Here is a 60,948-nt window from a genome sequence, read left to right on the forward strand (position 1 = left end):
GGGACTTGTCAGGCGGGGCTCCTCTGTTCCTCCTCAGTGGGGAGCAGGGAAAGGACAAATACGGGCGGCTGGGGTGTGTGCGTGTCCGTGAGGAGTTCCTTTCAAGGTAAAATACCTTTCCAGTAGAGCAAGTCTCAATTGAATCTGCAAAGTGTCTGACCCCCAACCCAGACCCTCTGCATTCAGCCATCTTGGTCAGCACCACCACAGCCATGGGAGGGGACAGGGGACAGGGGAGGCCTTGAGCAGGGAGGCCAGCTGCCTTGGCTGCAGCCTGGGCAGGATTTTTGCTCTGCAGACGTCTCCCCTTCTCCCAGGGCAGAAACTCTGCAGGCAGTCGGTCCTCTTGGCCAGAATGCTTTCTTTGTCATCCCGCCTGGTATCACAGCCTCCCAAATGACTCCCACAGCTACTCATTTGAGCCCTGAGGAAAACCTATTAGATATGAATTCTTTGTTGGTTTTGTGACAGTGGCCTCTGACCAGACAGGCTCAGCTCCCCGGCCCCCAAGAGCCTTGTTGTCTCTGCTCCCTGCCTTTTGGGGTGATGACCTCACCCTTGCCATCAGTTTCTGGGATCCAGTGACTCACCGCAGATGCCCGGCACCTGAGGTCTCTGGGGATGCTGTCTAAGGACACGGACCGTGACCTTTCGTCCTCCAGTCCAGAGCTTCTCCCTGTTAGCGATTCTTCTCCATCTGGGAGCACTCGCGCCGCCTTCAGATCAGCACTTCTGGTGACTGCCTCCTGCACCCTCCCTCTCTGCCAGAGCTGGGGTCTCTTCAGTGCGGGTTCCTGCCCCCCACCCAGTGCCAGGGCTCTCCTGCCCCCCTCCCCTGCTCCCCCCAGAGCCAGGGCTCTCCTGTCCCCCTCCCCTGCTCCCCCCAGCGCCAGGGCTCTCCTGTCCCCCTCCCCTGCTCCCCCCAGCGCCAGGGTTCTCTTGCCCCCCTACCCGTCCCCCCCCCCCCAGCGCCAGGGCTCTCCTGTCCCCCTCCCCTGCTCCCCCCAGAGCCAGGGCTCTCCTGCCCCCCTCCCCTGCTCCCCCCAGCGCCAGGGTTCTCTTGCCCCCCTACCCGTCCCCCCCCCCAGCGCCAGGGCTCTCCTGTCCCCCTCCCCTGCTCCCCCCAGCGCCAGGGCTCTCCTGCCCCCCTCCCCTGCTCCCCCCAGCGCCAGGGCTCTCCTGCCCCCCTCCCCTGATCCCCCCAGCGCCAGGGCTCTCCTGCCCCCCTCCCCCGATCCCCCCAGAGCCAGGGCTCTCCTGCCCCCCTCCCCCGATCCCCCCAGAGCCAGGGCTCTCCTGCCCCCCTCCCCTGCTCCCCCCAGTGCCAGGGCTCTCCTGTCCCCCTCCCCTGCTCCCCCCAGCGCCAGGGCTCTCCTGCCCCCCTCCCCTGCTCCCCCCAGTGCCAGGGCTCTCCTGCCCCCCTCCCCTGATCCCCCCAGAGCCAGGGCTCTCCTGTCCCCCTCCCCTGCTCCCCCCAGCGCCAGGGTTCTCTTGCCCCCCTCCCCCGATCCCCCCAGAGCCAGGGCTCTCCTGTCCCCCTCCCCTGATCCCCCCAGTGCCAGGGCTCTCCTGCCCCCCTCCCCTGATCCCCCCAGTGCCAGGGCTCTCCTGCCCCCCTCCCCTGATCCCCCCAGAGCCAGGGCTCTCCTGTCCCCCTCCCCTGCTCCCCCCAGCGCCAGGGTTCTCTTGCCCCCCTACCCGTCCCCCCCCCAGCGCCAGGGCTCTCCTGCCCCCCTCCCCTGATCCCCCCAGAGCCAGGGCTCTCCTGCCCCCCTCCCCTGCTCCCCCCAGTGCCAGGGCTCTCCTGCCCCCCTCCCCTGATCCCCCCAGCGCCAGGGCTTTCCTGCCCCCCTCCCCCGATCCCCCCAGAGCCAGGGCTCTCCTGCCCCCCTCCCCCGATCCCCCCAGAGCCAGGGCTCTCCTGCCCCCCTCCCCTGATCCCCCCAGCGCCAGGGCTCTCCTGCCCCCCTCCCCCGATCCCCCCAGCGCCAGGGCTCTCCTGCCCCCCTCCCCCGATCCCCCCAGAGCCAGGGCTCTCCTGCCCCCCTCCCCTGATCCCCCCAGCGCCGGGGCTCTCCTGCCCCCCTCCCCTGCTCCCCCCAGCGCCAGGGTTCTCTTGCCCCCCTACCCGTCCCCCCCCCCCAGTGCCAGGGCTCTCCTGCCCCCCTCCCCTCCCACCCCAGCACTGGGGTTCTCCTGCACTCCCAGCACCAGGGCTCTCCTGCCCCAGACCTTGTTCTCCTCCTCCTCTTCCTGGAGGGTTAGATCTGGGTTCTGCCAGTTGCACTTGCTCTAAGATCTTGAACAAATGACTTAAGTCTCTGGGCTTCTGTTTTTGCATCTGTAAACTGTGGGTAATGATAATTACTTTTTACTATGCTGTATGGATTCTTTTTCTGGTTTTGTTTCTTTACGGAACAAGCAATTAATGTATACATTCATTTATAAAGAATTTACACCAGACATGTACAATGAAAGTCTCTTTCAGCCACTGTCTCCCTGAATCCGCGTTTGATGTGGTCCCTCAGGATATTTGTGCATTTACATAGCTATCTGTGTACATATGGAGATATGATGGAAATATGTGTGAGTTTACATATGTGTATTACTGAAATAGCTATAAAATGAGTATGGTGGAGATGATGAAGAGGTCTGTTTGTGGACCTGAGAGAGGTCCGAGAGAGGTTGGTGGTTAACAATAAAGGCTGTCGTTTTTATTAAAACTAATCAATAGATAATGCTACAATTGCAAGACCATTTACAGCGTTTACAGACACACAGGCAAACCCCACAAAGCAAAATCAACTAAGAGCTACAGTGGTGGAGATGGGGTGGGCTGCTAGTTTTTCTCCCTGGCCCCTCTAGTTAGTGGACTTTCTATGTGCATGTGTAACTTTGATTCACATCCTGAAAAATAACTGGTGTTCTGTGTTCCTGTTTTTCCCGCCAGCCCCATGGAGACCCCTTGCCCACCCCTCCCTCAGAGCGTACCACACCCTCCCTTCCTCCCCTTTCCTCCAGTCCATTCCCACAGCCCAGCGGGTGCAGCCCCCCCACCTCCCTGCCTCTCTCCCCCGTCCCACACTACCCCTGCAGCCAGACCACCTCTGAACCCTACCCAGGAGAGCCGGGCCAACATTAAGTTTAGAAGGACCAGCTCAGCATTCGTCTGAGCTGCAGCCCAGGGCAGAGGGCAGGACCCCCAGCCTCACTACACCCCGGATCTCAGCTTGCTGAGCTGCCCGCGGGCCGCAGACACACCTCCTGGACCTTCCCAACTCCATGCTCCCCGCTCCCTCAACAAAATCCTCCCCGTGTGCATGTGTCTTTAATACGGATCGCAGCTCAGCGCACAAAACAATTCTGCACTTGCTTGTCTTTTAAACATGGGTCTTAGAAATTATCTCGTGTCAAATAGGTCTTCCTTGTGTTTAACTGCTGCACGAATTAGATTTGGTAACGTATGCAAAAGCACTCTGCATGCTTCCCGGCACGTGGGAACACGCAGGGAATGTCTGCTTCCTTCCCTCGAGCTCCTATTCCTCCAGCACAAAGGACAGACACCCAGGACAGACGCTAGTCCTAAGGCCCCCTCCCCCCTCACTAAGTCCATCACAGCTTCACAACCCAGGTCACACACCCAGCTCCCTGGAGCTCTCGCACACACCCTCCTTGCTGGGTCTCACCCTGAAGCCCTCTCACACCCTGTCCTGCCACCCACTGGGAGAATATGTCCCTCCAGGACCAGACTCGTCACTTCCTGCGGGAATGCTGCCCCCACCCTCGCAGCACAGAACCCTGGGCAACCCCCTGGGCCCCCAGTGGCCCGGAGCAGGCGTCCAGGATCCCTGTCTCCACCCCATCCCCCACCGTCCCGGTTCAGGTGGTCGGGGGTCCCTGCCTCCACCCGGTCCAACACGGTCCCCCACCGTCCCCAGTGTAGGTGGTCTAGGGTCCCTGTCTGCACCCCATCCCCCACTGTCCCCCGTGCTGGCGGTCCAGGGTCCCCCACTCTCCCCCACCGTCCCGGTGCAGGCGGTCCGAGGTCCCTGTCTCCACCCCGTCCCCCACCGTCCCTGTACAGGCGGTCCGGGTCTGTCCATCCAGTCTGGTGAGCCCTGCCGCGCCCTGATTCAGGGCCCACTTGTCTGCAGCTCCCGCCCTCTTAGGTGGGGTGAACCTGCGCGCCTGGTTAAAACCCCTCCTGAGTCCCCCCTCCCTCCACCCCCACCCCCCCAGCCGGGCGCGGGACTTGGCGGTGCAGGTGCGTCCTCCTCGCAGCCTGAGTTTGGGCAGCCCGAGTTTGGGTTTCGAGGACGCTCAGCACCGGGAGGGGCTCCGGGAGGGGCTCGGGGAGGGGCCGCAGGACCGGGCCAGCTGCCCCCAGACCCGCGGGCGGGTGGTGCGTGCAGAGCCGGGTGGAGGGCTGCGGGGTGCGTCGAGGCTCCTCAGGAAGTCAGAGGGAGAGGCGCCTGCCCTAATTGGTAGGCCGGGTGCCAGCAGCATGCCAGTGATGTTTTGGTGACAGGTCACCCGGGAAGAGGAGGGACAGCGTGTCACGTGGGGCCCCTCCGGCTCGGTTGGCTTTTCTGGGTCACCCTCTGCGGCTGCCTCCCTCCTGGTTTCCCCTGCCAGTTCCGCCTGGTGTCTCTGACTCATGGCCCCTGCCCCTACTCTCTGTGCCTCCATGTCCCTGGGGGTCAGCTGGGGGCAGAAGCACTGAGGCCCCACCCTCTGGCCCAGTCTCTTCCTTGTGACACTGTCACACACGCTTCGGGAGTGGTTAGTGAGACCCAAGAATGAAGAGGCGGTGAAGACTGGTCTTCCTTGGCTCACGATGGCACGTGTTTACTGGGCGCTGACAGTTCACACTTGACCCCTGACGACCCACCACGCCGCCCCGGCAGTGCCCTCAGTCAAGGGGCCCTTCCCTGCTCCCACATCCCACCTCCTGCCCCTCTGCCTCCACCCACACCAGCAGCCTCTTCCTGCCACCTGCCTCCTGAGCCAGGCTCACCTCCCCTGGAGCCAGAGTCCTTGAGACCCTGCCCGCCCCCGCCCCCGCGCCCCAGGGATCCCTCCTTCCAGCTCCAGCCACCAGGCCTTCAGGCTACATCCCACCCACGTCAGTGTTGCCTCAGGGCCTTTGCAAAGGCCCCACCTCTCCCTCAATCGGCACCACTTTTCTCCTAGTGCCTGGCCAATCCCTTCACCTTCCTCAAATCCTTGCTCAAATACCACCCGCTGAAACTGTAACCCAGACCCACCTACACACTACTCCCTCCCTTCCTTCCCAGCTTCCTGTCAGGCATTTCCCATTTTTATCGACCTGTCTTCCCCATCAGAATGGAATCCCCATGAGGGCACATTCTTGTCTGCCTCATCCTCTCTGAGGCCCCAGCTCCCAACACAGTCTCTGAAACATTGTCGAGGCTTCATAAATATCTGTTGAATAAATGAATACAAATTATTTCCTTTGATCATTAAAACAAGTCTCTGACATCAATATAAATGTCTCCACTCTATAATCACAAAACTGACAAGAAGTGAGTCAAATCTTGGAAATCCCACTGTTTCTGCATAGGGTGTGCATTCCTCCACACTGGGCAGGATCTTACCTAGTTTAGTCACAATGGGCAAAGATCCAAAATGAGGGGTCTGGACTGATGGGTTTCCCATCTGCTAGAGGATGTCTCCAACCTCCCTGGCTGCCTGAGTCCAGCCTTAGTCCTTCCTGGAACCAGGAATGATTTAATGGCTTACCGGTCTGCTGGGAGACTGTGGACCACAGGGCCATGGGAAAGCTTTCCGTTTCTGGCTTCTACACTCCATCCACTGCACTGACTGAGCTTGATTCTGTCCAGGAAATGGGATGAGGACAAGCAGAGGGAGAGCAAGAATAGGAAAGCAGATAAGGTGGAGGCAGACACGTAGGGAGGGAGAGAAGGACCAAGCAGGTAAGTGCAGGGGAGGGGATGCTCTATAGAGAGACCCAGAGGAGGTGCCCTGGTGTCCCTCTGTCCTGGCCTCCCCTTCTGCAGTCCCATGTCAACACCCGAAGCTCACTTTGCATGAACCTAGTCCATTCCCAGAGCCAGGAACTCAACCTTGATTCCCCTGAACCCCAGTGACCAGGATGGTGCTTCCATCAACAAAACACTTGAAGCTGGCCTGCTCCTTTCCGGGGTCACCGCCTGTCACCTAGATCATTGGAGCACGTTCTTTCTTCAGGACCACCAACCCACAAGACTCTGGGGGCCACCACCGGCTTGCAGAGGCCCTGGGTCACTCTTATTCCACACGTGTCTCGTTCAGCTCCTTCTAACTGGAGACCCTGTGTGGTCTGGTCTCTGCCTGAGTCTTCATCTACTGGCACTACCTTCACCTGCAGCTCACCATATACCAGCTCTCCTTAAATCAGCCCCCATTGGCCCTTTCCTCAGAGTCTTTGTAAAGCTGTTCTCTGCCCCTGGAATGCCCTTCCCTCCTCTCTGTGCCTGACGAACTTCTATTCATCTCTCCGGTCTCCTCTTGAACGTTGGCTCCCCAGAGGGGCCTTCCTCAACACCCCCATCTAAACCAGAGCCCTGTGCCAGGTCTTTGTGGGCTCACCAGATTCAGCAAACAGGAACATAAGACATCTACTTAAATCTAAATCCCAGATAAATAATCAATCATTTTTTAGTATAAGTATTCCCCATACAGTATTTGGGAGATATTGATGCTAAGAGAATTCATTGTTTATCTGAAATTCATATTTAACTGGACATCCCATATATATATATATATATATATATATATATATAGTAATGTTTTTATTTATTTTTGAGACAGAGAGAGAGCATGAATGAGCAGGGGAGGGGCAGAGAGAGGAAGACACAGAATCCAAAGCAGGCTCCAGACTCTGAGCTGTCAGCACAAAGCCTGATGCAGGGCTCGAACTCACGGACTGCAAGATCATGACTTGAGCTGAAATTGGACGCTTAACTGAGTCACCCAGGCGCCCTGGACGTCCCATATTTTATCTGGAAACTCTAGATATGTGGAATGATGTCCCTCCCCTTCTATTTGGAGAGGTTGGAAAGTAAAACAAACTCTACTTCTCAGGAACTTTTGCAGCTAGGGTTTCCCCAGTTGGATGTAGTTGTATGACATTCAAGAGGCAAGAGTGAGGGAGGCCCCCCTCCTACAGCAGATGAGGTGGCCGAGCTCCAGCAGACACGTGGGAGTGGGGGCAGTGCTTCTGGGAGTGCTTCTGACTGACTGACCTTGAAACCAAGAGTCCAGCTAGAGCCTTGTGACCTTCCAGGCCTTTCCATGATTCTCTTATCACGTGGTTCCTTGTATTGAATCCCTTGCCGCCGACCAGACCAGACAGAGAGTAGCTTCTGCTCCCTGACCTGGTCCTCAGCACCTGCAGCTCCCTTCACGGCACTGTGTGGACATGCACGTGACTGTCTGGTGTCTCTCTTGCTGTCCACAGGCTGTGGCCGTCATGCTGATTGTCATACATCAGTGTTAGTGTGCCTGGACCTCATCATTCGCTCCTTCTACTCCTGGTCAAGCAGGGCCTCACCCGGAACATACAAGAGTGGTCAGTGAGCACCTCTTTATTTGAAATGAGTGTAGAAGAGACAGGCAGCAACCTTCCTGCACTCTTGAGGGATGGGGACTAGAAGGGCTGGCCTGCTCGCACCCCAGCTACCCTGGATGAGCACAGTCACCCCTGTGGACCCCAGTTTTCTCATCTGCAATGTAAGCGTTAGGCTACGTGGTGATAACGTCCCTGTCAGTTCTAACGCTCTACCCATCTGGGATTCTGTGACCTCAAAGTGTGAGAACAGAAGCCAGTTAGCTGCATCTGGTGCCCAGCACAGCATAGGAAATCGTCTGTTTGGAAGGCTTGTTCTCGCTGCGGGGGGTGGACATGGAAACGGATTCTCATCCCGAATGTGAGGGGGCAGAGGAGGACCAGACTTATAGCAGGAAGGGAGGTGAAGGCTGCTGGGTCTGTGAATGCACAGACCGACCCTGTAATCCTGGCTCTTAGAACACAGCCCAGCGCCTGTCACCTGTCAGGGCCTGTGCACCTCCTACCTCACCACTGGTCACACTCAGAGCATTAAGAACTGCCCCCCTGCCCCCCAGCCTGGGGGCTCCCTCTCACCACCCGGAGCTTGGCTCACACATCACCCCCCAGAGAAGCGTTTTCTAACACCCTGTCAAAGTCGTGCACACCTCCTCCACTTAATTCCTCTTATATTACCCTCTTTATATTCTTCAAAGCACTTATCACATCTATAATTATCTTGTTCATTTATTTGTTTACTTGCTTATGGTTAGTCTTTCCCAACAGAATCTAATTTGCCAGAGGACAAGGGACCATGGCTGGCCTGCTCACCCTGTACCAGAGTTCCCAGCACAGTGATGGACTCAGCAAGTGCTTGCTGGGAGCCCACCTGGATGCAGGAGCAAATGCATGGCCCCTAAGGGGACTCTGCTGGGGGCGGGGTGGGGGGAGGCGGGATGAGGAGGTCTGGGGACACACTGGAGGGAAGAATGAGTATGGAATGTTGTAGGGCAGTTTAAAGGGTGGATAAAGTGACATTGCTGTGTGTGTGTGGGGGGGGGGGTGGTCAGAAGGACACAGAACAAATGAGCATCCAGGATAAGGGTGAGGGAGGAACCCCCCCCACCCCCCCACCCCCCGCCACAGGCACCATTAGCCCTGAGCAGGGGCTTCAAGGAGGGGGACAGGAAAGAGAAAATCAAGTCTCAGAAGACAGGACATAACGCCTCAGGGAAAGAACACAGGGGTGGAGGCAGTGGGTCTGAATTTCAGCAGCTCTACCTGAAAGCAAATCCTTAACCCCAGGAATCTGAGTCATCCTCTCAGCTCAGAGCTGCTACAGAGCACGGGCTGGGAGGGTGCCGGCCTTGCAACCGGGGTCATGTCCATGAGTATCAGGTTGATCTGCTGGAAACTTCATCCTCTGTCTGCCTCGAGCCCCCTTCCCATCAGGGCTGTCTCCCCAGAGTATGTGCAGCAATTCTTGGGACGGCTGCACATTGTAAACAGCAGAGTCTTTAAAAAAAACAAAAAAACAAAAAACACAAGTCCTTACACAAGCAACCGACATTGAAGAAAGTCTTGGGCAACAGGGCACAGTGAGTGAGGCCTGAGAAAGAACTGTGTTTCCTTAATTAGGCTTCTTATCCCCTGAGATCTCTTTCTCTAGTTTTCTCCCCAAAGATGCTTCACGATTTTGGTTCAGGCTTTTCCATTTCTTTCCCACTCAACCCAACCTGCCCTTTGTTTACAAGTCATGGCCTCCAGGAGGCCTTCCTGAAATCATTCCCACTCATCCTACAATCTGTCAACATAATCCTCAGTCCACCTTTACAACTCAGTAATGACAGCTCTGGGTGGATGACGGGAACACCTTTGTGCACCGTCACACTCCCTAACTCGGCAGTGGTGGATTCTGGTGGATGAGGGACAAAGCTTCATCTGCCTTGTCACATTCCCTGAGGGCAAAGACCTGGACTGTCTGGTCCTCAATCTCCCAAACACCTCTCTCCGCCTTAACACCCCCTAAAGACTTGTGAACTCTTTGACCGGATGGGGATGTCATGGAAATGGAGGAGAGCCAGGCTGAAGAATAAACGAAATGAGAAAGAAGCAGAAGAGAAAGAAAGAAAGTGGCAGATGGGCTAAGGCCTGCCCCACCTCCACCACCTCCCAGTGCAGGTTCTCACTTTCCACAGTGAGAGGGGAGACCTCCTGGAAGCAGCTGGAAAGGGGTGGGGACTGGTATGAGGGAGGCGGGATCCAGTCGCGGTCAGTCGGCCCACAAAGCCAACCCAGCACATACCAAGGGTCACCTCCACCCACGTAGCTCTCTGGAGGTAGGATGAGCCCAGAGCAGGGATCAGAGGGTTCAGGCAGAGTTGTTAGGGATTCTGGCAGGGGAGGGAGAAAGCCTTGAGAAGTGAGACATTTCCCGGCAGTGCCCGTCTCCAAATGTCCACCCCTGCACTACGTGTCTGGGAGCCACTAGGTGTGGGCTCATGGGGAGCACCGGGCAGAGGCTGAGCAGAAGCACTGTTAGCAGGAGTCCCTGACGTTTGTTTCTAGAAGGGATGTGATGACTAGACCATGAGCTTCCGGAGCACAGGCTGAATGCCATGCCACATACTATATGGGTGCCCCCCAGCACCATGCCTGGCCTCTGCCAGTGTGCAATGATTGCTGACCGAGGAGAAGAATATTGTGCACATTGAGAAGGTCTAAGCAGAGTCTGCCAGAAGACAGTTCAGTTTGCCCAAGAGGCGGCAGGCAGTTCAATGGCTGGGTGCACAGTGAAACCTTGGTTTGCGAGTATGATTTGTTCACAATTATGCTTGAAATCCAAACACTTGCATATCAAAGTGAATTTCCCCATAAGAAATAATGGAAACTCAGGTGATTCATTCCACAACCCATCATTCATATAAAAATGATTACAATATTGTAATATAATACAAAAAAATCAAGAAAATATAAAGAAAAATAAACAAATTAACCTGCACTTCCCTTTGAAAACTTTCAAGGCTGGTGTGAGGGAGGCCAGAGAGAGGAGGGTTCTTGTGTAGAAAGACTTTCACTATCACTGACAGAATCACTGCCACCTGTTGGCTCAACGGAATCTTTCTCTGCATGGGGGCCATTGTATACGCTCGCAGGGATGCTGACTACAGTGCAGTGTCGATAAACTCTTGTCATATACTGTATTTAATGTAACTGGCGATGAGGCGGCAGAGGAAAGGGTCTATATCTGCAGGCAGCCTGACCTAGAATGAAGCAAAGCATTCCTAAGCTCACTTTTCTGGAAAAGCAAAGGACTGTCCACAGGTGCTTGGAAGTAATAAAAAATACACTAGTGCCAGTTACGGGCACCTTCCAACGTGCTGAAAAATCACTGATTTCTGCCAAACACCTCGGCCTGAGACTGAGCATTGGAGCATGGGAGACGATCACCCACAACCCGGGGGGGGGGGGGGCGGGAAGAGAGGGAGAGACAGAGAGAACCATTGGCTCAGTGTTGATCATATGACATTCCACATCTCGTACTACTTGTATTGCAAGACATCGCTCGTTTATCAAGTTAAAACTTATCAGAAATGTTTGCTTGTCTTGCAGAACAAGATACTCGCAGTCAAGGTTCTACTGTCTATTTATTGAGACCTGCTGAGTGCCAGGCACCGTTCCAGGTTCAGGGAAAGCATGGTGAACATAATAAAGGCTAGGTTCCTGTTCCTATAAAACTACCTTCTATTGGACAGAAACAGCTCGAAACAGATAAGCAGACCATTTCAGATAGTGATAAATACCACAAAGACAGTACATCTGGGTAAAGATGAGGAAAGCAACTTGAGATACAATGGGGAAAGACATCCTCTCTTGAAGTGTTCCATGTGGCTTGAGCCCTGGATGACAAGACGGACACAGCCTCGTCCAGCTCGGGAGGAAGCGGGGCCCGAGCAAGTGCACACACCTGGCGGGGAGATCAGCCCGCGTATGCTCAGGGAGCAAACAATGTGAGCCCTGCGTCTAGCACAGCGAAATGGGGGCTGATTTGGGGAGGGTAGGTCCATCTGCACACTTCACCCTCATCATGTCACACTGTGGGGTCACCACGTGCCTAAACATTGGGATCTCCTGGAAAGCTTTCAAAACTCCTGATGCCTACCTCCTCCCCCCACCCACAGAGATTCTGTACAGTTGACCTGCGGTGTCTCCTGGACATCAGGAACCTAAAAGTGCCCAGATCATTCTCACGTGAACATGAACGGAACTGCAGAGCAGACCTTGCAGGCCGCAGCAGGCACTTGTGCTGTGAACGCCAGCTCTCTGAACACACTCGCGTGCCATTTCCCCACCTCTCGAGGCCCAGATCTGGAAAGGACCCAATGTCTGAAAGGCCCTGAGGAGGGGATGGAACCAAGAAGATGAAGCGATCCGAAGGAAGACAGAAAGAGAATGGGCAAGAACACCAAGAGACACAGGGAACTCCAGAACATGTGACAGATTGAAGGGGCGAAAACAAACAGGTGCAGAGAGTCCCAAAGGGTCAGAGATTTGTGGGACAGGGGAAGTAGAACCTGCCGTAACAAATGATCACAAACGCAAACCGCGCACCCTTAGCTCACAGTCCTGCAGTTCAGAAGTCGAAAGTGGGTCCTACTGGGTGAAAATCAAGCCATCCGCAGGACTGGAGGCCTCCTGGAGTCCACTGCCTTCCTTTTCCGGCTCCGAGGGGCCGTCCGCTTCCTCTGCACGCAGCCCTTTCCTCAGTGTTCAAAGTCAACAGTGTTAGGCTGAGTGCTTCTCACACGTGTCTCGCTGGTTGTTCTCTCCTACTTCTGTCCTCCGCCTTTAAGGATGTTGTGGACCTTGAACCCCTGTGGATAATCTAGAGAAATCTCCCTGTTTCGAACCCAAGTGATCAGCAACCCTAAGTCCATCTGCAAACTTAATTCCCCTTTGCCCTGGAAGGTAACAGATTTACAGGTTCCAGGAATTAAGACGTGGACATCTTGGGGGACTGTGACTCCATCTTCCACAGCACGAAAGCCCGTTTTACAAAACAGGTTTGGGTCGTATCTGTAGCTGTAGGTCTTATGAGCACTGAGCTGAGAGCTTTGTTCCAAGATAAATACACATGTGTTTATTTGTGAGGGTTTATCACGGTGTCCAATTTGAGTGTCTCCCCGGTAAGTGTGGAGCAGAGGTGGGGAGAAGGGTGCCTCAAGGGCTGCCAGATCTTTATTATGTTTGTCTTTGAGCTGCTGCTCCCCAAAGACCTAGGGCTGCCGCATTGTTCTTATTGACAATAAAACTAATGACAGCGTCTCTTTGCGTGTTTTCTTGGAGTACGTCTCTGTGTCCCTGAGAAACCCTCGCTGTCCACCCCAGTGGTATTCAGTGTGTCTGAGACTGGGTACATCTGTGGCCTCTGCATTATGTGAACGCCTCTGTCCGTGGGGAATTTGGACGTGATGGGTGAGCAGACAGGTCTGTACAACAGTGTGTGCGAGCACACTCGTGGACAGATGTTTACTTCCCCACAAACCCTGCAGGGCAGGCAGACAGACAGGCCTCCCGTGAGAGCGGCAGAGGAACTAGCAGGTGGAGGGCGTGGGAAGAGAGGAGAGGAGGGAAGAGCCAGGAGATGGATGAGAGGGGAGGGAGAGGAAAGATCAGAGGGAAGATTTTGGAAAGCAGAGGGGAGGTTTTGGGGATCTCAAATGAAACAGAGGCAGCGGGGCGTCACAGCTAGGGCACAGATCAGGGCTGGCTACGGCCCCGCTTCTGCTTATTCCCGGCCTTTGTGACCTTGGCAAGGCCAGCTCTCTGGGCCACTGTTTACCAAGAGACTTGAAACAGATGAACCCTAGGTTCACCCCAAAGAAGGGTGAAAAGTGGAAATAAAAACCCACACCGGGGAAAACGGAGAGAAAGAACTAGAGGCAGGTGGGGAGAGAGTAGAAGTAGGGGAGGCCCAGCCAGAGGTAGAACTGACTCCCGGAGACCTGAGCGGGGGCGCCTGCTCCCCCCTCCCTTACCCCACAGCGTCAGAGGGTTCTTAAGCCCTTAATAGGGAAGGCGGCAAGCAGGGAGGAAAGACTCACCAGCAGTGACAGCACACACCAGACCGAGGCCTGGATCCTCGCTCCCGCCTCCAACTCCGGGGAAGTGGGTGTGCCGGCCGCCTGGAGTGACTCACACCCCGGCGATGTGGGCGCACACGCCGAAAGCGAGCCCGGGCGCTCTGCCCACCGGCTCAGCACAGGCCCGGGGCGGAGATGAGATTGGGGCGCCAGAGGGGTGACAAGGAGGCGACCCCCGCCCCCACGGTGCGGCCTTGGCCCCAGAGCGCCCCCTCCCGAGCACCTGCTCGCCCCGAAGACCCGGGCGCGCGCGTCCCCCGCCCTCCTCCCCCAGACCCGAGCTGGGAAGCTGGAGAACCAGGTGAGCTGTTGCGCAAGGCCCGGTGTTTACCTGCCGCGGGGGCCTCCTCCTCCCTATAAAGCCTGGCGCGGCGGGGAGGGCGGCGGAGGCCGCCACTGCTCGGAGAGGGGCCACAGCGCGCCCGAAGGTTCATGCGCCGGGCGGGGACAGGGCCCCGCGCTCGGCTCGCAGCAGGCGCGGCCCGCGGGCGGGGGTCGCGTTTCCCATGGAGGCGCCCGAGCTGGGCCCGGGGCTGGTGCAGCGTCTGGAGCAGCTGGCGACGTGCCCGCTGTGCGGGGGCCCCTTCGAGGACCCGGTGCTGCTGGCGTGCGAGCACAGCTTCTGCCGCGCGTGCCTGGCCCGCCGCTGGGGCGCCCCTCCGGCCGCCGGCGACCCGGCGCCCGCCCCCGCCTGCCCCCGCTGCGGCCAGCCGTGCCCCCGCCGCAGCCTGAGGTCTAACGTGCGGCTGGCGGTGGAGGTGCGCATCAGCCGGGGGCTGCGCGACAAGCTGGCCGAGGCGGGCCCCCGCGCGGGGAGGCGCAGGGGGGGCCGCATCCCCACCATGGGCTGCCTGGACCCGCGCGGAGAGGTGAGGCGGGGCCGGGGGCGCGCTGGGGCTGTGGGGGCCGAGGAACCGGGCGGGGTGACAGCAGTACGTGGGGAAGCAAGAGGGGAGCGGGTCTCAGGCACGCAGAGGAAAGGAGACCCGACGCGGAGCGCGGGAAATGCGGAGGGGGCGGGGTCTGAGGGGAGGGTGACTGTGAGGTCTGGGGGGGACCGCGGGGGTGGGAAACAGCCTGGGGGAGGGCGCGAGGGGGACCGCGGGGTCTTGGGAAGGGGACGGCGGGGTCTCAGGGGGAGGAGGACGGTGGGGTCTGGGGGAGGGATGGCGGGGGTGGGAAACAGCCTGGGGGAGGGCGCGAGGGGGACCGCGGGGTCTTGGGAGGGGGTCGGTGGGTGTCGGAACCAACCTGGGGGAGGACGCGGGAGGGGGGGGAAGGCGGGGTCTGCTGGGGGGGGGGGGCGGGGCGCGAGAAGCCGGAGCGGAGAGAAGGGCGGCCAGGGGCCATCAGTGGAGGCAGGGAGCGTTCGCCGTGCTGTTGGTGAGCGTCCTGATCCACTCCTCCCAGGGCCCCTGGCCGGGAGAGGCGACGGCGGAGGCGGGGCCCGTGAGCCTGCAGCCCGGCCTCTGGCCGGGCCCCTCCCCTAACCCTAACCCTAGCCCTAACCCTAACCTTCCCAGCCCCTACTCCCTGCCCGACCCCCAGGCGTCCGGGACTCCTGACTGGCTTCTCCCCAGCAGCCTAGACGGTCTCAGGTCTTGCTTCCACACTTTGAAGTCTACATAGACCTAATTAGTCCAGGTGTAATTGGCGTGATTAGGCAAATTGCCCCTCCCTTCGCCACCACACTGGGCCGCTCCAGTCATCCCCACTGGACAGTGAGGGGGGAGGGGAGTTCCTGGTGTTTGGAGGGCATCCAGCGCGGTGTCCCGAGCTGCTGGGCCTCCTGGGACACACTGGAGTCCAGCTGCCGCCTAGGCCAGGGTAGAGACACAAAGCCAAGGGCCCAATAAACGCCACTGGGCTTTTATGGCAACAGGGGAAGCAGCTTTATTACAAGGCTTTTATTCACCAACTCTTAGCCCCAGGGCTCGGGGGTTTGGTCAGAGTGATGGAGGAGAGGGACACCCTCAGGAAGGTAGATTAGGAGACACAGAATGAGGCCGGGGGACTCTGAAGGGTGAAGGGGGCAAGTCCCAGGTGTGGATGAAGCTGGGGAAGGGGAGGAGGGCGGTGGACGGTGATGGAGGGGAAGGAGGGCCATGAAAGGACAAGGGAAGACTGAGGAAAGGGGGAGCCCAGGGGTGAAGAGGTCACTGTGAGAGGTGCCGGGGCTCACCAACTGAGTCCCAGCTACCTGAGGGAGGGGAGGATAGGGAGGGCTGCCCAAGGACAAAGCCCAGAGCTCACATCCATGTTCTCTTCTGCCCATCCCAGGACACGAGGAAGACATGGAGGAGGTGAGTTCCGCTTTACTGCTCCTTCCTTTCTCCCACCAGCTGCCACATCCGTCACCTTTTCCGTGGGCTCACCTCTCTGTCCTCACTCACACACAGCTTTTCCGGGCCCCAGAGATGTCAGTGAGGTCGGGGTGGGGGCGTCAGAGGGCAGAGGGTGTCTACGGACTTCCTGACCCTTCTCCCTCATCTGTCCAGACTTGACGCCCCAACACCCAAGTCATCTAACTCAGACGACGACGTCCCCGAAGATTATCCAGTGGTCAAAAACATGCTGCACAGACTGACGGGTAAGGGGGGAGGGAGGGATGCACTGAGTGACAGTCTTCCCTCTCAGACAAGATCGAGTCTCTTCTGGGGTCTGTGGGACTTCCCTGAGGCAGCACTAAGCAGCACACGCTGAGGGGCTGGACCACAGAAACCCACCGTGTCAGCTCTGGGAGTCGAGGCTGGTGTTTGGGATGGGCTCCTTCCCCGGCCCTGCCTCTCTCCCAGCCTTCCCCCTCAGATGTCCTCTCTGTTGTCTTTTCATTGTTTTCCTTCTGTGCTCATCCATCTCTGGGTCCAAACTTGCTCTTTTTGTAAAGACACCAGTCACATTGGGCCAGGGCCTGCCCTAATGACCTCGTTTTAACTTAATTACCTCTGTAAAGACTCTGTTTCCAACTAAGTTCACATTCTGAGGTCCTGAGAGTCTACAACATTTCTTTTCGGGAGGAACATAATTCGACCCTCAATGTCAATCCTCAGTTCTTCATATTCCAGCAATTCTCCCCTCTTATCTGTCGCGACCCTGGAAGGTCAGCTGCTTCCACCACTCTTGCTCTGTCTCTCCCCCTGGGGCTCTGGACCTTCTCTGCAGCCCCCCGGGGGGTGGGTGGGGGGGGGCTCCTGGCTTGCTACCAAAGCTGCCAGCCAAAGAGGAACCTGTCTGGCTCAGTCGATAGAGCATGCAACGCTTTTGTTTTGTTTTGTTTTCAGTTTTGGGGGGGGGAGGGGTAGAGGGGAAGAGAGAGAGAATAAATCTCAAGCAGGCTCCACATTCAGTGCAGAGCCTGACGGATTCAGGGCGTGATCCCACGACCCTGGGATCATGACCTAAGCTGAAATCAAGAGTCAGCCACTCAACTGACTGAGCCATCACCCAGGCGCCCCCTCCCCCTCTTTTTTTTGAGCATGCAACTCTTGATCTTCGGGTTGTGAGCTCTAGCCCCACATAGGGTCTAGACATTACCTACAAAAGAACTCTTAAAAAAAAAAAAAAAAAAAGCCTGCCAGGAAAGGTGCCCCACCCTCCTGTTACCTACCATACCCCATAACCCAGGATACTTCTAGCACCCCAATCCAGAAACCTTTCCTCAAAAGCAAACCATACACACAGGGCCGGGATTGTTTCTCTCTCCTCCTCTGCCCCAGGCCACTCCCACTTTTGCCTGGGGTCCCGGCACCCCCTGCCAGTCCTCCTCCTCAGGGCCACCTTCCTTCCGCATCCTGCTGACCCAGTTCCCACGCCCCACCACCACCACAGTAGATGCGGTATCGGTCCTCACTCCTCCCTGGAAGTTGGATCAGCCCCACTCTTCTCCCAACCCCCAACCCAAGCAGCCTCTCCATGATCTTCGCCCTGTGCCGCCTTCGCCAGGCCGGCCAGGGCTTCTCCAGGACGGTTCTACGGAAGCAGCCCGTCCCTGCGGCGGTTGTCTCTTCCCGCTCTGGCCCCACAGCTGCCTCTGGAGCAGTTGGGAGGCCTCTTTGGTGCCCTCTGCTGCGCAGACCCCCCTGGCCCTGACCCTGACCCGGCTCCCCTCTTCCCCTCCGCAGCCGACCTGACCCTGGACCCGGGCACCGCACACCGCCAGCTGCTCATCTCAGCGGACCGCCGCAGCGTCCGGCTGGCCCCGCCGGGGACGCCCGCGCCCCCCGACGGCCCCGCGCGCTTCGACCAGCTCCCGGCGGTGCTGGGCGCGCAGGGCTTCGGGGCTGGCCGGCACTGCTGGGAGGTGGAGACCGCGGCCGCCGCCGGGGACCAGGAGGACGGGGACCAGGACAGCGGCGAAGCCCGCTACGCCGTGGGCGCGGCCGGCGAGTCGGTGCGACGCAAGGGCCGCGTGGGGCTGTGCCCGGCGGGGGCCGTGTGGGCCGTGGAGGGCCGCGCCGGCCGCCTGTGGGCGCTCACGGAGCCCGAGCCCACCCCGGTGGGCGGCGCGGGGCCCCCGCCGCGGCGCATCCGCGTGGACGTGGACTGGGAGCGCGGCCGAGTGGCCTTCTACGACGGGCGCTCGCTCGACCTGCTCTTCGCCTTCCAGGCGCCCGGGCCGCTGGGGCAGCGCGTCTTCCCGCTGCTCTGCACGCGTGACGCCCGCGCCCCGCTGCGCATCGTGCCGGCAGAGGGCTGAGCCGCCTCCCCCCGCCTGTGCCGGGAGCCGCCTCGTCCACACACACCCCCCACCCAGCCACACTGTCTCTTTTCTCCCAAGCAGGAAGATCTTGGCTGGCCTCCGGCTTCCTGCCCCTCCCTCTGGGACGCTTGCCACCTGCCTCTCCACGGCTGCCTGCTAACCTGGACCTGAGCTGGGGAACAGGCCCTGCCCCCCAATACTGGGCAACGGTGGTGTCCACTACGCAGAGGCCCGCCCCGCTAGCCAAGCGTTCCCCTCCCACCCCTGCCTCTGCTGGTCTCAGAGGGCCCAGTGCCTTCTCCTCGGGCCACGGTTCCGACTTCCCTGCCCAATCCGGGGTTTATTCACCAGACTCGGGCCTGGGTCTCAGAGCCCTCCATGGAGCTCAATGCTGTTCTGGGGAGGGGGCAGGCCAGCTCTACTCCATGGTGACTGCTTCCTTTGCTCACAGCCTTGTCCCATTAGGAACCTTCCTGACTCCCCCCTGCACACACAGTAAGCCAAGGCTGCTACCTCTCTTTCCTCTCCTCAGCAGGGGGGGTTGGCCCAAACACCCCAAAACCATCCCTGTACACAGCATCTCATCTCTCCCCATATGTATAAATGGGCCCATATTTAACACTTTTTGAGATGTTGGGTTATTTATTTTGTGCATCTGTGGCAATAAATGAGATCTCAGTGGTGGTATGATTTGACTCATCTCTGCAACTGTGCATGGCAAGAGGCCTAGGAAATGATCTCAAGATCCCAGTAAGGAGTGGGGAGGGCTGGGAGCTGGGCATCTGGGCTAGCAGAAACATCAAAGCCTAGGAAGGAAGGGGTAAGAGTGTAGTGTAGGGGACGTATCCCCATCTCTTTGCTCCCTCCCTTTCGCTTCCTCTCCCAGGGACCCAGGTCCCTGGGACAAAGCTGGGTCTGTCTCTGAAGCCACAAGATGCAGGAGAAGGCTGGCTCTAAGTGGCCAATCCCCAAGCCAGCTTTGTCAGATCCTGTATCACGTGAGAAGGGTGAGGAGAGGCCATCACTATGTCCTTTTCCATTAAAGGTGATAAAGCAAAGACCTCTCTCTCTCCCAGCCCCTCTGGAGGGCATGAGGGGGTAGGGTTGGGAGCCCACACATCCCACAGGCTTATATAAATACATTACTGGAAGAGCTCCAAGCCAGGATTAACAAGCATAGCTAGGGCAAGATTGCCCGGAATCTAACTGGGACCCTGGCAGTGAAAGCTGGGACTGCTGAAAACCCAATTTAAGTGTTTGGGACTCAAATAGAGAATGCAAGGGGCCAAGAGACCTGGATCCCAGGACAGGCAGTTTGGCAGTGAGAACAAAGGGAAGAGACTGGAACCAAGACGCCTGGATCCCAGGAGAGCAGAGGATGAGGACCGGAAGGAGAAATGAAGGCTGGGAGAACCCAGAAGCCTGGGTTCTGGAATAGCAGCAAGTCAGAATTCCAGGATCTCTGTTCACCCTCCTCTCCTCCTCCCTCCGTCAGGCAGAGGAGAGGGCAGGAGGGGGCTGGAGAAGGGGTCAAACCATGGGTTTAGTCCCCAAGTAGCCACATGAATACATTCAGGGCCAGACAGACACAGGAATGGTGGGGCAGAGAGGAATTTAGTGCTGCATTGGCCCTGGAGGAGGCTGGGAGGGGTCAGGAGGCTGGGGAGGGGTGCTGGGGCTCGGTCCTGGGGTTGCACGACGCCGTCCCTTGCGGTGGCCCCGTACACAGTGTGTATGACCACAGCCCTCTTCTTCTTCCTCATCGCTCTCAGTGGAGCTCTCGCCAAAGGCCCGAGGTTTCTCATAAATACAGCAGCCTGGATTTGGAGGGAGGAGCCCAGTAAAAAAGGGACAAAAGTTAAGATACAGTCAGTTCCTCACCCACCAGATCTCAGTAACAACTGCTTCCACCGTGCAAGACCCAGCTTCCCCAGGCCCACCCCCCGGGGACTCAGGCCCCCAAACCCTCCTCCTGTTGGCCAGGGTCTAAAGCCTCGCTTCTGCCCACTGATGCCTCCTGATTTCAGGCCCTGGTCTGTCGCAGGACAAGCCCTCCCTCCCTTTTCCTCCAGTCTTAGCCTCATGTCCCCGATGCCTGGAATCACCGAGGCAGTGACAGGCCCCTGGGCAGGTGTGAACAGGTGTGAGAAGTAGACAGTGACAGGCTGTGGGCAGGTATGAGAAGGTGGCAGATGGGCCTGTGGGTAGGTGTGAGCAGGTGGCAGACAGGCCTGGGGGCAGGTGTGAGCAGGTGTAAGCAGGTGGCAGACAGGTCTGTGGGCAGATGTGAGCCGGTATGAGAAGGTGGCAGCAACAGGCCTGGGGGCAGGCGTGAGCAGGTGGCAGAGGGGCCTGTGGGTAGGTGTGAGCAGGTGGCAGTGACAGGCCCCTGGGCAGGTGTGAGCAGGTGGCAGACAGGTCTGTGGGCAGATGTGAGCCGGTATGAGAAGGTGGCAGCAACAGGCCTAGGGGCAGGTGTGAGCAGGTGGCAGACAGACCTGTGGGCAGGTGTGAGCAGGTGTGAGCAGGTGGCAGACAGGCCTGGGGCAGGTATGAGCAGGTAGCAGATAGACCTGTGGGCAGGTGTGAGCAGGTGTGAGCAGGTGGCAGATAGACCTGTGGGCAGGTGTGAGCAGGTGTGAGCAGGTGGCAGACAGGCCTGGGGCAGGTGTGAGCAGGTGGCAGTGACAGGCCCCTGGGCAGGTGTGAGCAGGTGGCAGACAGGTCTGTGGGCAGATGTGAGCCGGTATGAGAAGGTGGCAGACAGGCCTGGGGGCAGGTGTGAGCAGATGGCAGACAGGCCTGTGGGCATGTGTGAGCAGGTGTGAGCAGGTGGCAGACAGGCCTGGGGGTAGGTGTGAGCAGGTGGCAGACAGGCCTGTGGGCATGTGTGAGCAGGTGTGAGCAGGTGGCAGAGGGGCCTGTGGGTAGGTGTGAGCAGGTGGCAGTGACAGGCCCCTGGGCAGGTGTGAGCAGGTGGCAGACAGGTCTGTGGGCAGATGTGAGCCGGTATGAGAAGGTGGCAGACAGGCCTGGGGGCAGGTGTGAGCAGATGGCAGACAGGCCTGTGGGCATGTGTGAGCAGGTGTGAGCAGGTGGCAGACAGGCCTGGGGGTAGGTGTGAGCAGGTGGCAGACAGGCCTGTGGGCATGTGTGAGCAGGTGTGAGCAGGTGGCAGAGGGGCCTGTGGGTAGGTGTGAGCAGGTGGCAGTGACAGGCCCCTGGGCAGGTGTGAGCAGGTGGCAGACAGGTCTGTGGGCAGATGTGAGCCGGTATGAGAAGGTGGCAGACAGGCCTGGGGGCAGGTGTGAGCAGGTGGCAGATGGGCCTGTGGGTAGGTGTGAGCAGGTGTGAGAAAGTGGCAGCAACAGGCCTGTGGGCAGGTGTGAGCAGATGGCAGACAGGCCTGTGGGCATGTGTGAGCAGGTGTGAGCAGGTGGCAGACAGGCCTGTGGGTAGGTGTGAGCAGGTGGCAGTGACAGGCTCCTGGGCAGGTGTGAGCAGGTGGCAGACAGACCTGTGGGCAGGTGTGAGCAGGTGTGAGCAGGTGGCAGACAGGCCTGGGAGCCGGTGTGAGGAGGTGGCAGACAGGCCTGTGGGCGGGTGTGAGCAGATGGAAGAGGGAAACACTCACACTTTGATGAGCGGCGTCCCATGTGCTCGTTGTCCACAGTGTCACTCGTCCATTCTACCTTCTTCTCTGGCTTCCGCTTCCGTAGTTTGATGGTCAGGCTCCGGTTCTCCTGGAAGGTTAAGAAGGACGGACAGACACAGCTAGCTCCCTCCTCCTGACCTGCCCAGCTCCCTCCCCGGGGCCCGGTTCAGTCAGTGCCCCAGACAGACCAACAGAGGAGCCGAGTGCAGGGAAAGGGCAACTGGAGCAGGTCTCTGACCTCAAGGAGACCCTTGGGGGGTTGTGACAACTGCTAGGACATGGGGAAGACACAGTTCCTAACCTAGGGAAGGTCCCAGCAAGTCTTCAAAGGAAAACATAATCCTCGCTGTTTCTCCGTCTTCCTCCCCAAATCCTCCTCGGTGGTATTAGTACCTGAGCACCATCTCCTCAGTCCCAAGTACCTAACCCTTGACTCCCATAGAGAAAGAACCACGTCCTGATCTCTCCCATCCTCAAGCCCGGCGCTCCCCTCTTCTTACCTACCTACCTACCCCTCGCACCCACGCGTCCCCCCATAACCCGGGGGGTAACGACTACACCCTCTCTTTCTGAAAGCAACTCAACCCGTTCTTGCAGGCAGGCTCCTTGTGTCTCTATTTCTCAACAGTCCTCCCATCTCACCCTTCTCCTTCCCGCGACCCCTGCACCTCCCTTCACGCCCACCTCTTGCACAAACACGTGCTGGCAGCTGTGCTGGCGGCCAGCCTGCCTGCAGCCAAGCCTTCGCATGGAGCCCTTCGATCGCCCCGCCCCCCCCACCCCGACACCCCGAGCTCCGGTCCCTGGGTCTCCAGCCCCGCCCGCGTGCAGCAGCTCCTGCGCCCCGACTCTAACTCTCTGTCACGTGTCGCCTGAGTAGCCTCCGGCAGCATCTCTACCGCTGCCCAAAGCCCCAGTACTGGCGACTGTCCCCGGCCCAGGTATCCGACCCCACTCGGCCCACAGCCCTATCCCCTCCCTCCCGGTATCACCGCCCCCCCCCCCTCCCGCCTTTCTCACGGGCTCGGTTGTCACGGTAACCGTTGTCTCAGTGACGGTCTCACTCAGCCCGGCCCCTGCCTCGGCCATGGCTAAGGCTGAGGACAGGGAGGAGGGGAGGAAGGGGGACGACACGCCCTTCCTTTTCTCTGTGTCTCAGGGTTCTAAGCGGGCCGGGCCGGACTCAGGGTGGCAGCCAGGATCCTCCACCTTCTTTTTTCCCCCTCCTCCTGGGCCTCCGTTTCCCCACCCCTGGGGAGAACCTGTCCAACCCCACTTCCGGCCCGCTGCTTCCGGGTGTGACGCACTCCGTAGTTCCCCTTCTCCCTTCCACGGCGCTGCACGCGTCTAAGCGCAGGCGTCGCCGGATTAGTTCCGCCGTAACGTGACAGTGCGCAGGCGCAGCCAGCAGGAGCCCCTGACTTGGCGGAAGAGGCGTCACTGCGGGTGTGGCGCGTGGGCGGCGGGGCGCAAGCGCTGCCGAGTAGCGCCAGGAGGGGCCGTCCGGAAGGGCAGAGCCCGTGGGGCGCCGCAGCGCGGGTGTGGGGATGCGGGATAGGGGTGCGGCCCCCGGTGCAGTGGGAGCGGATGCGGATGCTGCCCGGTGCAGTGGGGTTGGGGGTACGGGATGGGGGTGCAGGTGCAGGGGAGAACATCTGTCCTGGCGGTGGTAGCCACCCCGCCTGAGCCGGTCTTCCGTTTCCTTGCCTCTGGGAATGGAGAATTGGGCCCCAGGAGCAGGGAGAAGCACTAGATCACGAATGGGTTGTGGGGTGGGGGGCACCTGAGTGGCTCAGTCCTGGAGCGCCAGACCCTTGATTACCAGTTGGGTCAAGATCCCAGGATCGTGGGATGGAGTCCTTCGTGGGGCTCCACACTCACAGCGCAGACCTTGTGTGAACTTCTCTGTCTCTCAATATAAATAAACCTTAAAAAATAAAGTAAATAAAAGAATGGGTTCTGGCGGTCGCCCTGTGTGTGTGCAGGTGTTGGGGCAAGGTCCTTAATGGGGCCTTCAACCGGGATTGTTGCTGGCTCTGTGTTCCGCCTTACAGCTCCCAGCCTGATGGGGAAGCTGTAGGACTAACATCTTAAGACACTGAAAGATACTAATCTCTTCTGTGAAACTGAATTTACTTACTTCTTGCCAGCACGCTCTCTGGGGTGGAGGGGAGTACGATCAAGCACAGAAATGGTCGTAAGTTTGTGTGATGATAGAAACAGGTGCATGTTTCTAAGGAAGCAAAGAGGGGTAAAAGGAACTGGAAGGCAGCAAATGGCTTTTTGTTTGGTAGAGAGCTGTTTACAAATTCAGTGTGTGCGCTGAAGAAAATGCAGTTTTGCGTTGCTTGGGATGTAAGAGGAGTATCAGGTGAGGCTTGGCAGGTAGGTGCGTTTATGCAGGAGGTCCTGTATGTTGCTCAGAAACTTGGACCTTACCCAGTCGGTGTTATGGGCCAGGGGAGGCTTAAAATGGGGTAGATAAGACAGATTTGTTTCAGATTTCAGAAGTGGGGTGGGAAAGTTCAGATGCACAGTAAAGTCTGCCCTGCGCATCCCTCCAAGTTGCTATGGGGGTCAAACAAGACAGGGTAGGGGCACCTGGGTGGCTCAGTCGGCTAAGTGTCTGACTTTGGTTCAGGTCATGATCTCATGGTTGGTGAGTCTGAGCCGCAAATCGGGCTCTGTGCTGATAGCTCGGAGCCTGGAGCCTGCTTCTGATTCTGTGTCTCCCTCTCTCTGCCCCTCCCCTAGTCACACTGTTTCTCTCTCAAAAATAAACTTTAAAAAAAAAAATTAAAAACAAACAACAAGACAGGGTAAGTTTGAGAGCCCTGAACATATAAAGGCCACACAGTTACAAGGTAATCATGGTTACTATCACCCTTTGATCACCATTTAAGCCAAGGAATGCAAAAATACAGATTTCCAGAGTAAATCTGAATATGTTGTGTTTGAACTACAAGTTTTTGGTTCAAACTGATAAAAATCAAGATACAACTCAGCATGTATAGTAAAGCCCATTAAAAAAGACAGTATCGCTGTGCAGTGAGATTCACAAAAAAATACTCTTTTCTTTTTGCCTCTATATACGATTACGATGAATATGTATTACATTTATCTCAAGGGCAATAGCAAAACAATTTTCAAAGTGTCCATTGGTACCAAGTACATACTGTTATCCCTTGGTAACAGATGTTTTGTTGTCCAAATTCACATGTCAAGAGATCTGGTTAAGTTACCTGTTGAGTATCCCACTCTCCCAAGTCCTACGTTTGTTTCCCTAAACTCAGGAACCAAATACATTTAGTGATGGAAGACTTATAATTACTTTTTTATATTAGTCCCATTCTTGGCTCTTTTTTTTTTCTTTCTTGTTCTAATTTATATTATTTTTTGTAGCTCACATACTCACTGAAAGAACAAATATATCTCTGTAAGTTCATTTAAATTCCTGTTAGAACAAGACATATTATAAATAACATACAGATGTCTAGCTTATATAAAAAAATGTAACTTTAATAAGGAAAAATAGAGTAAGTGTACTCTGGGGACAATGACACACAATAATGTCCTATGGGAGCAAACCATTGCACCTAGGATGGACAAGGGATCTAAGAACCCAATATCCTTCACCTTCCAAGGAAGAGAAGAGGGAGGGATCGCTGAGTCGCCCAGAAAAAAAAATCAAGAGTCTTCTTTCTCCTGAAACCTATGGAGAAAGAAACGAGTCATTATATTTGAGCAAAAGAAGAGGCTCCAGCATAAGACAAGACATTCAATTAAAAGATCAAAGGAGGAGGGACACCTGGGTGGCTCAGTCGGTTGAGCATCAGGCTCAGTTGACAGCGTGGAGCCTGCTTGGGACTCTGTCTCCCTCTCTCTCTGCCCCTCCTCTGCTCACACTCTCTCTTTCAAAAATAAACAACTAAAAAAAAAAAAGTTAACAAATGGGGCACCTGGCTGGCTGATTCCAGGTGCATGTCACTCTTGATCTCAGGGTTCTGAGTCTGAGCCCCATATTGGGTGTAGAGCTCACTTAAAAATAAAATCTTAGGAGCACTTCCTAAGGTTGGGTGGTTCAATCGGTGGAGCATCTCTTCTTTTAAGTTTATTTGTTTAGTTTGAGAGAGAGCAAGGCGGGGGAGGGGCAGACAGAGAGAATCATAAGCAGGCTCTGCACACAGATCCCAACATGGGGCTGGAAGTCTGGAACCCTGAGATCACGACCTAAGCCGAAATCAAAAGCGGGACGTATTAACTGGAGCATCTGACTCTTGATTTCGGCTGAGGGCATGATCTCAGGGTCATGGGATCAAGCCCTGTATTGGGCTCTGCGCTGAGCATGGAGCCTGCTTGAGATTCCCTCTGTCCCTCTGCCCCTCTCTCTCCCACTTGCGCTCTAAAATAAAAATTTAAAAATAAATAAATAAAGTATGATTTAGAAATTGGGAATTATTAATTATGACAGAAGATATCTGAAAAATAAGTAGAACTCAAAAAAAATTTTTAAGTAACAATAATGGGAATAAACTGAAGACAGAATTAGTGAACTGTAGGAGGCTATAAGAATTAACCCAGAGGCAGCATGACGAGAAAAGGGATGGGAAAAAAATGAAACACAGAAGGGGGCTTAATAAACTGATTAGAGCTCTAGAATGTGAAAGTTGAGAACATGGGGTAAAAGCGATATTTAGTGACATAATGGCTGATAATTTTCCAAGGATGACGGAGGAAAATAATCCTGTTTTAGAAAGTCCAGCACAGGATCAAGAAAAGAAAGCACATCCTGATATACTCTGGTGAAACTACAGAACACCAAAGACGAAGGACTGAAGGCACACGCGATTAATGCTCAGAAAAGGAAACTAACTCGAGTGTAGAGGAAATTCCAACATAACATGCGAGCAATACTCGCCTTCCAGTTTTCCTTTTGCTTTTACATATCTCAAAAGGGTTAGTTCACTGGCTATAAAAAGGCTAAGAGAAATGTAATTTTCAAAAATAAAACCCCACATATCCCCCTATTACCTGAACTGTACAGAAATAAGGGATGGGAACAGAGAAACTAACGGTTTATCCCGCACAGGGAGCAAATCAGCGCATCAATGTGGTTAGCGAACAGAGAAGGGGCAGAAGGCAGCAGGACACGCACCTGCAGCTGGTGCAGGTGTAGAAGACGGTCTGCCCTTCGTCGGCTGAGCGCATCTGCCGGGTGTGGTAGGCCATTCCCTCGTGGCCGCATCGCGAGCAGCGCCGGTCCACCTGGCGGGTCAGCACGGGCGTGTCAGGGGGTCCTGGGGGCCCACCCGGAACCAGAGCCCACGGTCCTCACACCACACGCTGCTGCTGCAGACACCCCGCTTCCCTCTCCGGGATCTGGGTCCCGATCTCTGCGCTCACGCCTGCATTTCCTCCCCGCGCTCCCTGCTGGGGCCAGTCCGTGACGTCGGTTACTTACCACGGGCCCCTGGAACTCAGGCCCCTCGTCCGCCGCCACGGGCACCGCCGTCCCCACCTTGTGGAACACAAACGTGGTCCTGACCACCTTCTGCTCGAAGTCTGCGCGCAGCGAGAACGGGTTATGGACATGGGCGGGGAGGGGGCGCTGACCCCACTCCCCGCGCCCGCAGGCTCCGGCCGCCGCGCCAGCCCCTCACCTCGCACGTCGACGGAAAAGCCACAGCGGATACAGGTGACTGTGTCCTCAACCCCGGGCAGGGGCAGGATGGAGCCGCAGTCCGGACAGAAGTCCAGGTCCGACTGGAAGTGGGAGCGGGAGCGCCCAGAGTCCATGAGCCACACGAGGTAGGGGTCTGCGCGCGCGCTAGCGGCCGGTCTCCCCGCCGGTCTCCCTGTCGGTCCCTGGACGTGGGCGGGCCTCACCGGTGCCCTCCACCGAGCCCTGCTCCTCTCCGCCCGACCGCGACTGCGCAAAGCGTGTCGCGCAACGCGAGGCGAGCGCCATTGGTTGTGACATCATACGTGAGCGCGACCGCGACCGGCCTGTCCCCGCGACCCAGCTGCAGGCGCCATTTGCTGTGACGTCATAAGTGAGCGCGGCTGTGGCCGGAGGTTCCCGGAGCCGGATCAGGACGTCTGCGGAGGACGTAGGGGCGCTGCCTTCCCCCTGGTTCTGCGGGTTCGGGAAACTGGGTAATGAGCTTTGCGCCTCCGGTCGCTCCCCCCCCTGAGGATCCAGTCCTGGGATAGTTGTTTTCTTGGATCAATCGTTGGGGCGCTGCCCCTGAAAAACGAAGGAGCCTTCCCGAATACTTGATTTCTTGGGACTGTGCGGCCCTAGAGCCGGAATTTCCCTCTTGCGGCTGAGCTGAGGATGAAAGCTCAGCTCGGAGTCCGGACCGTCAGATTCCTGCGCTCCCGGGGCCTCCTGCCCCGCACGCCCGCCTCGGGGGCTGCCCTGGGCCCGAGGAGGAGTGAGCCGGCTTCTTGAGGCGCAGGAGGTGCTGCGGGTGGATCTGGGGAAGCGGGACAGGTCCTGACACGCCTCCCAGGTGAGGTCACGGCCGTGGGTAGCGTTTCCCCATGCCGTAGGCTGACTTCGGGTCTGGGACCCACCTCCACCGGGGCCTCCGGCTCCTGTCCAGCCAACTGCGAATTGCCGGCGTCCACTGGGTAGACAGCAGACATTTCCGTAATACGTGAGTTAAAACACACAAGACCGAGCTGTTTTCATTCGTCTGTAACCTACAGTCTAAAGTAGAAACTCGTGATCCTGAAGGGACGGCCTCTCGTTGGCGGTCCTACTTCCCTCCCAGCCCACCAGCCCACCAAGCGGACGGCTGTGCCGAGTCCTTTACTTACGGAGTGGTGGAGCCACCACTGTACCTTCTGGAGATGAGCTGTGATTCCCTCCTCGGGAAGGGCCCGGCTCCACCGTTTTCTGCAGTAATGGAAACACACAGTAGTGAAGGGATTGAAACTCGGAGCAAGCTACTGAGCAAGACAGGCCCCATAATTTCACTTACCTGGCTGTCACGTGGTCTTAAGGGGGTCTGGTGCCGAGCCCATTGTGTAGGCAGTTTCTATGTGTGTCCTTTGGAAATGGACATCGAAATGAGCTCTTCCCCTCTCTCTCTCCCTTTTCACTTTGACCAGTATTCAGTGCCCAACCACCGTGAGCTGAATACTGTCCTCATGTGCCAGCGTTGTGAGGCGTGGCCCTTTCCCAACACAACCTCACTGATGAGGCACTTATGCCCAGTCTTTAGGCCAAGGCTGGGCTGCAAAGTTGCAGACTGTTATCTGACCATCAGGAGCACAAACGATTAGAATGCAGTCCGAGTACTGGGAGGGCAGAGTGAGAGTCAAGGACCAGCACAGGACACGGAAGTGCTTGTACACCTTAAGGGAGACTAGCAAGTGTCCCAGTGAAAAGGGAGATACGGCAGTACAGGGAATGTAAGAGAGGAAGATGCCCATGTCGTGTGATAGGGATGATCAATCAACAGATCATTTTGAGCACTTGGGATCACATACTCATGTTAGGTGCTGTGCTAGATTCTGTGTATGGAGAAATAAGTAAGGTGGTCATATTTTTAAAATATCAACATGGGTCATTGCAATGTATGTTACCTAAAAGTTAAATTAAAACAATATAAAAAGGTATTTATAGGCAAACAGGAATGTGCCTAAGAGGTCAGGGAGATCCAATGTTTGATACCAGATTCATTACAATAATATAACCACATTGTGTTTGTAGATATAAATTGTAGTTACACCCTTTAAGAGTAAATTTCAGCATGAAAATGTTAAAAATGATACAGGAATATGGGTGTCTCGGTGTAAACCCTGATTGGTTTTCAAATGAATCGTAGAAGTAGAAAATGTTAAGTGTTCAGAAGGCAAAATCACTGTTACATAGAATCATCCAGAAAGACTTTATAGAGAGCCAGGGCTTGACCTGTGGAAGAGAGACGACTGCCATCTTATAGGGACTTACCATAGGTCAAGCATTGTGCGAGGCTCTTCCATCTAAACCACCTTTGTTCTTTATGACCCCTGAGAAGCAGGTTTTTGTCTTACATCTCCATTTTATAGATGAGGAACCTGACTTAGAGATGGCTACTTGCCCTGAGTCACACACCTCAGAAGCCGTGGAATTAGGGCTCAAACAGCTTGGGCAGGCTTCAGAGCCCATGCTCTTTACCATAAATAGCACAAACAGAGGCACAGAGGTGATGTGCCAGACACCCCCAGTGGCTCCACTGCGACCTCATAGTGACTCAGACCAGGAATGACACATGAAACGTTGGCAGCCTTGTGTAGCCATCAGCCTGACCAATTACAAAAAGTCACCCCAAATTCCTATCCTAAGGGGGTTCAATGGGGAATGGTCTCATAATGGATCTGGGGTGAAGGATGAGTGGCAGTGTAAGGCCGGCAGGTGGAGGGGTGGGCAATCAGATGAGAACAGAGTTTCAGAACAAAAGGTTGGAAGGCAGAGATGCTGTATGTGCTGATAGAGGCGGAGAGGGCCCGGACCGAGAAACTGCGGAAAGAGAACAGACTCCTGACCCTGCGGTGTGGGACTGTCCCCAGAGAGGGCGGCTGGGACACTGAGCCGTCCAGCGGAGATGTGCCTGTGCAGCGCCTCACCAAGGAGCGGGTCTCTTCCCTCTCCCAGTCCCGGATTCGAGACTCAGAGTGGCTCACGTGGAATCCACGGGACATGTGTGCCTTTTGTTTCTATAAGAAGATTTTATGCTCTTAATAAATTCTCCATCACAGGGATGCAGTGGTTTCCCATGGAGGACATGGCCCTGGAGTAGCCCTGCCTCTTAGCAGGTTTTCTCTTTCTGGGGGGACATGCCCTTGGCCTTGACCAAAACACTTCGGTTTTTTGGTTCAGTCAGTAAGTGAGTAGATATATTCTGACACTGCTTACGTGCCAATCTACCTCTGCCTTTTTGTCTTCCAGATTGTCCTGGGCTAAAATGTCTACAGACCCCAGGATTGCTACAGGTCAGCTGTCCCCACTGGAGAAGAAAATCTTGGTAAGTAATCTTCACGTCATATGGTTTGGAACTACTAGGAGAAGGAGCCTTGGGTTTAAAACCCTGCCCAGGTGACCCCTGTCTACACTGGCAGATGCATTTCACTATATCTATGCTTGCAAAACAAAACACTATGTTGAAAGCACCCAATACTATATTTTTAAAGCACTAGTTATTGATTTTGGTGGGGTAATTTAACTTTCAGAGCTCATGGGTTCACCTAGGAGTGATGGGAGTAGAAATCACAATTATTACACCCACGTATCTTTTCTGGCTGTCAGTAATGAGGGTATGCTCCTGTTTAAATGTGTTCAGAGCGAAAAGATGGTCCCATTATGAAATCCTCTACCTCACTTTGACAGAGTCTGGGTGGTGTGCATACAACAGCGACAAGACAACTGATAACTCAGAAATACCAGGAGGAGTACGAGACACTGTGTAGGGAGCAGGCTCTTTCTCATGACTACTGGCTTGCCAAAACAGAGTCTTACTATAATAAAAGAATAGTGGAGATGAGGGAACAAGAGACAGGGTGTGAAATGGAGAAGAAATTGAAGGGGGAAACAACCCAAAGCGTGGAGAGACAAAAACGGTATTATTTGGTTCCTGCGAGGGAGGGGGGACACATGGAAAGTCACATCCAGAGAGCAGGTCAGGTCAGAGAGGTTAAGAATAAGACATGTAGGCCATTACTACAGGCTCCTGGCGAAACCACCTTCCCCAGAATTGTGCCAGAGGAGCACAGCATCCTGAGCGCACAGAGGAGAAAGCAAGTGAGCCAGAGGGAGCAGGTACAAATTAAAGGTCACCAGGAACGCATGCTGCGGGGCAGAGAGCTGGGAAAACAGAGACTCAAGGAGGGAGTCTTGAGAAAAGGCCAGAACACGCCGCTGACCCATGGGAGGCATAGGAGAGCAAAGAGAGAGGTGAAGGAGTTTGAAAGCATCACTGCATATCCACTCCTGCAGCCACGCAGTAGAAGTCGGATCAAAGTGAATGTTCTCGTGGAAAAGAATAGAGAAGAAGGGAATACTGCCGTAAAACCACATCAAAGAGAATTCCTAACTATGCCGCCCTTTCTGAGAAGCCAAGTGGGAAAAATAAAAGACTAGTCGAGTTTCAGCGCTTTTAGAATAAAATCATGTCTCCGAAGTGGACTTTGTTTTTTGAACTATTTCCCATCTCTCCCCAGAGTTGGGTGAGATCACATCTGTATCACATGGTTCTGGACTTGAAACCTGGCTGTTTTTAGTTGGCCTCTCTGCTCAGGTTGCTAATCCTCTGATGTTGTTTTTCTCCTGTGTTGGGTGGTTGGTCAATGATCTGAGTGAGGGGTTGTTCTCAGACACCTCCCACCTTGCCCCTGCCCCAGCCCTTGACGGGTGTCCTGATGAGACTGCTGAAGGTCAGTGTTGAGTCTTTGATTTCACATTCAAATTTTTTATCAGGGAGCCACTAATTTTATCAGGGAGCCACTAATGGGACCCTACAGTTTTGTTTGTTTGAGGAACTTAATTCTGACAGCCTCCTATATGCCAGGTATTATTAGTTACTGGGAGTGAATGAAAAGAGGTCCCTGCCCTTGATTGGTTCACGAGTAATGGCATAGACCACTCCCCACTCACAACGTGGCCTGGGTGATGCCGGAGGCGTGCACAGGCCCTGTGCAAAGGAGGGCACCTGGCCAAGCCCAGCTGAGCAAGGAGGGAGCCCATGGGAGGGGAGTGGTTTCTCAGGTTGCCTCCAGCTCCACACGTGGCCATGAAAGCAACATCTTCCCAGCATTGGATCCACTCAGAGGTAAAGCAAACTCTCTCAAACAGATGTCCTCTAACACTCATTGATAACTCAGAAAAAAAATTTATGCATTTAGTGGGAATTTCAGTAGCCAAGCAGAATGAAATTTATTGATTTCATTTTCAGTTCATTTTCTTCCCAGATACCTAAAAGTTCGGAAAGTAGGGGTTCAGAGGTGGTGAGTAGAGAATGAGAGACGTGGAAAATGCACACCGTGGGGAGTGTCACCCTTCGGCTGTGGGGGTCCTGATGCCCCCCTCCTGGGCCTGCTGCTTGCATCCCCCAGTGATGGGGCTGTCCTGCACTGCTGCTCCTCAGCATGATAGCTACCTCCCACCTGTGCCTCCTGCACACCGCCCTCGCCTTTTCTGGCCTTGCGTCACCATGTCCCAGTGGTGGACCCTCAGCCTTGTAACAGGGTGTATTGTCCAACTTAGAAACCCCAATCAGTAGGGTTAGGGTAAGCCCTTTGAGTTGAGTGGGACTGAAAAGCAACCTGGTACACAACTGTAGGGGCGCCTGGCTGGCTCAGTCAGTGGAGCAGGTGACTCTTGATTTCAGGGTCATGAGTTCGAGCCCCACGTTGGGTGTACAGATTGCTTAAAAAAAAAAAAAAAAATCCAGGGACACCTGGTGGCTCAGTTGGTTGCTTAAGTGTCCAACTCTTGTTTTCAGTTCAGGTCAGGATCTCACAGTTCATAGGATTGAGCCCCACGTTGGGCTCTGTGCTGACAGCGTGGAGACTGCTTGGGATTTTCTCTCTGCCCCTCCCCGTTCTCGCTCTCCCTCTCAAAATAAATAAACATTTCAAGAAATACATAGCTGTAAGGGATTGTTTACCATGCAGGTTTTCAGTGCTAGCCACGGTGAGGTCGGCCTCCCTCTTTCTCCTCCAAATCTCGTGTAAAAGCAGCTGGTGATTGCAGGCACTTTCACAGCTCATCCATCTCAGAGTAAAAGTCTGGTAAGAGGGTAAGTTTGGCCAGACCTGACTCCGTCGTGTCTACCTCATAACTCTCCTTTCATCTCCGTGAACGGTGTGTGAACAACCATCTTTACCCCAAGCAACCATGAATCATGAGTCACACTTAATGCTTTTCTTCTGTATTCTTTCGTCTTCTCAGTACAAAGTGAATATACAAATGAAAATGTCTATGTCCAGGCACCCACTGCTGAGGCTGAGACCTGGAACCCCCTGTGCTCCCATTTACACCCCTCCCTCATCCCTAGAGGCAGTCACTGGCCTGAATTTTGTGGTAATTAACACCTTTCTGTAGTTTTCGTCATCTGTGTATGTATTCCTAAGTGGCATAATTGTGCATAGTTACCTGTTTATGGCATGTACATAGATGAAAATTATATAATTTACTTTTGTTCATTAATATTTTTAATTCACCCATGTTGATGTGAAACACTATTTCATTTCCTTTCTTTTTTTCCTCTTTGAAGCACGTCTTTTAAAAATTTTTAACGTTTATTTATTTTTGAAAGAGACAGAGCATGAACAGGGAAGAGGCAGAGAGAGAGGGAGACACAGAATCCCAAGCAGGCGCCAGGCTCCGAGCTATCAGCACAGTGTCCCACGTGGTGCTCAAACTCACCAACTGCGAGATCATGACCTGAGCAGAAGTCAGATACCCAACGGACTGAGCCCCCAGGCGCCTCTGATTTGCATGACTTCCTGCATAACATGTTCTCCTGGGTTTTCTCCAGCCTCACTGGTTTCCCTTCTGAGGCTCCTTGGTTGTCCTCCTCCCCTCCCCAGTCTCCTGGTGCTGGGGGTACATCAGAGTGACTCATCTCCACGAGCCTCATGAGCTCTACACGGTCTGTTCCCTGAATCTCCACCATCTAAGTGTGTACTTCTTGGGTAGTTCATTCCATGACATGAATATACCACATCTTAATTACCTGCTGTATTGTTGAGGTCATTTCCAATTTTTGGTTTTGTGGGGGTTTTTCACGTTTATTTGAGAGAGAGTGAGTGGGGGAGGGGCAGAGAGAGAAGCCCAAGCAGCCTCCCCAAGGTCAGTGTGGAGCCCGACCTGGGCTCAGTTCCATGAACCAAGAGATCATGACTTGAGCTGAAATCAAGAGTCGGACGCTCAACCAAGTGAGCCACCCAGGCGCCCCTGTTTTTGTGTTTTTTATTCTACAAATAGTACTTCTGTAAACATTTTTGTTTAAGCGTGTTTCTGGGGCACAGTGTGCAGGAGTCTCCAGGGCATCTAGGTTGTGGGACCTTCACGTGACAAGCCTGTTCCTGGGGCTTGTTTTCATTCCACTGGTTTTGTGCCCGCAGGCCTGTTCTGTAGAGTCTGTTCAAATATGTGTTGAAAGAAGGAAGGACGTTTGTTAACTGCTGGAAACGGCTGTGTCCAAGAGGGCCAAGCCCCCAAATACAGGAACAGTTGATGATGTGCCACTCTACCTTCTTAGGTCCTGTCTGTGCGTTAACATAGTCTTTCTTTGTTCTTACATTTTATTTGAGGTACTAAAATACCTTAATTTGTTTTTTAATACCCTTCAGTAACATTCATGATTTTATTTATCCCCTCTCCAGAACTATCTTTGATGCCTTCCAGACAAGGTCACCCCCATTTTCTCTTCTCAAGGCACCTGGCATCATCATAAAGTTTCACTGAAGTCTGGATAAAAGGGTTCCCAGAGGAGGAGGACAGGGAGCTCACATCCCTGGAGACACTGGTCAGGACCTCTAACAGTTCTCTGTTGTCTGTGGGACAGGAGTCCAGCTTTCCAGCCCTGAGCACTCCGTGGCTTCAGAGGAGATGCGAGACACTGGAGGCCCATTGACTGATTCATTCCACACGTACTGAATCTTGTTAGTCCACACTGTGCTGACTGACTGATGGAAGGGTGGGTAGGGCAGGGTCCTCCTCATCGTGTGAGCTTGCAATCTCATGGTCCAGATGGAGATCGATAATCCTAGTACAGAAGTAATAAAGCTAATAGAAACATCTAAGTGCCTCAGAAACTGTGGAGAAGGACTGTCTGGCCCTTTGGACTAGAGCTAAAGAGCCCCTTCGTGAAGGTTTACAGCTTTACGGAATAGGTGGATGCTCGTGCTGAAGGAGAGCAGTTTGATAAGCAGATGAGAAAGAGCACGTGGGCCCAGGGAGCAGCAGGTGCACAGGACCCACACGTGAGTGGATCTGGGTGAAGGCTAGGGCGGTGCCTGCAGCCAGGAAGAGCTTCCCTGTCTGGACAGGTGGGGATTGTGCAGCAGCAGTCCGGCTCAGTTGGGACGTGCAGAAGAACAAGGATGGGCAAAAGAACGTGGAGATTACTGAATTAATACAATAGCATTAAGAATCTGCCATTCAGTGTTTGTGCTGATATCACTGGCATCCACACTTCATTAAAATAGGCTTGGAGGGGCACCTGGGTGGCTCAGTCCTTAGTTAAGCGTCCAACTTCTGCTCAGGTCATGATCTCACAGTTTGTGAGTTCAAGCCCCGTGTCGGGCTCTGTGTTGACAGCTCAGAGCCTAAAGCCTGATTCAGATTCTCTGCCTCTGTCTCTCTGCCTCTCCCCCGCCCCCAAAATAAATAAACATTTTAAAAATGGGCTTGGAAATTGAGGGGGAAAGTTGAGTTTTAACAAGATGAAAATGGATCAGGAAGTGCCACAAAGAATATAGCTGTTAGCACAAAAAGGCATGAGAGTACAGCTCTCATCCAGCCAGAACTATTCAAAGGAGAAGTCACCAGAAAACAGGCTGGAGCCAGGAAAAAAAAAAAAAAAAGTTGATAGGGATGTGTACTGGTACATCTCTGATGGTAACCAGCCCCACGTGGATCTAAAGTGCAGCTGGTTGAGAAGCCTCCCCAGTCCCTTGCACATGTGCCCCACTCCACTGTCATGATGGGGTGATCCCTTGCACAAAGGATGCAGGTGTCCCCTCCCAGCTGGGAGCATTGCTATGGAACCTACATCAGCTGACATGACATAAACAAAGAGTAAGCCCTGTTTTCCAAATGCTCCTGTCACACCACTTGGTTTTTACAAAAGACCTGCGTGAGCACTTGTTCTCCCTAACTGAAAAAAACCTGAAGAGGATTTTGCCCTTTATGAAAACAGTCACTACTTGTACTTACAGGTCTTCGCTAACAGGGAAGCAGCCTAATGCAAGCCTTCAGAAAGTGGCAGAAGCATGCATTGGGAGAACAAGGAAGACCGGTGGAGTCGGATCTTGGGGAGGTGGCCTTTGATCACCGTACCCTCATGGTTTCTGAGTTGACAAGCAATTGCCAAGAGAGGGCCACTAAATAGTTTGTGAATGTTGGTATTTTCCAATACTTGGGTAAGTTTAGCCCAAGCAGCAGACTTGGTGGCTGTGTGCAAACGGTGTAGTTGCAAACTGTTAGGGTTCTCCACGTGATTACGTTTTTACAGTGATAATTTCTCTCCAAAACCAAAGACGCCCGACAAATGCATCAGATGGATTGATAAGTTGTATCTCAAGAAGATAAGAAAACCAGGAAACTTGTTACTGGAGGAGTACCCCCAGCTGATACTGTTTTCCCTCCCAAGTTTTCCCCATGCAGATGTGGCAGAAATTCCAAGGAGGTAAGGCACAGGGAAGAAATACACATATGTGAAGAAAGGTGTTTCCTTCACATGGCTTATTTTCTGTGTGTAGCAGGAGGCCAGGTGAGCTGTTTAGAGACAGAAAAAACAAGTCTTGAATGGTGGGTTCCAAGTATACTAGGGACTCTGGAGTTTCTTATAATAAGCTCAGGTCAGGAGTCTGCCCTGTAGAAATAATGTTGGTCACAGGGATGAAAGCACAGGGAATATGGTCAAGACTATGGTAATAGCATTGTATGGTGACCAATGGTGGCTGTGTTTGTGGTGAGCACAGCAGAAGGCATAGGGTTGTTGAATCGTGTTGTACATCTGAAACTAACGTACCATCGTGTGTCAACCATACTCACACTTTAAAAAATAATGCTGGAGGCACCTGAGTGGCCCAGTTGGTTAAGTGACTTGACCACCTCTTGATTTCGGCTCAGGTCATTATCTCACAGTTCACGGGATTAAGCCCCACATCGGGCTCTGTGCTGACAGTGAGGAGCCTGCTTGGGATTCTCTCTCTCTCCCTCTCTCTGCCCTTTACCCCCCTCAAAATAAGTAAATAGAAACTTTAAAAAAATAATGCTGAAAATTTTGATGAGTTGAAATCAGCAATGTCATGGTCAAATTTTCTTGCTTGCAAGCCTTAGAAACTTACTTGGGTGAGTATAAAGAAAAAAAAAAGTTGGGGCGCCTGGGTGGCGCAGTCGGTTAAGCGTCCGACTTCAGCCAGGTCACGATCTCGCGGTCCGTGAGTTCGAGCCCCGCGTCGGGCTCTGGGCTGATGGCTCAGAGCCTGGAGCCTATTTCCGATTCTGTGTCTCCCCCTCTCTCTGCCCCTCCCCCGTTCATGCTCTGTCTCTCTCTGTCCCAAAAATAAATAAACGTTGGAAAAAAAAATTAAAAAAAAAAAAAAAAAGAAAAGAAAAAAAAAAGTCAGTAGAAAGTATCTTAAACTTTTAAAGTCTCTCAAACCACTGGGCCTTACAAGAGACTAGAGCCGAGGCAGTAAGCATACCTGCCAACTCTTGTTTCTGCATCTTTTCGTGTATGTGCTCATTCTCTTTTTCCGCTCACTGTTGCTCGCTCTCTCTCTCTGTTCTCACAGTGGAAAATGGCATCTCTGCGTCCCCACAACCTCAGGCTATCACCTCTTCCTTCTCTCTCCTCTATATCCGACTGCTCCCTCCCAACTGGATCACTCCGAGTGACCTATAGGTACCCTCAGCTCTCTCCCATCTAAGTCAGCTGTGCTGGCCCTTTGCAGCCCTTCAAAGCCACATCCCTTAAAAAGTCTGTATCAGCTGCCTGCATTCTGGCCTCTCTGCCCATCGCTTCACCAGGCCCCCTTTCACTGAGGCATCAAAGAGCTCCATGCAGCTAAATTCAATGGCCGTTTAAGGGTGGAGTGGAAAAAAGGGAAGGTGCCAACAACAGACACAAGACCTGACAGGCATTGGCAGCAAAGACAGCATGGAAGGAGCATCGGCACCTTGAGTGCTGGAGTCCTGTCCTTAGGAAACAGGAGGGCAAGGAAATCAATAATCCTGAGGAGTAGGAGATGGGCAGGGAACAGGGGAGCCCATTCAAGGAACCAGAGTTGGGGCCAAAGGAACCAGATAAGTGAACAGTTGGAATACTCAGGATAAGAGACCAGACTAAGAGTAGAAAGGTTGACAAAACCGAACTGCCATCTTGGATTCCACCAGGGATGGGCAACCAACAGTTGAGAGTCAAGGAGGCCCAAAACAGAAACAGGTTGTAAGGTTACAGGGGCAGAAGACAAAGCAGACAATTACAGTAACCCTCCTACTGAGTCAGGTATATGAAATAAGACTTTGAACTCATTGAAGCATGTCTGATAGTGACTTTAGCCATGAGGTTAAAGTGCTTCAGGATGTAAGGTTTACAAGATTGGCGTGTTGTTTTATGTGGGTCTAATTATAAAGCCTTCCATCGCGTTAGCATCACAAATCAGAATAAGGCCGAACAAGGGTACATCTTACCCCTCGAGGAGGATGGTAGGTAGGTCAGCAATGCCGTGCTAGCATAGGCTTTCTAAAATTTACCTGTTACCTACTGCCAATTCAAATAGTGAGTAAGCTGTACCTCACCTATCAAAAATCATGTTTTTGTTGGTAACATCATAGAAACTAGAAGGATAGTGGTGCAGGGGAGATATAACACTTATTAAGTGTCTGCCATGCATCAAACAATTTTTTCATTTAATCACGAACACTTCTTGAACCCAGGGTGATTAATATATCCTGACTTAGTTAAGAATGAACTATCTAAAGTCTCCCATATTGACATAGAATTTTGTTGACAGGAAGAAGAAATTTAGCCAATAGATATTTCTCAAACTTTCTGGGGTGCACATGTAACATATCCAGATATTCCTTTATGTTTATATACATATTTTATACGTGTAAAGTTGTGTTCTGTAAGTGTGGGGGTCTGTCCCTTTTTGCTTGTCCAAGCTCTCTTTTTCTGGTAAGTGAAATCCCACCCTCCTTGTCTTACACAGTTGCTTCCCCCCAGTCCCAGCCAACTGTACCACCTTACTCTCTTGGAATAGTGATTGACATCAGTGTAGCCAGTGGTCGGCTACAGTGGTTGGCATGTGACCTGAATGGCACCAATCAGAATCCTTTCCTGTTTCAACAGGAGAAACAACATTTTTTTTTAATGTTTATTTATTTTTGAGAGAGAGAGAGAGAGAGAGAGAGAGAGAGAGAGCATGAGCAGCGGAGGGGCAGAGAGAGAGACACAGACTCTGAAGCAGGCTCCAGCCTCTGACCGGTCAGCATAGAGCCCAATGCGGAGCTCAAACCCACAAGCTGTGAGATATGACCTGAGCTGAAGTTGGACACTCAACTGCCTGAGCCACCCAGGCGCCCCAAAACAAGAACATTTTTATAAGATGTATGGAAATCCATTATGTGTGTGTGGGCCTTGGGACTTAGTGAGCAATGTATTCAATCAAGCGGTCATTACCCTTATAATCTAGGACCAAGTAAATCCCAGAATCCTAGTACTGAGCCAGAATAAGTTTTAATCTCTTAGCGCCTCCCTCCCTCTTTTGGCTGGGCTGCTGCCAAGGGGAGGTACCAGCCTGGCCAGCCTGGGGGTGTCATTAGGCTGTGAGGGAAAAGAAAGAAGCATCGTGTCCAGGAATTTCCAAAACAGGTCTATATAACCTGTCCGGATCATTACTCAGGAAGTAGCCAAGACGAGATTATGCTTTTAGGGGGATAGGAGCACAGGGCGACCAAAGCTGCCTTACTAAGGCAGACTAGGAGGAGGTGAGGGGAAAAGACTAAAAAACATCCCTTTCAGTCAACTTTTGACAAGGCTGTTCAGCCTGTGAATGGTGTGGTAGGAAGCATGAAAGATCCACTAATTACCTTGAGTATCAGCCCACTGTCAAGAGGCTTTACAATAAAAAGCACACCATTGTCAGACTAAAAATGGTATGAAAAGCCAAAACATGAGGCAGATTAGTTTCAAGGGCCACAGTGCTATTGCTGGAGTAGGTTGATTGGACCAGAAAAGAAACATGTACCCTAAAAAAGTGTCAGCAGTGGTGAGGCACCACTACTCTCAGAGAAGGTCAGAGATCCAATCAAGTCCATCTGCCAGGAGCAGGTGTGGAAAATGCCCCTTGCTATGTGGCCTCCCTCCTTGCGAGACAAATGGAACAGTCACAAGCCCAAATCAGATCCTGACCCTTTACTTCGTGCCCAGTCGATGATGGTGCACGTCTTGCTGCATCCGGGATGATGATGGATCCAGGCAGCAATGGGGGTGATTCTCCCTCAGCACATTGATTCCAGGCCCGTCTCATCAGACAACAGGCTCCTCAGATGTTAGGTCAGCAGTTGGCTTTATTTCTCTCTCCAAGGAGAGATTTGTAACCAGCATAGCTTTCCAAGTGCCCGACCGAATAGCTAGGCCATTGGCACAGCCCAAGGGTCAGTAGAATTACAGGAAGGCTGATCTGTTGGTGAGAGCCATGACAATGGCCCTGAGTTCTGCCCCCCAAGTAGAATGACAGCCTCCATGTCCGGCTGTGAGTAACTGGCTCTGAGGCTGAATGTCTGCATCAGCCAGAGACAGCACTGGGTTCTAGCTTCACTGAACCCCAGTGGTCCAGGTCTGGTGACCTGAGAGCACTGCTGAGCCAGCACTTTGCTTCAGACGGCAGACTGGGGGATAAATCCTCCCCAAAGGGACATCTGCCACTTTCCCACGTAGAACTGAGACATTTGGGCCAGGCCAGCTGCACCCCTAAATGTACCATCCCCCTGTGACAAGCAGGGCTTATCAGATCCCTCCCACTTGGTGAGAAGTTGAGTCCAAGTTGACCAACCCGCAAATGTGACTATGAAGCCAAAATGTCCAAGCTTCCTTGGGTCAGGTGTTTAGTTTTAACAGGAGCCCAAAAACAAAGTGCATCTTCCTTTCAAAAGGAATGTATCCAGTGACCATGTCAGGAAGGTGGTGGGTCCAAAACTGAGGGTGCCACTGTTGGGTTAGAGCCTTTGTCAGCAAGATCCTCAGTCAGAGACTTGTTGCTGTTGGTTTGAAACCTCAGGAATTTTCCTCGGTGGGGTGGGGGTGGGGGTGGGGGTGGGGAGTGGGATCTGAAACAGGCCACCATACATGGAGGGCAAGGAGTGACTGAAGAAAAAGGCAGGCCACTCCAGGTTGGTAGGTGGCAGTTTTAATAAGCAAGGGACTCACATATGAACTTAGTATTGGGTGCCCTCACACCTGTCCACCAGAATCTAAAAGTTTATATAGAGACCTTGACTGGGTTTGGTCATGTATTCAGTTCACGTGGTGTCAACACCACCTGCTCCCTCAAGACTGTGTCCGTGAAACAGCCCCCCTTGTGAGTGCATCCCAAGGACAGAGAGCAAGTGAGGACCCTCTGATTGCCCAGGGCCTGCTCTCTGGTCAGCCATTGGTCACGTCCTCTGGATGAGCTTCTCCAACAGTGGCTCCATTGGCAGAGTGCTTGCCACAGCTTGCTAGATCGGTGCAGAGGTCTTTCACTTTATTGCCTGTGTGTGAACGAGGAGGTCGGGCAGTGGTTATAGACCGAGAACCAGGAAGTTGGCACGGGCTTTTACAGTTTGCAAAATCTGTTTGTAAACATGGCCTCCACCAAATCCTCAAAGGCGGCTACCAAAATGGCGTCCTGGTTGTTGCTAGATTCCAGACCAGGGTCTGCGTCACCAGGCTGGTGCTCAGCTCAAGGGTTTGTGTCGGTGTTTGGAACCACACAGATGAGGAGCAGAAGGGTTTCTTCCTTGTTCCCTTCTCGTCAGCCTTCAGTTGTACCAAACCCAGGCCCCAGGCTCCGTGCACAGAGGTGGCCCCAATTCCAGTCCTCCTCCCAGTCCTCTCCACACCTGTTGAACCTCAGTGCCTGTGTCCTATCTTGTTCCACATTGCTGTTGCCCCTGTCCCACCCCTCCCCACATTTCAGAATGTTCCTCTGCCTCTGTCAGCGGAGCTAACTGGTTTCCCCTACCTGGTTTCTTCTCATCATGGTGCATCCGGTGCTGCTCTCTGTCCAGGTTATGCACTCCTGCTACTCAATTGAGCGTCCACAGCACTGAGTGCTGCTGGTGACCAAGACTAGGGCTCTCCCAACCCCCTCCCCAAACCTGTGGTCCAGTGCGTGTTGAATACACGCATGGCACGAACTCCCTATTCGTTCGTTCCCTTGTCTCCTTGCTGACCCTCAAGACTTGAGGATCAGATCAAAGTGGCAAACTATGGTCTGGGGTCCAGCTGCCTTGTTTTCCAAATGAGGTGACGTGTAACCAGGGCTGGGATTTGAGCAAGGAAAGAGAGGCATGTCTGTGCACGTGCAGGATCAGATCCTATCTATTGAAAGGGTGCTTTTGTTTTCTCAGGCTTAATGGAAAGCACCCTAGGCAGCCCTTCCCCTGGCCTCAGGACAGCGGCAAGTCCGCAGGAGCCCCTCCCACTTTCCCTCCCGCCCAGCCCCCCCCCCCCCCCCCAGCAGCCTATCTGACTCTGCAGGCAGACTGGGATGGTGTGTGCCCAGGGGCTCCTGGAAGAGATTTAAGGCTGGGCGCCTGCCAGCCACACAGTGCTGGCCCTGGAGACCGGGAGCAAGGTGTCTGCTTTCAGGCCCCATGCAGCGGCAGGCGGGCTTTGGGACCCTTTCTCACCTGTACAGCCAGAGTAACTAGTCTACCTAAGGGGATGTTTCAAGGATTCAGTGGAGGAGGCCATGTTTACAAAAGTACTTTGTAAAGCCCGTGCTGATGTGAAACATAAAAGATGATAGTAATACAAAATGGAATAAGTGCCAATCGAGTGGAGAAAATAAATGTGGTATCTGTTGGACTGATTGCAAAAAAGAGAGATACCACTTGAGAAGGTTGAACTGAGTCAGGGTAAGTGGCCCAGGCCAGCAGAGTCCCACCCCACAGGGTCCTCTGCTCCCCGGGCTCCAGCGTTGAAGTCCCCATGTGTGATCTGCCCTTTGCCATCATTGTTCTTTTTATTTTATTATTTAAAAATCTTTTTAATGTTCATTTATTTTTGAGAGAGAGAGATTCAGAGTGCCAGCAGGAGAGGGGCAGAGAGAGAGGGAGACACAGAATCCGAAGCAGGCTCTGGGCTCCGAGCTGTCGGCTCAGAGCGCTACTGGGGGCTTGAACTCACGGGCTGGAGATCACAACCTGAGCCCAGATCGGATGTTCAGCCCCACTGATCCTCCAGGCACCTGGCCTTCATTTTTCTATGATGCTGTTTACCTGTGTTTGCACCTCTCCTTCTGGGGGCCTTTGGGTCTCGTTTTTCTCCTTTGGGCTCTAGATGGTGGTTGGAGGTTGTGAGTTTTAATCAGAGATCATTTAATCCTCTTTTTTCAAGAGAAAGGAAGGTTGGGAATGAGGCGAGGTCCCGGTGCTGGGTGGGACCAACGGTGACTGAAGGTGGGAGGGTGGGCTGCTGAGGGGGCGGGCTCTCTTCCTTTCTGGCTTCTCAGACGGTGAACCCTTGACCTTGGCTGGGCCACCGGGCGGTGGGCTTGTGCAGCCTGGCTGGGGGAGCGGGGTGGCAGGCTCGGAGGCGCCCCACGCCCCGGAGTCGCCGTCCCCAGTGCGCGGTGGGTGAGTGGGGCGGGGGGGTGTGGAGCCCGCGTGGATAGAGGCACATGCGGGGTCTCTGTCCCTCACTCGTCTGCCCAGACCTCGGCGGGCAGGCGGGCATCGTGCCCCTCACCCTGGAGGAGCTCCGCACCGCGGGGACCCCAGGGGAAACCTGGGTGTACGGGTGTGGCCCGCAGTGCTGGGGCATCAGGGCCTGCTCAGTGTGGTCTGGGTGGATAGGGGGACCTCCTCAGCCCCTGCCGGGGGGAGTTAAGGGGACACGCTGTGCCACATGGCACTGAGCCTTCTGTGTTGTTCCCCGCTGGTGGGAGGCTTCACCCCGAGGTCGCAGGGCTGGGCAAAGGCCGGAAAGGGTTCTGGAGGGCCGAGCTGGGGGCGCATGCAGGGGCGGGCGGTGGGGGGACGAGTGCAGTTGCGGGGGCGGTGCGTGCAGGGGCTCTGCCCGCCTCGAGGCCTCAAGGGCCCAAAGCTCACCAGCTGTAGCTTGGCGGGTGAGTCCGGGTTTGGGTCGCTGGCAGAATTGCTGTGGGACAGACAACGGTTTGGGGGTCGAGGGAGAGACAGGGTGCAGCCTGGGGATAGGGAGCTGGCGACACTTCCCTCGGGGGAATCTGCCTCCTGGGAGGGCAGGACCCGGGCCTCGAGGTGTGCTGAGCCTCCCCCAGCCGGCCTCTTTCCCCTCCGAGGGTGTGGATGTGGTCAGTGCTGGGCCGATCCGGGGGCCTCTTCCCTGAACCCCAGCAGATGCTGTTCCCACCACTCGTGCAGCACAGGGAAGCCAGGCCTTGCCGGTGGGCTCTGCTGGGCCAAGGGTGCAGTCGGGGGGGGGGGGGGGGGGAACTGGGGGCCGGGGGCTTGCACAAGGGGTTTGTGACCCATCCAGAGCTTGTGCTGCCCAGGAACCATTTCCTCAGTGGTGCAGAGGCTTCCAACACAACTGTGCTGGGGCCAAGCTTGCAGGCACCTCTGGGATTCAGGTTCCTTAGCGTGGGTGATTGTCACATCCCGGCCGTGTGGAGAGGGTCCTGTGGTCCAGAGAAGACACTGTGGCCACTCAGTTCCCCTCTTGCTGCCTCGTCTTCTTTCCCTCTGACTGCAGGTTCCTAGAGGTGGGCGCCAGCCAGTGACTCGGAGCAGGAACCGAGGGCTGGTGTCTTCGGAGCCTCAGCTTGGTGTCCCCGGACGCTGGTGGCTGAGCCCTGGTGACTGGCCTCTGAAGCCTGAACCAAAGGTGCGCTGCATTGTGAAAGAGGGAACTTCGCACCGGACGACAGCCCCTCGGGGCAGAGACCTTGGCCTTGGAGAAGCCATGCCGAAGCCGGAGGCGTCTGCAGAGCCCCTCCATCTGCTGCATTTCCCGGAGACCAAAAGCCCCGGGAAGGAGTGCGGCCAGCCTGGGGGGCCGGGCCAGGAGGGGAGAGAGCCGGAAACAGACACCATGGAGAAGCCTGTCCAGCGTGTGCAGAAACTGCTCCCTCGGGTGGAGGAAGACGCCCAGCAGGAAGCCGCACGGAGAGAGTGCAGGTGGAGGGCGTGGGTGCAGGTGAGGACCCCCAGCTGGGGAGGGCGGGCTGTCCTGGACCCTGGAGCACTTCTGTCTGTCCCTAGTCTGTGGTCTCCATCTGTGGTCCCCGTCTGTGGTCCAGCGGAGTTTCTGACTGTCCCAAGCTCAACAACTCCAGGACACAGGGCTGCCAGGACTGTCTGAGCCTCCACCCCACCCAGGAGCCCTTCCTAGAAATCGGGGAGTGACGGCCCTTTTTGTCTACGTTCGCTATTTTTGTATATTCAGCGTATGTGCCCCCTACCCACCCCCCCCACATCTTTTCTTCCCTCCTCTCTATTCTCTCTCTCTCTCTCTCTCTGTCTATATATATATATATTTAATTTGAGAGAGAGCATAAGAGAGCATGTGCACCTGAGCAGAGGAGGGGCAGAAAGAGAGGAGAGAGAGAATCCCAAGCAGGCTCCTCAGTGCAGAGCCTGATGTGGGGACTGATCTCACCAACTATAAGATCATGACCTGGGCCAAAATCAAGAGTCAGACACACAACCCACTGAGCCACCCAGGGGCCCCGCCTTCCTTTCTGTTAGATCAATGTTGCTGGCTTTGCATTGGTCTTTTCCTATTTCTGCCTCCCTTCCATGGTTTTCTTTCTTTTTTTTTTTTTTTAAGATATCTCTGCACCCAGTGTGTGGTGCAAACCCACAACCCCAAAATCAAGCGTCACCCACTCTCCTGACTGAGCCAGCGGGCACTCCCCTTCCCTCAGTTTTTAAGCCTCGTCCTTGGATGCCTGTCTCATTACAGACTCCCTGAGTCTCTCCTGCTCTTCCAGAAGCCAGTCACCTTTGAGGACGTGGCAGTGAACTTCACCCAGGAGGAGTGGATGTATCTAGATGCCAGTCAGAGGGCCCTGTACCAGGACGTTATGTCAGAGACCGTCAGAAACCTGATGTCTGTAGGTGAGAGCCTGGGGCTCACAGGGCTCTTGGGACATCTGGTTTCCCTCAGCAGGCAGCTCCCAGTTGGCTTTACTGACCCCGTATCTTCCTTACCTTACAGGTGTGAAAGGTGTAGGTCACTAAGCTTGGGGTAAAAGAAGAAATAAAAGCCTTTATGAAGGCAAAGATAATACTTGTAACTTGATGACAGTTGGAAAATGTACCCATTTATCTGAGCAGTGTTGACTGAGTTGCTCCTATCGTGTGCCGGGGACTTTGCTAGGGGTCTCCTCCTCACCTAAGTGTCCCACATTGTGGTCCTTAAACCAAGGATATGGAAGGAGGTAGCCTGTTGTTCCCATTGGATAGGAAAGGGCCAGGCCTGGGGCCTCAACCTTCTCTCCTTCCCACCCCCGAGTCGGCATCTTTCTGTCTAACCCAGATCTGGTCACGAAGCTTGAAGAAGAAGAACAGTGGAGGACCGAGCTCCAGCTCCAACCCCCAAATGGAGAAGGCCTCCCTTCAGGTAAGTGTGGCGAAGGTGAAGGCGGGAGGAAGGTAGGGGCCAGGACATGCCCTGGGTGGCTGGGAAGCTGACCCAGGGCGCCAGGGCTCAGGCACCCTGCCCCGGCCCGCATCCTTCCAGGAGAGCTGGGGCCATTCGCTCACGCCCATGGCTCCAGAGGAATACCTAAACTGTTTGGGACAAGCGAGCATCTGGAGTCTCTAGGATCGGGCCATACATAGACTGCTTACGCTCCTTCTGAGAGAGCAGACAGGAAGGGACATGAGCTCAGTGCCGAGCTCACGCAGGGGACACTTGTGCTGACCACATGCTCCGGCTCGCGCCTCTCATCCCAGCTTGAGTAGCGAGGGCACCACCCTTCACTTTGGTGTCCCCGTTTATATGACACATGGGGTCACCTGTAGGAGTCAGTGGGAGCTTCTGGAAAGTGGATTTCCAGAAATGTAGGTGTAGCCCAAAGTTCTGATCTCTGATCTTACTGGAAGATTCCACTTTAAAATTTTTATTTGCTTTGAATTTGGAAACCCAGACGTCTACTCTGGCTCTAGCCTGTGAGGCCCGGAGTAGGAGAGGGAGGGAGGGCGGGCCAGGGGGGCCCTCTGGTGAGTGGGTCTTGTTAACCTGCCCCCCTCTCCCCGCCCCCCCCCTCCCCGCCCACTGCAGGAAGCAGGAAGCAGGAGCTTCCAGAAGGGAGTCCAAGCAGCAGGGGCAGAGATGAGGAGGTCCCCCTTGCTTGCAAAGGCTCAGGACGACCCTGTGCCCCCGTGGGTTCCGGGCCCAGGGCCCCTGAGTGTTCAGCCCCCCAGGCCGGGCCACCGTTCACCTGCCACGTGTGTGGCAGGACTTTCAGGAAGCGCTCCAACCTGCACAGCCACCAGTTTGTGCACAATCCCCACAAGACTAACAGCTGCGGCCAGTGTGGGAGGTCGTTCCGGAACCCCAGGGACCTCAGCTACCACAGGCGCATGCACCTGGGGGAGAGGCCCTTCTGCTGCCCGCTCTGTGACAAGACCTACTGCGACGCCTCGGGGCTGAGCCGTCACCGCCGTGTGCACCTGGGCTACCGGCCCCACTCCTGCGCCCTCTGTGGAAAGGGCTTCCGGGACCAGTCTGAGCTCAAACGCCACCAGAAGACCCACCAAAACCGGAAGCCGGTGGCCAGGGACTGGAAGCATGTTGTGAGCCCTCCAGGCTCCAGCGCTCTGTCTTGGGAGCCCCTGGACAGGAGCCAGGCGAGCAGCCGGGAGCCCGCGGCCGGGACCCAAAAACCTGTATTTGGAACCAAGGGTCCTGTAGCTCAGACCCAGCCACCTGCAGACAGGAAGCAGGCGATCGCTGTGAAGTCTCGGGCACCGGCCACGGCAACCCCGGGGCCTGAGACAGGGACCCAGGAGCCTGACACCAGAGCCCCCTGCCTGGACACCAGTCCCCCAGCGAAGCCTTCAGGACTCCACGTCTCCTCTGGCCCTCGCTGCGCCCCGACGCTGAGCGGGAGAGCCTGTCCATCCAGCCACCACAAGGCCCACGTCACCGAGCCACGCTGCTGCTTCCGCTGTGGCAAGGCCTTCGGGTCCCTGTCGGGGCTGGCCAGACACCAGCACACGCACTGGAGGCAGCAGGTGTACCGCTGCCCCGCCTGTGACGTCTGCTTCGGGGACAAGGAGGGCCTCGTGGGCCACTGGGGGGCTTCCAAAGGCAAGGACCCGTGTCTGGGCAGCCCCCACGCGTGCCGGGCGATCCTGGCCCAGTGGCTTGGCTTCTTCCGAGACACCTCCCCTTTGGCAGGAAAGGAGCCGGTTGTGCCCCGGGATCTGGGCCCTGGGCCCCCAGGAGAGGGCAGGGGGGAGGGGAGAGGGGGTGCAGAGCCGAGAAAGCAAGTGAGGCCGTGAGGGTCTCGGGACATGAAGAAGCAGCCGTTCTGTGCGCCTGCGTTTCCTAGTCCTGACCTCCGGGCACAGGAAGGGGTGAGGGGTCACGAGGGAAATGCAGAAAGGAACAGGGGTGAGCAGTGGTTCACGGAAACCTGTATTATCATTACTTAGCACCTGCTTGTTTCTTTGTGTCTGACAGACCATCAAGTAGTAATTGTTGCGGAAAACAGTGGAGGCTCTGATGGATGGGAGGGAAGGGGGCTGCGGGCCGCGTCCGGGCTCCCCAGGGTCTCCAGCAGCTCGCTCACTCAGCTCTCATGGTTTGGACCCTTCCTGCCCCTTCCCGCAGCCCTCCACCTCTCTGCCCTGCCCCTCAGGACTGGCATCTTGAAAGAAACAACCACCATTTTCGAGGTTAGAGCACTGGAATGTGCAACAGGGGGGTCCTGGTCACAGTCCGAGGCTGAGAGCCTGCTGCCTGTGTCGCTGTCCAGCTCAGGTGACCTCATCGGGGAGAGGAGCGCCCGCCTGGCTGTGGCCAGAGGGGGCTTCCAGACGGAAGACAGGACAGGAGAGACGAGGGGACAGAAAGGCCACGACAGAAGGAAACGCAATCCCATTGGCAACTCCGAGCATTCCTGGAAATGCAGATTGGAAAGTCCCTGCAGCGAGGAGGCCAATGAGTGTTCAACATGGGGGATCCGCATCCTGAGGGCCGGTCCATGGGCCAGTCCAGCTCAGAAGGGGTTTCCTGGAAAGAGGAGACAGTGACTTGAAAATCTGTCAGTGGTTACAATCACCAACCCATTAAACCCGAGGACAGGGAAAGCCCTGGCGAAGCCTCTCTCCTCCATGGTTGGTCTTGGAGGTGAGGTGCCAGGTGGCTGCTGGACAGTGTGGGAATTGGGCAGTGTGTGGGAGAGGCCCCTGCCTCCCCCTTGGGGTCGCTCAGCTGCCCCCACTTCCTTTTTCTGCCTTCCTGGCCTTTGGTTCTCAGCTTACAAAAGGAAGAAAGGAAGAAAACTTACTTAGCTCTTCAAGAAATTGCCCTGAAAAAAGAGAGAGAGAAATGGGTGACCGGTGGAAGATGACGGGCCCCCTCCCCACATAGTCCCTGAGGAGTCTGGGGTTGGCCTTGGGGACACAGGGGCGACAAAATCCGGTTCCCTGCATCTTAAGCCCTGGTCCCACTCTTTCCCTGTTCGGGGATGACCTGGTGCCCCATTGCTCTGGTCACCCTTGTGGCCCTGTGCACCTGCCAGTCTCCGATGCAGCCAGTTGTAGCAGATGACCAGGGCAAGCAGGGGTCCGAGCACCGGCACCAGCGTGAACAGGGTGATCTTCCAGCAGGGCACCCTCAGGAAGTGCGGGTCTGGGTGGGTCACAGAACAAACGGGATTAACGACTGTGTGTCCTTTGAGCCCCACCCACCCGCACTCCTTTCATTGTCTGCATTCTCAACCTGGGCTCCGGGAACCCACAGGGGTCTGCAAAGAGCTCAGGGCGTTTGTGAACTTGGGGGAGAAAAGCAGTATGTCATCAGCAGTGCCTGTGCCTTTATCGCCGGTGGAAACCACAGATGACTTTCATTCCCATTGGGGTTGTTGCTGACTTCTCAAAATGTTTGCCAATGTTTTGAAATTGTAACTTATTAGACCTGCTGCTACATTCTTATTTAAAGCATTTTTGTTATTTAAAGAAACATTCGTTACTATATTACAGATCACATGTTACTAAATGCAAATGTGTTTATATTTTGATACCTGTATTTCAATTCAGTGGTTCTCTTTGCAGTCCTCTGTGTTATGGTTTATGTGTACATTTAAAAACATTTTTCTGGAAAAGGGTCCATTAGACTTTGCCAGAATGCCGAGGAGATTCACGGGACAGAAAGAATCTGCATGAATCCTACAAAACAAAGATCTTGGTCCTCCCTGTTTGGGTTGCAAAGACGTGTCTGTGTGTGCACGTGTGCGTGTGGCCTGCACGCTGATGCGATGCCCTGGATGCTCGGATTGCCCGCTCACGGCCGGGAAGGCTGCTCAGAGCAGGGCCCTGTGCTTTGCTTATGGCATCTTCCAATTTCTGCAATGTCCACACAACTACTGTTTGGGCCCTTCTGTTGCAGGCGCTCTCCTGAGGCCCTGGGCAGCCTGCAGTGGACAGAAAGGACAGAGACTGTTCTTGAGGGGCCAGCGTTCTGTCAGGCCTTGGTGGCTTCTGTCTCCCGGAGCCGTCAGGTACGGTTGCTTGTTCTGTGCTCTGGAAAGCTCATTTCCACCATGTGAGCTCAGGCGGTGACACATAAGTACTTTGTTCTCCAGTCAATTCTGTCGCCTCCCCGACTAGACCTCAAGTGTATGTACGAAAGATCGGCTTACCTCCCCTCTGTAATGTCTGAAAAGGGAAGTGATGTGCAGAAAGTCCCTGCAATTCCTACAGAACGGGTTAGCACGGAAGGCTATTAGCACGTTTGGGACAGAAACGTAACAGAAGAATTTGCTGTCAGCATCAATCCTACATGCAGACAGATGTGACTTATGCAGAGAGAGGAGAGGCAGAGGGCGGACAGGAGGCCAGCCAGGAGCCAGGCCTCTTATCACCTGGGTGACCCAGGGAACAGGGGCCCCAGCACTTACCGAAAGTCCGGTGGAGATTCTCTGAAAGGGAACACATGAGCCTGTGTTACTTAAAACTGTTTCTAGTGATACAGGGAGGGACTGCCTCCACCCCGGCTGACAGCAGGTTGGGGAAGCCAAGTTGGCGCAATTTAAATGCCACAGCCTTTCCGTGGGAAGGGGGCACTGGGAGGGTATCAGAGAAAATGGCCAAAACCAAAGGGAGGGGTGGCAGATGGAGCGAGACTGAAACTCACCTATCTCTGCCCGAAGTTTTCCTAAAACAGAGAAAGGCAGCATTTTTAGTGCCGGCGCTGGCATTGGACGGGGCCCCTTTGGCCCCTGGCAGCCGGGGGCCCTGGCTTTACTGTCGACCCTCCCCCGGAAGGCTCTCCGTTCCGAGGCCCCTTGGCCCCTCAGGGCTGTCACTTTGTAAATCTAAAGCCACTTCCTGTCTGAATGGGGACGGGAGGAAGGAAACCTTCAGGAGGACTGGTACTTAGAGGCGGGGTCCCAACTGGACGCTTTGCATCACAATATCCCCTGGGGCGGACGGGCGGCTTCCACCGCAGGCTGTTCCTGCTCCGCCACGTGAATGGAGGTCACCGGGTACCCAGGAGAATTCAAGGGGACAGAGGACCCCTTCATTGCTCCTGCCAGCGTGCCCTCCCCAGGGGTGGGATGGGGGACAGGGTCCTGTGTGTTGGCTTTGAGGACACCTGGAAGAGAAGGCTCTGCACGGACACTCGGGGCACAAAGGGACTTCTCGGACAGTGTTGGACGGAGAAGAAGGAGGAAATGTTTTGAGCACCTAGTACGTGGCGGGTCCTTACTAACCCTCCTCCAGACACAGACCCGTCCAACCCTGCAGCTCAGTCTCCCTGTGTGGTTCAGGTGAGGCCAGCTCTGCCCCCTACAAGGCGGTCAGCCTCAGTAAATACCGAAGCTATCCGGGCCTCAGTGCGTCCTCTGTAAAATGGGCCGTCCTACATCGGGCCTACCTCAGAAGGAAATGCAAGGTCCTGTTACACAAACGAAAGCACCGGGCAAGACGTAAAACTTGTCATCGTGGAGTTTTGAACCCAGAACTCACTCAAAACCACACATCAGTCAACCAAGCTCTAGAGGCCAGCTGGGTTCAGGGAAGGGTCCCAACAGCCCACCGTGCAGCCTGTACCTCTCAGTCTGTGCTGCAGGCAGAGGTAGACGAGGCCCAGCGAGATCTGCAGGAGGAGCACGGGGAGGACAGCCATCAGGACCAGCACCCCGGGGTTGATCCAGTAGAAGGGATCTGAAAGGCAGAACCAGGCTGCACGCCCAACACCAGCACAGCGCCTGCGTGCGTCCAGCGGGCCAGGAACAAGCGTCTCCCGGGGTCAAAGAAGATGGAAGAGCTGAGCTTGGCCTCAAAGGAAAGGCAGGTTTGCTTCCAGGAAGGGCTGGTTATTGGCAGGGCTGTTCCCTAGGCCAGTCGCAGAGTTCTGAGAACCAGCTAAGACTCGGGCTGGGCCTCGAGGCCGCGGGGGTGACATAGAGAAAGGTTAAGAACCCGTCTTGTGGAGGGTTTGAGAAAGTAGCACCCACAGGGTTTATGAGTAGGGATGTGGTAGGGCCTTGGAGGGCCGGCCTCTGGCTCCCACCTACCATTTCCTTCCTGGGCTCTTGTTCCTTGGGGCCCTTTGGGCCGGACTGATCTCAGCGTGCCCGGCTGGGGTCCAGCCCTTTTCTTGTTGCTACCCCCTCTGGGGGGCCAGATAAAGACCCTGCTGTCAAAGGTAGGGGCTAAGTCACTGCAGGCAGCTGGTCCAGGAGGCTTCTTAGGAAGAAAACCCTTGGAGCTGCAGGTCAGGCTGCGCGAATTGCTGCGCTGACCAGAAGGAAGTGCCAGTCCCTGTCTCAAAGTTCTCACCAGCAGCCACCTGCAGTGGTTTAGTTAGCAGCTCGTGCTTTGCCCACCTCTTTCCCTTCCCACAGGGTTAGAACCACAGACAAGAAAGGGAGTGATACCAGCCTTTCTGAAGTGAAGCAGTAAGGACTCTATGAATGCCTGAAAAGTTAAACCGGAATCGGAGTGAACTTCCCTGGTTCACAAGAAAAGTGCAGGCAGACCACGTGATGAACGGTGTGGGAGACCCCACAGGACACAGGCGAGGGGTGGGTCCCTTGGGGTCAGACTCAAACTAAGCAACGTGAAGATATGTTTGTGAGGCGGTCGGGGGAATCCGAACACAGAGTGGGTATTGATGATGTTAAGGAATTTTTGTTAATTTTAGAAGATATGATAAGAGTATTGATTTCTCTCTCATTCGAGGGATAGTTTTCCCCAGGTGAACTCCACCTGCACGTGGGGCTCACGACCCGAGTCACGTCACGTGCTGCTCCCCTACTCCATTCTCCTACATTCCCGAGCCTTTAGCCACGGGATGAGAATGCCGCCTGGGAGCCGCCTGGGAGCCGCCTGGGGAGGGGGGCTGAGTGGGGTCGTGTGAAGCCGGCTGATTCTTGCCGACAGGTGGTGCGGTCACTGCAGTGTTCGTCTGCCTCGTGTGCCCCCGACTTTCAACACCGGAGAGTTCAAAGACAGCGTCAGAGACAAGTAGTAAAACCACCAAAAATGGCAAGAAAAACATAAAGCTGGAAAGAGAGATCAAAGGCTGGAGAAGGAGGGGGTTTCCTTTCAGTCCTAGGTTCTCAGATTCCTGGCTCCCCAGGCGAGGCAGGCGGCCCGCATTTACTTGTAAATCAGTCTGTTTTCAGACTCTGAGGCCTGTGGACTCTGGGCTGGGAGAGGGGGCTGGAATGTGAGGATCAAAGGAGAACTTTCTCCCCCGAGGCGGTTTTGGTTTCTCTCCTTTCCCTTCTTCTCTCTTCTTTCTTTCTTTCTTTCTTTCTTTCTTTCTTTCTTTCTTTCTTTTCTTTCTTTCTTTTCTTTCTCTCTTTTCGTCTGTCTTTTTCTCTTTCTTTCTCTTCCTTCCCTTTCTTTCTCTTCTTTCTTCTTTCTTTCTTTCTCCCTCCCACCCTCCCTTCCTTTCTCACCCCCATTCTGTCTCTTGTTTTCATCCTTCCTTTCCTGTGGGGGAGGCAGACAGGAGGGGGAAGGATGGAAGGCAGCAGACTCCTCTTCCCTGCAGGTACAACCCCCCAGTAGACCAGCTGTGTGCACAACAATCTGTGGCTCACAAAGCCATCTTCACATCCCTGCCTCTTCTCCAGAAACAGTGCTTTGTTATCACGCATACAATGCCACCTCCTGGTCCCGGCACAGCACACAAAAGTAAACGATTGTCTGAAGAGCCGGTGGGGAGGAGGGGAAGGGCCTGAAGCCCGGGCCCTTGAAACATTTTTGTTCTTCAACAGGAAAGCCCCCTCTCTCTCTGCCTCACCCTGTCCACGTCTTCACCAGCCTATGATAACGCCAGAGAACAAATGCCGAGTCACCCGTCATACAAACGGGAGAGGAGGCTCTGAGGAGGGGTCGTGCTCAAGGCATGGCTGTCACTTCCTGGGGTCGCGCTCACTTCGTTTGCTTATCCACCTGGACCACGTTTGCCAAGCATGGGGTTTTCAGTGATGTTCCTTGTCTGAGGAAACACCACAAACACATCCACTGAGGGATTCATCCTACTGGGGTTTGGTCATTTTGACTCGTTAGGAATGACGCCTTTGTTTATAACAAATGCAGGAGAACATTCCAAACACTCGGACCAACTTCCAGATTATTCACAATCCCATTTGGTGGCACGAAATAATCAGAAATGAATTATTTTGGATTTTGCTGCCTCTATTTCTCAGGTTTTTTATTTTGGGTTTTCTTTATCTAAAAAACTTTTCTTTAGGGGCGCCTGGGTGGCTCAGTTGGTTAAACGTCTGACTTTGGCTCAGGTCACGATCTCATGGTTTGTGAGTTCAAGCTCTGTGTCGGGCTCTGTGCTGACGGCTTGGAGCCTGGAGCCTGCTTCAGACTCTGTGTCTCCCTCTCTCTCTGCCCCTCCCCTGCTCACACTCTGTCTCTGTCCCTCTCAAAAATAAACATTAAAAGTTTTCAAAAGGGCCTTTAAAAAACTTTTCTTTAGGGGTGCCTGAGTGGTTTGGTTGATTAAGCATCCAACTCATGATTTTGGCTCAGGTCGTGAACTCACAGTTTGCGGGATGAAACCCCAGGTTGGGCTCTGTGCTGACAGCACGGATCCTGCTTGGGATTCTCTCTCTCTCTCTCTCTCTGCCCCTCGCCAGCTTGTGCTGTCTCTGTCTCTCTCAAAATAAATAAATAAACTTAAAAAAAACTTCTTAAATTTTCTTTCTACATACCCACATACTAGAAGCTCTTTTATACAGGTGCATAAATATGATCACGTGGAAAATTATGGTCTCCCCTTTGCTTGGATCTCACTGTTCTCCCTCCTCTCCCCTCATCCCCCAAAGTGAACCACATTCCCTGAACTTTCTTATGGGTTTTCTCTCATATCCTACTGCAATACATCTGTATCTACATCTACACTCAAACCATGAGGTCCTGCGTTTGTTTCCTACATTTCTAGCTTGCTTGTATCCTTCTGCAGTGCATAATGGCCTCAAAGCCAGCAGTGTGGTCCTGAAACAGTATTTTCTTTTCCTTTCTTTTAGGTTTATTCAGTTATTATTTTGAGAGACACAGAGATAGAGTGAGAGGGGGAGGAACAGAAAGAGAGAGAGAGAGAGTCCCAAGCAGGCTCCGTGCTGTCAGCCGAGAGCCCGACTTGGGGCTTGAACTCACAAACCGTGAGATCGTGACCTGAGCCCAAGTCAAGAGTCGGACGCGTATCCGACTGAGCCTCCCAGGCACGTGATGCCTCTCCCGGGACTGAGGTGCTTGGTTGGGGATCTCATGTCAGCTGCGAGGAGGACCGGAGTCCCCGCCCCGGCGGTTGGGACACCACTCACCCTCCACTTTGAGCTCCATCGCGGCCTCCTCCTGGTAGGAATGGTCCCGGAAGAAGCAGGTGAAGCCTCCTTCATCTGAGAACCTGACCTTCCGGATCCTGAGGGTCACCTTGCCCTCACCCATGTTGTCCTTCAGCAGCTCCGTCCGCCCCCGGTACTCGGGGGCCTGCTCCGCGTCCTGATCCCGGCCGTTGCGGTAGAGATGGACCACCCTGGAGAAGGGGGGCCGGTACCACCCCACCTCCATGCCCGTGGCGTTCTTCCCCGGGTGCATGCGGCACGGCAGCTCTGCTTCATCCCCCACCAGAGCCCGGATGGGGTGGCCGGGTCCTATGACCCTGAACTGTCCTGTCCAAGACACCCAAGAGAAGAGAGTGGGTGTCAGAGGGAACTGGGACGCACGGGCCAGTCTCGGGGGGGCCCCTCTGCAGCACTGAGGGGAGACGCCGGCTTTTACATGAGATCCTGGAAGCAGGGAGCCGCGGCCTACAGAGGAGCCAGAGGGGCCCCGGGCGGGAGGGACGTTCTGGCGTGTGGTCGCCCTCCTGCCGGCATGGGCATCGTGGACTCTCCAGCCTGGCCTGTGGGTCCCGTCGCGGGCAGTGGCCCAGCACCTGGCGGTTTCCCTCTCAGGAGGGGGGTGGGGAGCCCCCTGTTTGAACCAAACCAAGCTGTCCCCACTCTCCCCTGGAGGGTTTGCCTGCCCCCCCCCGCCCCCACTGCCTCTCGGTCCTGCGTCCTTGTCCACACCCTGTGCCCGGAGCTGGTTCCACGATTGCCTCCCTCCGGTCCGTGCCTCAGCCCACGCTCCCAAACCTCTCCCCTTGGAAGGTGTCAGCCAGCCTCCCAGCTGCTGCTTCCTCCACGACACACGCAAGGACTTGGCCAGGGAGAGCAGGACTGGGCCTCCCCGTTGGCGGCTCCCTGAGGTCACGCGTCTGTCTTCGGTCTCTCTACTTCTGCCAGCACAGGACAGCCAGGCTCCGCTATAAACCCCGGCCAGCGCTCAAATGTGTGCAGGAGGGTTCTCGAGCACGACAACAGCATACCTCTGGACACTGGCAGAGATTTCTCAGGGGACGGGAACTACCGTGTGATATACCTCATCGTGCCTGGACAGCAATCCAGGAGCTGTTACCAGTGTCTGCCCGTTCGGTTGGCAAGAGACCCCAGCTGGAAAGTTGGGTCAGAAAGAGGTCAAGGAAGGCCCGGGTGAAGGCCGCGCTGTGGGCTCTGGGGTCTCTTCTGAAGCTGCAGCCGGCCAGCGAGGCTTTCCAGGGAGGGGGCCGGGTCAGCACGGCCGCGCTGGACAACGTGAGGATGACTGAAGGAGGTGAGCCCCGGGAAAGCAGATGTTCTGCTGTTGGTCTCCCTGGGCCTCCCCAGAAATAAAGAGAACTCTTACCTGCGTAGCTGAAGGACAGCTGGAGGAGGAGGAGGAGGAGGGAGGGAAGGCTGGGTGGAGGGGAGCTCCATGCGCTTGCCATCTGCACTGTGACTGGGGACAGAGAGCCCCTGCAGAGAGGTGTCCCCTTCCTCTGACAGAGCCCGAGGGGAGGACCCGGGCGGCCCGGAGCAGCCCCGGAGTCGCCCCTGCCAGGCACTTACACAAAAGGGCTACTGACCAGGGGACGCCAGGGTCAGCCTTCCCCACCCCCTCCGAGCCGCGGAGAAGAGGCTGCCTGGTACTGGGCCTCCGCCCGCCCCTCCTGCCAGAAAGGCTTGTCCGCGGGCCAGTGAGGCTCCTGCAAGCCCCCTCTTCCTGGCCAGCAGGGGCAGAGGGTTATCATTGGCTTTTGGAAAAGGAAGGACATTTCTGCTGCCTCATGAGGTCATGGCCGGGCCTCTCTCCCTGCCCTCTCAGCTCCTCTCTCCGACACAAACCCAAGCTCCTGCCTCACTCTCAGGTGTGTGCCCGACCCATTCCCAGAGAATATGTTTTAGAAGGTCATGAACGAGCGCCATGAAGGCAGCCTGAGCTCAGAGAGGCCGACGCGGAAGAAGGAAGTTCGCGGAGGTAGGTGGCTGGCAGTCAGCGTAGCCGCCCAGGACCCGTCCCCCAGGCTTGGCATCATGCTCCGATGGCCTCTGTGCCACTGGGGAAAGGGGAGACATTGAATGGAAATACACCTTTCTCCTTACCCTCAGAAGCAGCTGCTCACTGAAGGGTGAAACTAGTATCATCACCGATTGGAGAACAAAAACAAGAGGAAAAAAATTAAACTTCCTTACAATTGCAGCCCATCGACGAGTACTTGAAACAGCCACCTTCCTCTGGAAGCTCAGCGGCCCCCAGGTTCCTACTTTGCTGGAGGCAAAAGGCAACCTTAGCTGGACATCAGCCAACATCCACTTTGACATATAAAATTCCTTTGGGAACCTCCTTTACCTCCCCCTCCCCCCCCAAGGTATATGCCTGCAATCATCCTCCAGGCTTATGGCCACTGATACACAGCGGGAGGGTCTCAGGACCCAGGTTTCGCTCCACTGTAGTCAGTGACCTAACAGCAGCTAGCCCCTCAAGGCCCTGGGAACCTTGCTCCCAAATTCCTTACAGACTTACGCTGTCCCTGACCCCCTCCCAAGCTGAGGGTATGTAACCTGTCACTCCTCACAACCCCCCAACCGCCCATGGGGCCTGTCCTCGTGCTTTCGTGAAACCATCTTCTTTTTTTCTTTCTGGACTGTTCACTCCTCACCCCAACATTTCCACATCAGTCACCAAATTTGAAAAACATATTTGCCAATCTTGAAGCAAGGCTGGCTCACCAATAAGAAAACAAGGTCAGGAGGGACAGTTCAAAGCCATGTTGTCCAATACAGTAATCACTAGCCACAAGTGGCCATTCGAATTAAAATGAAATAAAATTTAAAATTCAATTCCCTGATTCACTAGCCTTGTTTCGAACATGCAGCTAGTGGCTAACACATCGGACAGCACAAGTAGGGACTATTTCCATCATCACAAAAAGTTATATTGGGGGGCGCCTGGATGGCTCAGTCGGTTGGGCGTCCGACTTCAGCTCAGGTCACGATTCCGCGGTCCGTGAGTTCGAGCCCCGCGTTGGGCTCTGGGCTGATGGCTCAGAGCCTGGAGCCTGCTTCGGATTCTGTGTCTCCTTCTCTCTCTGCCCCACCCCTGTTCATGCTCTGTCTCTCTGTCTCAAAAATAAATAAACGTTAAAAAAATTTTTTTAAAAAGTTATATTGGGGGCGCCTGGGTGGCGCAGTCGGTTAAGCGTCCGACTTCAGCCAGGTCACGATCTCGCAGTCCGTGAGTTCAAGCCCCCCGTCGGGCTCTGGGCTGATGGCTCAGAGCCTGGAGCCTGTTTCCGATTCTGTGTCTCCCTCTCTCTCTGCCCCTCCCCCGTTCATGCTCTGTCTCTCTCTGTCCCAAAAATAAATAAACGTTGAAAAAAAAAAATTTTAAAAACAAATAAATAAAAAGTTATATTGGGCAGCACCGCTTTCTGGTTTTGTGGGAGGTGAGCCCCAGGAGCTGGGAGAACAGACTGGTAGGGGGTGGGGGAGGCTGGGTCCCTTCCCACTGCAAGGCGGCTGGATTGGGCTGCTCTGGGGCTGAGGGGGGGGGGGGTGGCGTGAGAGTCCAGGGTTGCAGGGGTGAGTCAGATGGGAAGAGGAGCCTCTGTGCTTGCCCCACTGCCTCCTCAGTGGGGTTCGCCCTTTCTGAAACCAAAGTATCCTGCAACAATTCTCTTCCTCCTGCACATCCAGGAGGGAGAGCTGAGCCCAAGCTCATTCCCAGGGCGGAGCTTGGGGTCATGGGGTGCCTGAAATCACCCGCTGTCAAAGCTGGGTGGGAGATCAGGTGGGCTGCAGGGTCTGGAGAGCAGAGAAGCCAGGCCATCGAAGCCACTTTGGAGAATTAACAGCAAAGGCCACAAAACCCTTACCGAATGCCTCCACTTGG

At 54.9% G+C, this 60,948-nt stretch overlaps 5 protein-coding genes across 9 annotated transcripts; 2 read left to right on the forward strand and 3 right to left on the reverse strand.

Annotated features, from left to right (window-relative positions):
• The first annotated feature begins 14,112 nt into the window (after nt 1–14,112).
• RNF39 (ring finger protein 39) lies at nt 14,113–19,099 on the forward strand. Its single transcript, XM_043590551.1, has 4 exons — nt 14,113–14,582; nt 15,994–16,016; nt 16,212–16,303; nt 17,835–19,099. Exons 1-4 carry the CDS (start codon nt 14,220–14,222, stop codon nt 18,407–18,409), a joined length of 1,053 nt encoding a protein of 350 aa, XP_043446486.1. The 5' UTR covers nt 14,113–14,219; the 3' UTR covers nt 18,410–19,099.
• On the reverse strand, nt 19,027–23,405 carry PPP1R11 (protein phosphatase 1 regulatory inhibitor subunit 11). Its single transcript, XM_043590553.1, has 3 exons — nt 23,088–23,405; nt 22,047–22,155; nt 19,027–20,229 (listed from the first exon to the last, which is right to left on the reverse strand). The coding sequence occupies exons 1-3, from the start codon at nt 23,154–23,156 to the stop codon at nt 20,027–20,029; spliced, it is 381 nt and encodes a 126-aa protein (XP_043446488.1). The 5' UTR covers nt 23,157–23,405; the 3' UTR covers nt 19,027–20,026.
• Nucleotides 23,406–25,565: 2,160 nt separating this feature from the next.
• Nucleotides 25,566–27,981, reverse strand: POLR1H (RNA polymerase I subunit H). The gene is made up of 4 exons (XM_043590559.1): nt 27,728–27,981; nt 27,529–27,629; nt 27,223–27,332; nt 25,566–25,779 (listed from the first exon to the last, which is right to left on the reverse strand). Exons 1-4 carry the CDS (start codon nt 27,861–27,863, stop codon nt 25,755–25,757), a joined length of 372 nt encoding a protein of 123 aa, XP_043446494.1. The 5' UTR covers nt 27,864–27,981; the 3' UTR covers nt 25,566–25,754.
• A 114-nt stretch (nt 27,982–28,095) lies between these two features.
• Nucleotides 28,096–51,272, forward strand: ZFP57 (ZFP57 zinc finger protein). 5 transcript variants are annotated; one of them, XM_043590555.1, is made up of 6 exons: nt 28,096–28,223; nt 31,009–31,084; nt 45,737–46,180; nt 46,977–47,103; nt 47,525–47,608; nt 48,272–51,272. In XM_043590555.1, the coding sequence occupies exons 2-6, from the start codon at nt 31,025–31,027 to the stop codon at nt 49,495–49,497; spliced, it is 1,941 nt and encodes a 646-aa protein (XP_043446490.1). In that variant the 5' UTR covers nt 28,096–28,223; nt 31,009–31,024; the 3' UTR covers nt 49,498–51,272. The 5 variants fall into 5 exon arrangements, 4 of the variants coding, with proteins under 4 accessions (XP_043446490.1, XP_043446491.1, XP_043446492.1 ...); XM_043590556.1 differs by lacking the exon at nt 28,096–28,223 and adding an exon at nt 28,232–28,582; XM_043590557.1 differs by lacking the exon at nt 28,096–28,223 and adding an exon at nt 28,590–28,729.
• On the reverse strand, nt 50,078–58,617 carry MOG (myelin oligodendrocyte glycoprotein). Its single transcript, XM_043590558.1, has 8 exons — nt 58,423–58,617; nt 57,018–57,365; nt 53,275–53,388; nt 52,355–52,375; nt 52,119–52,139; nt 50,735–50,851; nt 50,508–50,528; nt 50,078–50,230 (listed from the first exon to the last, which is right to left on the reverse strand). The coding sequence occupies exons 1-8, from the start codon at nt 58,502–58,504 to the stop codon at nt 50,217–50,219; spliced, it is 738 nt and encodes a 245-aa protein (XP_043446493.1). The 5' UTR covers nt 58,505–58,617; the 3' UTR covers nt 50,078–50,216.
• Between the last annotated feature and the right edge of the window lie 2,331 nt (nt 58,618–60,948).

The sequence above is a fragment of the Prionailurus bengalensis genome, chromosome B2, assembly GCF_016509475.1.
Source record: "Prionailurus bengalensis isolate Pbe53 chromosome B2, Fcat_Pben_1.1_paternal_pri, whole genome shotgun sequence".
NCBI lineage: Eukaryota > Metazoa > Chordata > Mammalia > Carnivora > Felidae > Prionailurus > Prionailurus bengalensis.

What these genes read in the sequence shown, in the direction of transcription:
- POLR1H (XM_043590559.1), bottom strand. Translation starts at nt 27,863, where the DNA reads ATGGACTCTGGGCGCTCCCGCTCCCACTTCCAGTCGGACCTGGACTTC. An exon ending in CTTTTCCGTCGACGTGCGAG is followed by an intron (nt 27,630 to 27,727) that starts GTGAGGGGCTGG and finishes CGCTGCGCGCAG; the next exon opens with ACTTCGAGCAGAAGGTGGTC. An exon ending in CTGAGTTCCAGGGGCCCGTG is followed by an intron (nt 27,333 to 27,528) that starts GTAAGTAACCGA and finishes CTGACCCGCCAG; the next exon opens with GTGGACCGGCGCTGCTCGCG.
- MOG (XM_043590558.1), bottom strand. Translation starts at nt 58,504, where the DNA reads ATGGCAAGCGCATGGAGCTCCCCTCCACCCAGCCTTCCCTCCCTCCTC. An exon ending in GATGGAGCTCAAAGTGGAGG is followed by an intron (nt 53,389 to 57,017) that starts GTGAGTGGTGTC and finishes TCTGCCTTTCAG; the next exon opens with ATCCCTTCTACTGGATCAAC. An exon ending in CCTGCAGCACAGACTGAGAG is followed by an intron (nt 52,376 to 53,274) that starts GTACAGGCTGCA and finishes TCTCTGTTTTAG; the next exon opens with GAAAACTTCGGGCAGAGATA.
- PPP1R11 (XM_043590553.1), bottom strand. Translation starts at nt 23,156, where the DNA reads ATGGCCGAGGCAGGGGCCGGGCTGAGTGAGACCGTCACTGAGACAACG. An exon ending in TTACCGTGACAACCGAGCCC is followed by an intron (nt 22,156 to 23,087) that starts GTGAGAAAGGCG and finishes TTAACCTTCCAG; the next exon opens with GAGAACCGGAGCCTGACCAT. An exon ending in GGGACGCCGCTCATCAAAGT is followed by an intron (nt 20,230 to 22,046) that starts GTGAGTGTTTCC and finishes CTCCAAATCCAG; the next exon opens with GCTGCTGTATTTATGAGAAA.
- RNF39 (XM_043590551.1), top strand. Translation starts at nt 14,220, where the DNA reads ATGGAGGCGCCCGAGCTGGGCCCGGGGCTGGTGCAGCGTCTGGAGCAG. An exon ending in GCCTGGACCCGCGCGGAGAG is followed by an intron (nt 14,583 to 15,993) that starts GTGAGGCGGGGC and finishes TGCCCATCCCAG; the next exon opens with GACACGAGGAAGACATGGAG. An exon ending in CATGCTGCACAGACTGACGG is followed by an intron (nt 16,304 to 17,834) that starts GTAAGGGGGGAG and finishes TCCCCTCCGCAG; the next exon opens with CCGACCTGACCCTGGACCCG.
- ZFP57 (XM_043590554.1), top strand. Translation starts at nt 30,535, where the DNA reads ATGCTGTATGTGCTGATAGAGGCGGAGAGGGCCCGGACCGAGAAACTG. An exon ending in CACTGGAGAAGAAAATCTTG is followed by an intron (nt 31,085 to 45,736) that starts GTAAGTAATCTT and finishes CTCTGACTGCAG; the next exon opens with GTTCCTAGAGGTGGGCGCCA. An exon ending in GGTGGAGGGCGTGGGTGCAG is followed by an intron (nt 46,181 to 46,976) that starts GTGAGGACCCCC and finishes CTGCTCTTCCAG; the next exon opens with AAGCCAGTCACCTTTGAGGA.